The 72,089-nt window shown below is 43.3% G+C and overlaps 1 protein-coding gene across 1 annotated transcript; it reads left to right on the forward strand.

Moving 5' to 3' along the window:
- The first annotated feature begins 15,658 nt into the window (after nucleotides 1-15,658).
- Nucleotides 15,659-54,483, forward strand: LOC121001944 (leukocyte elastase inhibitor-like). Its single transcript, XM_040433218.1, has 7 exons — nucleotides 15,659-15,787; nucleotides 22,734-22,909; nucleotides 27,475-27,612; nucleotides 35,311-35,428; nucleotides 45,395-45,537; nucleotides 49,924-50,091; nucleotides 53,979-54,483. The coding sequence occupies exons 2-7, from the start codon at nucleotides 22,742-22,744 to the stop codon at nucleotides 54,372-54,374; spliced, it is 1,131 nt and encodes a 376-aa protein (XP_040289152.1). The 5' UTR covers nucleotides 15,659-15,787; nucleotides 22,734-22,741; the 3' UTR covers nucleotides 54,375-54,483.
- The last annotated feature ends 17,606 nt before the right edge of the window (nucleotides 54,484-72,089 follow it).

Below are 72,089 nucleotides of genomic sequence, written 5' to 3' on the forward strand. Positions count from 1 at the left end.
CAAGCTAGCGGAAAATGATGATTTTTTTTCTTTTTCTTACAAAGTCTCATATTCCACTAACTTGTGACAAAAAATAAAAACTTCCATGAACTCACTATGCCCATCACGAAATACCTTGGGGTGTCTTCTTTCCAAAATGGGGTCACTTGTGGGCTAGTTATACTGCCCTGGCATTTTAGGGGCCCAAATGCGTGCGAAGTAGTTTGAAATCAAAATGTGTAAAAAATGGCCGGTGAAATCCGAAAGGTGCTCTTTGGAATGTGAGCCCCTTTGCCCACCTAGGCTGCAAAAAAGTGTCACACATCTGGTATTGCCGTACTCAGGAGAAGTTGGGCAATGTGTTTTGGGGTGTCATTTTACATATACCCATGCTGGGTGAGATAAATATCTCGGCAAAAGACAACTTTTCCCATTTTTTTATACAAAGTTGGCATTTGACCGAGATATTTCTCTCACCCAGCATGCGTATATGTAAAATGACACCCCAAAACACATTCCCCAACTTCTCCTGAGTACGGCGATACCAGATGTGTGACACTTTTTTGCAGCCTAGATGCGCAAAGGGGCCCACATTCCTTTTAGGAGGGCATTTTTAGACATTTGGATCCCAGACTTCTTCTCACGCTTTAGGGCCCCTAAAATGCCAGGGCAGTATAAATACCCCACATGTGACCCCATTTAGGAAAGAAGACACCCCAAGGTATTCAATGAGGGGCATGGCGAGTTCATAGAAATTTTTTTTTTTTTTGCCACAAGTTAGCGGAAATTGATTTTTTTTTGTTTTTTCTCACAAAGTCTCCCTTTCCGCTAACTTGGGACAAAAATTTCAATCTTTCATGGACTCAATATGCCCCTCAGCGAATACCTTGGGGTGTCTACTTTCCGAAATGGGGTCATATGTGGGGTATTTATACTGCCCTGGCATTTTAGGGGCCCTAAAGCGTGAGAAGAAGTCTGGAATATAAATGTCTAAAAAATTTTACGCATTTGGATTCCGTGAGGGGAATGGTGAGTTCATGTGAGATTTTATTTTTTGACACAAGTTAGTGGAATATGAGACTTTGTAAGAAAAAAAAAATAATAATAATTTCCGCTAACTTGGGCCAAAAAAATGTCTGAATGGAACCTTACAGGGGAGTGATCAATGACAGGGGGGTGATCAATGACAGGGGGGTGATCAGGGAGTCTATATGGGGTGATCACCCCCCTGTCATTGATCACCCCCTCCTGTAAGGCTCCATTCAGACGTCCGTATGTTTTTTACGGATCCACGGATACATGGATCGGATCCGCAAAACACATACGGACATCTGAATGGAGCCTTACAGGGGGGTGATCAATGACAGGGGGGTGATCAATGACAGGGGGGTGATCAGGGAGTCTATATGGGGTGATCACCCCCCTTTCATTGATCACCCCCCTGTAAGGCTCCATTCAGACGTCCGTATGTTTTTTACGGATCCACGGATACATGGATCGGATCCGCAAAACACATACGGACATCTGAATGGAGCCTTACAGGGGGGTTATCAATGACAGGGGGGTGATCAGGGAGTCTATATGGGGTGATCACCCCCCTGTCATTGATCACCCCCCTGTAAGACTCCATTCAGATGTCCGTATGTGTTTTGCGGATCCGATCCATGTATCAGTGGATCCGTAAAAATCATACGGATGTCTGAATGGAGCCTTACAGGGGGGTGATCAATGACAGGGGGTGATCAATGACAGGGGGGTGATCAGGGAGTCTATATGGGGTGATCACCCCCGTCATTGATCACCCCCCTGTAAGACTCCATTCAGATGTCCGTATGTGTTTTGCGGATCCGATCCATGTATCAGTGGATCCGTAAAAATCATACGGACGTCTGAATGGAGCCTTACAAGGGGGTGATCAATGACAGGAGGGTGATCAATGACAGGGGGGTGATCAGGGAGTCTATATGGGGTGATCAGGAGTGATCAGGGGTTAATAAGGGGTTAATAAGTGACGGGGGGGGGGGTGTAGTGTAGTGGTGTTTGGTGCTACTTATTACTGAGCTGCCTGTGTCCTCTGGTGGTCGATCCAAGCAAAAGGGACCACCAGAGGACCAGGTAGCAGGTATATTAGACGCCTGTTATCAAAACAGCGTCTAATATACCTGTTAGGGGTTAAAAAAATCGCATCTCCACCCTGCCAACGAACGATCGCCGCTTCCGATCCTGTGAACGCGCGCGCCTGTGTGCGCGCGTTCACAGGAAATCTCGGCTCACGCGAGATGACGCCAATCGGCGTTAGTGTAGCCTGGGAGCGCCGCAGAAATGGCGCCTTTCGGTGTTAGCGTAGCGGGAAGTGGTTAAAAATAGCACATGATATACTGTAACCTGTCAGATGAAACAGCTATTTTTTGGCAAATTTTCCATTTTAATCCTTATTTCCCGTAACAAAGCAAGGGTTAACAGCCAAACAAAACTCAATATTTATTGCCCTGATTCTGTAGTTTATAGAAATGCCCAATATGTGGTCGTAAACTGCTGTATGGCCACACGGCAGGGCGCAAAAGGAAAGGAACGCCATATGGTTTTTGGAAGGCAGTTTTTGCTGGACTGGTTTTTTGACACCATGTCCCATTTGAAGCCCCCCTGATGCACCCCTACAGTAGAAACTCCAAAAAGTGACCCCATTTAAGGAACTACACCCCTCAAGGTATTCAAAACTGATTTTACTTTGTTAACCCTTTAAGTGTTCCACAAGAGTTAATGGCAAATGGAGATAAAATTTCAGAATTTCTGTAATATAGAGATAAAATTTCAGAATTAGTGTAATATAGAGAAACCAAAAATCATATGTACCCTAAAATAGCACCAACAAAACTGCCACCTTATCCCATAGTTTCCAAAATGGGATCACTTTTTTGGAGTTTCTACTCTAGGGGTGCATCAGGGGGCTTCAAATGGGCAAAATCTGCCTTCCAAAAACCAAATGGCATTCCTTTCATTCTGCGCCCTGCTGTGTGCCCGTACAGCAGTTTACGACCACATATGGGGTGTTTCTGTAAACTGCAGAATCAGAGTAATAAATGTTGAGTTTTGTTTGGCTGTTAACCCTTGCTTTGTTACTGTAAAAAAATTATTAAAATGAAAATTCTTCCAAAAAAGTGAAATTCTGAAATTTGTCTCCATTTTCCATTAAATCTTATGGAACGCCTCTAAAGGGTTAATAAAGCTTTTAAAATCAATTTTGAATACCTTTAGGGGTGTAGTTTCTTAGATGTGGTCACTTTTATGGAATTTCTACTTTAGGGGTGCATCAGGGGTTCTTTAAATGGGACATGGTGTCAAAAAAAAAGGCCATCAAAATCTGCCTTCCAGAAACCATATTGTGTTCCTTTCCTTGTGCGCCCTTCTGTGTGCAGTTTATGATCACATATGGGGTGTTTCTATAAACTACAGATTCAGGGCAATAAATATTGTTTGGCTGTTAACCCTTGATTTGGTCCCATTTTAAAGTGGAGCGGGGTACTGTGGGAGTGGGAGGTCAGTGTTAAGGGGTGGGGGACTGTGGAGTTCACTGTTAAAGGGGCAGAGTGCTGTAGAGGTCACTGTTATAGTGGATACTGTTGATATCTTTTAACAACACACACAAACATTAAGTGAAATAGATGAAATATACCTGTGCAAAGCAGCTGCTATGAGTAACAGCAGTCAAGGGGAAGGGGGGTATCTCCATTCAAGTGGTGAAATGTATGTACATCACTGTGTTATCTCTGTATCAATGATTAGATTATCCCTGTACTGAGACATCACTATGGCACTCCCCTTGTGTAATACCCCAGTGAAAGTCAGAGGCGCGTTAGGGCTAGCTAGCTATACATCTTACTGAAGTAGGTTGTGCAACCACAAGCACAATGCTATGATATGATATGAACTGGTCCTCCCACGGGCTGGCAATTAGATACAATGAAGAGAAGTAGGGTAACGCAGGGATTCCAGAAGTGCTGCACTGTGTTTTCAACAGTTTATTAAAATGAATAGTACATGAAAATTAATAAAAAAACTCTACAGTGCATTTGAATGGTACATCTTGCTCTGGTACACAGTTGGGGTTAGGGCTGCAGTAAACAATTATTTCAGTAATCGAGTACTCTATCGATTATTTTTTACGATTAATCGAGTAATCTAATAAGAAAAAATGATTAATAGACTGTTTTCCTTTCTAAAAACTCATCAGACCCCCTGCCATCAGTCCCCAACACCCTTCGTTCCCCCCTGTGCGATCAGCCCAAGTGCATCAGTTCACCCAGTGCCATCAGCTCCACTATCCCCCAGTGCCATCAGCTCCCCCCCACCCCAGTGCCATCAGCTCCGTTCCCCCAGTGCCTTCAGCTCCACTCCCCCAGGACCATCAGCCCCTCCATGCCATCCATTGCCATGTCCCCAAGTCCCCCAGTGCCATCAGATCATCCCCTCCATGTCCCCCACTCCCCCAGTGCCATTAGATCAGCCCCTCCATGTCCCCCACTCCCCCAGTGCCATCAGATCAGCCCCTCCATGTCCCCCACTCCCCAGTGCCATCAGATCATCCCCTACATGTCCCACACTCCCCCAGTGCCATCAGATCAGCCGCTCCATGTCCCCCAGTGCCATCAGATCAGTCCCTACATGTCCCCCAGTGCCATCAGATCAGCCCCTCCATGTCCCCCACTCCCCCAGTGCATCAGATCAGCCCCTCCATGTCCCCCACTGCCATCAATCAGCCCCTCCATGTCCCCCACACCCATCTGCCCCTCCATGACATCCATTGCCAGCTGTCCCCATTCAGTGCCATGTCCCCAGTGCCAGTGAAATAAAATACTTACCTTTTCTGCAGGGGCGCCGCTCCACAGCTCCTTCCTCTTCTTCTCCGTGCGCTGCAATGGATCCTGACGTCACACAGCGTTGGGTCATAGTGCAACCTTACGTGCACTATGACCTGATGATGTGTCAGGATCCAGTACAGCGCGGTACAGGACGGCGGGTGACCACGGAGCGGTAAGTAATAGCAAGCTCTTAACTCCAGCTCCATGGTCACATGACACAAACGAATCCTCGATGTGAAAAATTTGTATTGAGGATTTTTTGGTGTCGAAATGCTCGATTCAATCGAGTAATTGTTTCAGCCCTAGTTGGGGTCATTTATCAAACTGGTGTAAAGTAGAAATGGCTTAGTTGCCCATAGCAACCAATCAGATTCCTCCTTTTTTTCCAAATGAGCTGTGAAAAATGAAAGGTGGAATCTGATTGGTTGCTATGAGCAACTAAGCCATTTCTACTTTACATTAGTTTGATAAATCTCCCCCTATGTGTTTATTCATTTTTATGTACTATTTATACTGCATATATACTGTAGGAAGGCGCAAGGATCTGTCATTGACGGAAGGTATGTCTCACAGAGATTCCTGGCCTCGGTGAGGTAAGAGCCAGTAATTTCATGTGCCAGTGGCAGCTAGTGCTGGCTAACATGGTTTTGCTAATTATTATGGCTGTAAAGCCGATCCGGGCCGGCTCTTACTGGGAGCAGCCAAAGTGCATGGTGGGTGGCTTTTCCCCACGTTCCAAGCCAGGTCTTGGTTTGGGCTATAAAACACAGGCAGCACTGTCAGGTGGTAGGAATTTACTCCTCTCTAACAGTCTCTGTGTTGGGATCTGTGATTTTGGGCCTGGGTAAAGGCCTGCTACCTCGTTGACGTGAGAGAGCAGGTGGTTTCTGCTATGTCCAAGGACTTCTGCATTGCTGCATGGTGTGAACAAACACCAGACTCAAGGTGACTGTTTTCCTTGACAGCCGGTTCAGACCTGAGCGTTTTACAGCGCATTCCTACGCGCTGTAAAACGCTCAACAAGGAGAAACCAATGCTTCCCTATCGGCATGGTTCTCACCTGGGCGTTTTACAGCGCGTACGATCGCGCTGTAAAATGCCCGACGCCCCAAGAAGTTCAGGAGCTTCTTTGGGGCGTAGTGTCGTGCGTTCCCGTACATAGACTTCTGGGAACGCGCGACAATGGGCGTTCGCTTGTCTCCGCGGCGCGATTGTAAACGCCCGTACAATCGCGCATACAGAGCTTACGTTCAGTACGCTCTGGTGTGAACCCAGCGTGAAACTGACTTTTTGTTTTGCTTATCCTTATATGTGAATAAACACTGAACTGTTTAAGTTAAAGACGTTGTCGTTGCCTCTATACTGCGTCCACAAGCCTGTCTACCAGAGCAAATCTCCACAATACATTACAATTTTCATATATAATTTATAATGTTATGCCTGGCAAAGATCTCCATAAAGGACATTGTTCATTGATTGCACTGGGCAGTCATTTGTAGATTAGATCAATCACCTAGGAATCATGACATCAGATCCGCTGTGCTTTTACAACCCTCCCTCCCCTTCTTCTTCCTGAGTCTTGTTACAGTTTCACATACAGCAGAAGAAAGCTGCAGTAACTGGCCACTACCCACCTGAGAAATCTACAGCTGTGACAGCTTTGCAGGAAACAGAGACACGTGCAAATAGGGTAAGGGTCTCTTTACAGCCCTCTTTAAGAAAAATCCAAACTTACTATAAGAAAAAATATTCCTGTCGGCAACCTGAGTTGCTTCTTCATTTGTCTTGTATATGTGTATATCTCTGGCTTTGGAATATCTGGGTATACAGTGTATGCAGTTCAGCCGTTGTTGCCAGTTCAGTCAGGGAGAAAAGGGTAAAACATAAAACTACTGAATTACATAAGAATGCTTCAGGGCAGGACACTATTTGTGGCTGTGAAGCCATACAGTACCCACTATCAGCAAATTCAAAACGAAAAATCTCCAGCACTATGTAAAAACTTCCTTATTGGAAAATCCTTAAAAATATATTGTACAATGATTAAAAAACATACTACGCATTTCAGACATAGTATGACTTGTCCTTAATCATGGTATACTGCTCAAACTCTTTTATAGTATCTCTAACCACAAGGTGTTCAGCAAAATGGAACTAGAGAATTAACCCTGTGTTGTTCTCACATGATGTTCACTGCAGTATGTAAGAACAGCATAGGATTAATTCTCTAGTTCTGTTTTGCAGAACACCTTGTGAGGTTTAGAAATTCTATAAAAGAGTTGATTAGTACATAAGACCACTATACCATGATTAAGGACATGTTTGAAACGCGTAGGTATGATTTTAATCGTTGTACATGATGTTTTTAAGGATTTTCCAATAAAGATGTTGTACCTGTTTCTGGCTTAGGACATCTAGCATCCAAGAGAGAAAAAGCGCTGAACATAATCAGTTTTCTTCTCTGTACCCAGTGCTTGATCAAGACCACAAATACACCTTTTTACTGAGGGGTCTAGGATAGGCAGCTGGCTTTAATCAATGATAATATGTACCCAAAATGGTGCATTAAAAACTATAACTTATCCCTCAAAAAATAAGCCCTCATACAGGTACATTGATGAAAAAACAAAAAAGTTTTAGTTCTCGGAAAGCAATGATGAAAAAATTTGCGTGGTCACTAAGTGGATAAAGAGGTTGCCTGAGCTGTTTTATTCTAAAAATGGGAGAAACATGGCTATAATAATAATAATAAAAAATATACTAACCCCCTCAAGCACCTTCCGTTTTTTATACTGCATCACAAACAGCACCTGGGGTGGCACTGCAGGAAAAATGAGCACTTGTAATCAGGTTCCCGGGCATGTTAAATGTGTATATATATATATATATTTATATATAAATAATTTTATTTTAAAAAGACATGTGATAACATGGATGTCAAATATCCAGTTCAGTCAGAAGCTAAGCTCTTTTTTTTACGCTAAAATATAAATGATTCCTCATACAATCATAAATTGCAACAGATTGCAAGAAACCTGTTCTCACCGTCTCACGTTGTTATTGTGTCTCGGAGACACAGCAGTGAATGTCTCCATCTGCTTCTCCCTGTACTGGTGCTGTAATGGTGCTCACCATCTTGAAATGGTCCATGTTTATTGACTTTTGAACTTACAGATGCGTCCCTCACCTTTTCTTGAATTTGGTTGCCCAACTCTTTACAAGTGATGGCCTATCCTCCAGATACGCCACCACTGTCTGATCAGCAGGGGTCCGAAACTATTGCATCCCCCACCTTGTTTTTATGCCTATTTGTTTTCTATGTAAAACTGACGTTTTTTTTTTGTTTTTTTATGGTGACAATTTGTATTTTTACGGTTTAGTTTCCCTTCCTTTGTAGGACATGAGCTGTTTTCAGAGCCGGACTGGGCTTCCCTGTGGCCATTATATTGATTTTCCAGTCTTACCTGTCTTTCTGCATGTTTAGCAATGCAAAATGAGAAGCTAAAACTCACAAGAATGCAATAAGCGTAGAAGGGAAATTCTCACATACAGTAGTCATTTTTTTCTTTGCGGAGTAGTTTGCATTCCTAGACTAAATGGCTAGTTTAGACTCTAGTCTGAAACTGCAGTTACCAATTCGCCCACCCCGATTCTCCTCTCATTCTGATCACAGTTGTTAACGTTACTAGCAGTGAGGCGTCTTGTGGTTCTGCACTGCATCAGACCAGATGACGGTAAAAAGACTTTTGGGGACATTAATTAAAACTGGCGCTAAAGAAAACTGACTTAGTTGCCCATAGCAACAAATCAGATTACACCTTTTATTTTTCAGTTCTCCTTTGGAAAATGAAAGGATCAATCTGATTGGTTGCTATGGGTAACTATGTCAGTATTCCTTTTTACCTGTTTTGATAAATGTCTTCCTTTGTGTATAAAAGAAGAAATCTGAGGCACTGATAGTGTCTCAAACCTGTGGATAAAAGAAGGACGAAGCGCCAGTTTCCAACATTATCCAAGATGATTCCAACTTTAATTCCAAAATTGTGACACATTCTGGGGACAAAAACATTCGATACAAGACACATGCATGGCTATATGTATGCTGAATAAGCCCTGTAAGACACAATTAAAATGCGTCCTGATGTATGCATGCTTTTCTATTTGTGCGGGAGTGTGATTGGCTGTTATGGGTCATCTAGGAGCCTTCTTAATGGCTTGGGATCGTAACATAATGGGTTAATAAGGAATACACAACGCTTAGCCCCCATTGTTCTTATTGAGTCTAAAGGCCGCAAACAGTTTCTAAGATGACCCATAAACACTGAATTCAAGCCAAAGTACACTGTGAAGACTGTAAGACATGGAGGTGCAAGCATAATGGTTTGGAGATGTTTCTCATACTCTGGAGTCAGGCCCATTTATTACATACCAGGAACCATGAACCATTTTTTTTTGTATATATCAAAATACTGGAAGGTCATGTTGCCTTATGCCTTATGCTGAAAGAAATGCCCTTGAAATGGGTGTTTTAGCAGGACAACGGCCCCAAACACACCAGCAAGCGGGTAACACCCTGGTTCCAGACCAACAAGATTGATGTTATGAAATGGCCAGCCCAATCCCCAGATATCAATCTGATTATGAATTTGTGGAATGACATGAAAATGATGTTTTTTAAAGTCAAACCCAAGAATGCAGAAGAACTGTGGAATGTAGTCCAGTCAGTCTGGGCTGGAATATCTGTTCATATATCGCTTCCTCTTGGGGGCGAAACGTGCATCAGGGTTGGTGTCCTCCTGAGGCCCTTGGTCTGTATAAGTGTAATGACCGGCGTCGCGCAAAGGGAGGGAAATGGGAAGGCCCTGTCCAAGGGAGAGGGAAAGGTGGTGACCCCTGACTCACCTTGCGGCTGGCACCTGACTGCCCTGACGTCCCTAGACGGGTTCCTCACCCGTACGCCGATCACGTGCCTAAACCCTGGCTTTCCCTAAGATGAGCCCTATGTAGTGAACGGGGCGGTGGGATCACTAGTCCGCACCACTGACACTAAGAGGAAAACACCAAGGAGAGGACAGACAATACAGACAAACATATAATCCCAGGTGGGCGACAACAGCAGACCACAAAGGCCCAACAGGGATCCGGAGGGTAACGTTCTGGAACAACAACCAGGGAACACAGCTACACAGCTCCAGTGGGTCAGTATAGAAGTCCAGGCAGGAAGCTCTATATCTGGCAACCAGAGAAGTGGGAGAGGGGAATATAAGGAGGTTGGGAGTGCTGGACAAGAAACAGCTGAGGAGAAGGAGCTACGGATCCCTGAGTGAGCCAAAAAGGGTTGCAAGGCAAACCCAGAAAGCTACCATAAAGAAACAGCACTATCTTTCTACATAGAGCGCGCAGCCACCCGCTGCGACTTCCTGACCCCGGGTATAACGGAGTCAGGCGTGGCTCTTGACACCCTCGTGACAATAAGTTTCTGTTTGAACGCTACTTGTGTATACTGGCTATCATTTTTTCCGCTAACTTGGGCCAAAAAAATGTCTGAATGGAACCTTACAGGGGAGTGATCAATGACAGGGGGGTGATCAATGACAGGGGGGTGATCAGGGAGTCTATATGGGGTGATCACCCCCCTGTCATTGATCACCCCCTCCTGTAAGGCTCCATTCAGACGTCCGTATGTTTTTTACGGATCCACGGATACATGGATCGGATCCGCAAAACACATACGGACATCTGAATGGAGCCTTACAGGGGGGTGATCAATGACAGGGGGGTGATCAATGACAGGGGGGTGATCAGGGAGTCTATATGGGGTGATCACCCCCCTTTCATTGATCACCCCCCTGTAAGGCTCCATTCAGACGTCCGTATGTTTTTTACGGATCCACGGATCGGATCCGCAAAACACATACGGACATCTGAATGGAGCCTTACAGGGGGGTTATCAATGACAGGGGGGTGATCAGGGAGTCTATATGGGGTGATCACCCCCCTGTCATTGATCACCCCCCTGTAAGACTCCATTCAGATGTCCGTATGTGTTTTGCGGATCCGATCCATGTATCAGTGGATCCGTAAAAATCATACGGATGTCTGAATGGAGCCTTACAGGGGGGTGATCAATGACAGGGGGTGATCAATGACAGGGGGGTGATCAGGGAGTCTATATGGGGTGATCACCCCCGTCATTGATCACCCCCCTGTAAGACTCCATTCAGATGTCCGTATGTGTTTTGCGGATCCGATCCATGTATCAGTGGATCCGTAAAAATCATACGGACGTCTGAATGGAGCCTTACAAGGGGGTGATCAATGACAGGAGGGTGATCAATGACAGGGGGGTGATCAGGGAGTCTATATGGGGTGATCAGGAGTGATCAGGGGTTAATAAGGGGTTAATAAGTGACGGGGGGGGGGTGTAGTGTAGTGGTGTTTGGTGCTACTTATTACTGAGCTGCCTGTGTCCTCTGGTGGTCGATCCAAGCAAAAGGGACCACCAGAGGACCAGGTAGCAGGTATATTAGACGCCTGTTATCAAAACAGCGTCTAATATACCTGTTAGGGGTTAAAAAAATCGCATCTCCAGCCTGCCAACGAACGATCGCCGCTGGCAGGCTGGAGATCCAGTCGCTTACCTTCCGATCCTGTGAACGCGCGCGCCTGTGTGCGCGCGTTCACAGGAAATCTCGGCTCAGATTTCCTGTGAGTGAGATGATGCCAATCGGCGTTAGTGTAGCCTGGGAGCGCCGCAGAAATGGCGCCTTTCGGTGTTAGCGTAGCGGGAAGTGGTTAAAAATAGCACATGATATACTGTAACCTGTCAGATGAAACAGCTATTTTTTGGCAAATTTTCCATTTTAATCCTTATTTCCCGTAACAAAGCAAGGGTTAACAGCCAAACAAAACTCAATATTTATTGCCCTGATTCTGTAGTTTATAGAAATGCCCAATATGTGGTCGTAAACTGCTGTATGGCCACACGGCAGGGCGCAAAAGGAAAGGAACGCCATATGGTTTTTGGAAGGCAGTTTTTGCTGGACTGGTTTTTTGACACCATGTCCCATTTGAAGCCCCCCTGATGCACCCCTACAGTAGAAACTCCAAAAAGTGACCCCATTTAAGGAACTACACCCCTCAAGGTATTCAAAACTGATTTTACTTTGTTAACCCTTTAAGTGTTCCACAAGAGTTAATGGCAAATGGAGATAAAATTTCAGAATTTCTGTAATATAGAGATAAAATTTCAGAATTAGTGTAATATAGAGAAACCAAAAATCATATGTACCCTAAAATAGCACCAACAAAACTGCCACCTTATCCCATAGTTTCCAAAATGGGATCACTTTTTTGGAGTTTCTACTCTAGGGGTGCATCAGGGGGCTTCAAATGGGCAAAATCTGCCTTCCAAAAACCAAATGGCATTCCTTTCATTCTGCGCCCTGCTGTGTGCCCGTACAGCAGTTTACGACCACATATGGGGTGTTTCTGTAAACTGCAGAATCAGAGTAATAAATGTTGAGTTTTGTTTGGCTGTTAACCCTTGCTTTGTTACTGTAAAAAAATTATTAAAATGAAAATTCTTCCAAAAAAGTGAAATTCTGAAATTTGTCTCCATTTTCCATTAAATCTTATGGAACGCCTCTAAAGGGTTAATAAAGCTTTTAAAATCAATTTTGAATACCTTTAGGGGTGTAGTTTCTTAGATGTGGTCACTTTTATGGAATTTCTACTTTAGGGGTGCATCAGGGGTTCTTTAAATGGGACATGGTGTCAAAAAAAAAGGCCATCAAAATCTGCCTTCCAGAAACCATATTGTGTTCCTTTCCTTGTGCGCCCTTCTGTGTGCAGTTTATGATCACATATGGGGTGTTTCTATAAACTACAGATTCAGGGCAATAAATATTGTTTGGCTGTTAACCCTTGATTTGGTCCCATTTTAAAGTGGAGCGGGGTACTGTGGGAGTGGGAGGTCAGTGTTAAGGGGTGGGGGAGGTCACTGTTATAGTGGATACTGTTGATATCTTTTAACAACACACACAAACATTAAGTGAAATAGATGAAATATACCTGAGCAAAGCAGCTGCTATGAGTAACAGCAGTCAAGGGGAAGGGGGGTATCTCCATTCAAGTGGTGAAATGTATGTACATCACTGTGTTATCTCTGTATCAATGATTAGATTATCCCTGTACTAAGACATCACTATGGCACTCCCCTTGTGTAATACCCCAGTGAAAGTCAGAGGCGCGTTAGGGCTAGCTAGCTATACATCTTACTGAAGTAGGTTGTGCAACCACAAGCACAATGCTATGATATGATATGAACTGGTCCTCCCACGGGCTGGCAATTAGATACAATGAAGAGAAGTAGGGTAACGCAGGGATTCCAGAAGTGCTGCACTGTGTTTTCAACAGTTTATTAAAATGAATAGTACATGAAAATTAATAAAAAAACTCTACAGTGCATTTGAATGGTACATCTTGCTCTGGTACACAGTTGGGGTTAGGGCTGCAGTAAACAATTATTTCAGTAATCGAGTACTCTATCGATTATTTTTTACGATTAATCGAGTAATCTAATAAGAAAAAATGATTAATAGACTGTTTTCCTTTCTAAAAACTCATCAGACCCCCTGCCATCAGTCCCCAACACCCTTCGTTCCCCCCTGTGCGATCAGCCCAAGTGCATCAGTTCACCCAGTGCCATCAGCTCCACTATCCCCCAGTGCCATCAGCTCCCCCCCACCCCAGTGCCATCAGCTCCGTTCCCCCAGTGCCTTCAGCTCCACTCCCCCAGGACCATCAGCCCCTCCATGCCATCCATTGCCATGTCCCCAAGTCCCCCAGTGCCATCAGATCATCCCCTCCATGTCCCCCACTCCCCCAGTGCCATCAGATCAGCCCCTCCATGTCCCCCACTCCCCCAGTGCCATCAGATCAGCCCCTCCATGTCCCCCACTCCCCAGTGCCATCAGATCATCCCCTACATGTCCCACACTCCCCCAGTGCCATCAGATCAGCCGCTCCATGTCCCCCAGTGCCATCAGATCAGTCCCTACATGTCCCCCAGTGCCATCAGATCAGCCCCTCCATGTCCCCCACTCCCCCAGTGCATCAGATCAGCCCCTCCATGTCCCCCACTGCCATCAATCAGCCCCTCCATGTCCCCCACACCCATCTGCCCCTCCATGACATCCATTGCCAGCTGTCCCCATTCAGTGCCATGTCCCCAGTGCCAGTGAAATAAAATACTTACCTTTTCTGCAGGGGCGCCGCTCCACAGCTCCTTCCTCTTCTTCTCCGTGCGCTGCAATGGATCCTGACGTCACACAGCGTTGGGTCATAGTGCAACCTTACGTGCACTATGACCTGATGATGTGTCAGGATCCAGTACAGCGCGGTACAGGACGGCGGGTGACCACGGAGCGGTAAGTAATAGCAAGCTCTTAACTCCAGCTCCATGGTCACATGACACAAACGAATCCTCGATGTGAAAAATTTGTATTGAGGATTTTTTGGTGTCGAAATGCTCGATTCAATCGAGTAATTGTTTCAGCCCTAGTTGGGGTCATTTATCAAACTGGTGTAAAGTAGAAATGGCTTAGTTGCCCATAGCAACCAATCAGATTCCTCCTTTTTTTCCAAATGAGCTGTGAAAAATGAAAGGTGGAATCTGATTGGTTGCTATGAGCAACTAAGCCATTTCTACTTTACATTAGTTTGATAAATCTCCCCCTATGTGTTTATTCATTTTTATGTACTATTTATACTGCATATATACTGTAGGAAGGCGCAAGGATCTGTCATTGACGGAAGGTATGTCTCACAGAGATTCCTGGCCTCGGTGAGGTAAGAGCCAGTAATTTCATGTGCCAGTGGCAGCTAGTGCTGGCTAACATGGTTTTGCTAATTATTATGGCTGTAAAGCCGATCCGGGCCGGCTCTTACTGGGAGCAGCCAAAGTGCATGGTGGGTGGCTTTTCCCCACGTTCCAAGCCAGGTCTTGGTTTGGGCTATAAAACACAGGCAGCACTGTCAGGTGGTAGGAATTTACTCCTCTCTAACAGTCTCTGTGTTGGGATCTGTGATTTTGGGCCTGGGTAAAGGCCTGCTACCTCGTTGACGTGAGAGAGCAGGTGGTTTCTGCTATGTCCAAGGACTTCTGCATTGCTGCATGGTGTGAACAAACACCAGACTCAAGGTGACTGTTTTCCTTGACAGCCGGTTCAGACCTGAGCGTTTTACAGCGCATTCCTACGCGCTGTAAAACGCTCAACAAGGAGAAACCAATGCTTCCCTATCGGCATGGTTCTCACCTGGGCGTTTTACAGCGCGTACGATCGCGCTGTAAAATGCCCGACGCCCCAAGAAGTTCAGGAGCTTCTTTGGGGCGTAGTGTCGTGCGTTCCCGTACATAGACTTCTGGGAACGCGCGACAATGGGCGTTCGCTTGTCTCCGCGGCGCGATTGTAAACACCCGTACAATCGCGCATACAGAGCTTACGTTCAGTACGCTCTGGTATGAACCCAGCGTGAAACTGACTTTTTGTTTTGCTTATCCTTATATGTGAATAAACACTGAACTGTTTAAGTTAAAGACGTTGTCGTTGCCTCTAGACTGCGTCCACAAGCCTGTCTACCAGAGCAAATCTCCACAATACATTACAATTTTCATATATAATTTATAATGTTATGCCTGGCAAAGATCTCCATAAAGGACATTGTTCATTGATTGCACTGGGCAGTCATTTGTAGATTAGATCAATCACCTAGGAATCATGACATCAGATCCGCTGTGCTTTTACAACCCTCCCTCCCCTTCTTCTTCCTGAGTCTTGTTACAGTTTCACATACAGCAGAAGAAAGCTGCAGTAACTGGCCACTACCCACCTGAGAAATCTACAGCTGTGACAGCTTTGCAGGAAACAGAGACACGTGCAAATAGGGTAAGGGTCTCTTTACAGCCCTCTTTAAGAAAAATCCAAACTTACTATAAGAAAAAATATTCCTGTCGGCAACCTGAGTTGCTTCTTCATTTGTCTTGTATATGTGTATATCTCTGGCTTTGGAATATCTGGGTATACAGTGTATGCAGTTCAGCCGTTGTTGCCAGTTCAGTCAGGGAGAAAAGGGTAAAACATAAAACTACTGAATTACATAAGAATGCTTCAGGGCAGGACACTATTTGTGGCTGTGAAGCCATACAGTACCCACTATCAGCAAATTCAAAACGAAAAATCTCCAGCACTATGTAAAAACTTCCTTATTGGAAAATCCTTAAAAATATATTGTACAATGATTAAAAAACATACTACACATTTCAGACATAGTATGACTTGTCCTTAATCATGGTATACTGCTAAAACTCTTTTATAGTATCTCTAACCACAAGGTGTTCAGCAAAATGGAACTAGAGAATTAACCCTGTGTTGTTCTCACATGATGTTCACTGCAGTATGTAAGAACAGCATAGGATTAATTCTCTAGTTCTGTTTTGCAGAACACCTTGTGAGGTTTAGAAATTCTATAAAAGAGTTGATTAGTACATAAGACCACTATACCATGATTAAGGACATGTTTGAAACGCGTAGGTATGATTTTAATCGTTGTACATGATGTTTTTAAGGATTTTCCAATAAAGAGGTTGTACCTGTTTCTGGCTTAGGACATCTAGCATCCAAGAGAGAAAAAGCGCTGAACATAATCAGTTTTCTTCTCTGTACCCACCGCTTGATCAAGACCACAAATACACCTTTTTACTGAGGGGTCTAGGATAGGCAGCTGGCTTTAATCAATGATGATATGTACCCAAAATGGTGCATTAAAAACTTTAACTTATCCCTCAAAAAATAAGCCCTCATACAGGTACATTGATGAAAAAACAAAAAAGTTTTAGTTCTCGGAAAGCAATGATGAAAAAATTTGCGTGGTCACTAAGTGGATAAAGAGGTTGCCTGAGCTGTTTTATTCTAAAAATGGGAGAAACATGGCTATAATAATAATAATAAAAAATATACTAACCCCCTCAAGCACCTTCCGTTTTTTATACTGCATCACAAACAGCACCTGGGGTGGCACTGCAGGAAAAATGAGCACTTGTAATCAGGTTCCCGGGCATATTTTTGAGGATTAATTTTATTATTGAACAACAACCATGTTCTCAATGAACCCAAAAAACTCATTAATATCAAAGCTGAATATTTTTGGAAGTAGTTTTTAGTTTGTTTTTAGTTTTAGCTATTTTAGGGGGATATCTGTGTGTGCAGGTGACTATTACTGTGCATAATTATCAGGCAACTTAACAAAAAACAAATATATACCCATTTCAATTATTTATTTTTACCAGTGAAACCAATATAACATCTCAACATTCACAAATATACATTTCTGACATTCAAAAACAAAACAAAAACAAATCAGTGACCAATATAGCCACCTTTCTTTGCAAGGACACTCAAAAGCCTGCCATCCATGGATTCTGTCAGTGTTTTGATCTGTTCACCATCAACATTGCGTGCAGCAGCAACCACAGCCTCCCAGACACTGTTCAGAGAGGTGTACTGTTTTCCCTCCTTGTAAATCTCACATTTGATGATGGACCACAGGTTCTCAATGGGGTTCAGATCAGGTGAACAAGGAGGCCATGTCATTAGATTTTCTTCTTTTATACCCTTTCTTGCCAGCCACGCTGTGGAGTACTTGGACGCGTGTGATGGAGCATTGTCCTGCATGAAAATCATGTTTTTCTTGAAGGATGCAGACTTCTTCCTGTACCACTGCTTGAAGAAGGTGTCTTCCAGAAACTGGCAGTAGGACTGGGAGTTGAGCTTGACTCCATCCTCAACCCGAAAAGGCCCCACAAGCTCATCTTTGATGATACCAGCCCAAACCAGTACTCCACCTCCACCTTGCTGGCGTCTGAGTCGGACTGGAGCTCTCTGCCCTTTACCAATCCAGCCACGGGCCCATCCATCTGGCCCATCAAGACTCACTCTCATTTCATCAGTCCATAAAACCTTAGAAAAATCAGTCTTGAGATATTTCTTGGCCCAGTCTTGACGTTTCAGCTTGTGTGTCTTGTTCAGTGGTGGTCGTCTTTCAGCCTTTCTTACCTTGGCCATGTCTGTGAGTATTGCACACCTTGTACTTTTGGGCACTCCAGTGATGTTACAGCTCTGAAATATGGCCAAACTGGTGGCAAGTGGCATCTTGGCAGCTGCACGCTTGACTTTTCTCAGTTCATGGGCAGTTATTTTGCGCCTTGGTTTTTCCACACGCTTCTTGCGACCCTGTTGACTATTTTGAATGAAACGCTTGATTGTTCGATGATCACGCTTCAGAAGCTTTGCAATTTTAAGAGTGCTGCATCCCTCTGCAAGATATCTCACTATTTTTGACTTTTCTGAGCCTGTCAAGTCCTTCTTTTGACCCATTTTGCCAAAGGAAAGGAAGTTGCCTAATAATTATGCACACCTAATATAGGGTGTTGATGTCATTAGACCACACCCCTTCTCATTACAGAGATGCACATCACCTAATATGCTTAATTGGTAGTAGGCTTTCGAACCTATACAGCTTGGAGTAAGACAACATGCATAAAGAGGATGATGTGGTCAAAATACTCATTTGCCTAATAATTCTGCACGCAGTGTATATATATATATATATATATATAAATAATTTTATTTTAAAAAGACATGTGATAACATGGATGTCAAATATCCAGTTCAGTCAGAAGCTAAGCTCTTTTTTTTACGCTAAAATATAAATGATTCCTCATACAATCATAAATTGCAACAGATTGCAAAAAAACCTGTTCTCACCGTCTCACGTTGTTATTGTGTCTCGGAGACACAGCAGTGAATGTCTCCATCTGCTTCTTCCTGTACTGGTGCTTTAATGGTGCTCACCATCTTGAAATGGTCCACATTTATTGACTTTTGAACTTACAGATGCGTCCCTCACCTTTTCTTGAATTTGGTTGCCCAACCCTTTACAAGTGATGGCCTATCCTCCAGATACGCCACCACTGTCTGATCAGCAGGGGTCCGAAACTATTGCATCCCCCACCTTGTTTTTATGCCTATTTGTTTTCTATGTAAAACTGACGTTTTTTTTTGTTTTTTTATGGTGACAATTTGTATTTTTACGGTTTAGTTTCCCTTCCTTTGTAGGACATGAGCTGTTTTCAGAGCCGGACTGGGCTTCCCTGTGGCCATTATATTGATTTTCCAGTCTTACCTGTCTTTCTGCATGTTTAGCAATGCAAAATGAGAAGCTAAAACTCACAAGAATGCAATAAGCGTAGAAGGGAAATTCTCACATACAGTAGTCATTTTTTTCTTTGCGGAGTAGTTTGCATTCCTAGACTAAATGGCTAGTTTAGACTCTAGTCTGAAACTGCAGTTACCAATTCGCCCACCCCGATTCTCCTCTCATTCTGATCACAGTTGTTAACGTTACTAGCAGTGAGGCGTCTTGTGGTTCTGCACTGCATCAGACCAGATGACGGTAAAAAGACTTTTGGGGACATTAATTAAAACTGGCGCTAAAGAAAACTGACTTAGTTGCCCATAGCAACAAATCAGATTACACCTTTTATTTTTCAGTTCTCCTTTGGAAAATGAAAGGATCAATCTGATTGGTTGCTATGGGTAACTATGTCAGTATTCCTTTTTACCTGTTTTGATAAATGTCTTCCTTTGTGTATAAAAGAAGAAATCTGAGGCACTGATAGTGTCTCAAACCTGTGGATAAAAGAAGGACGAAGCGCCAGTTTCCAACATTATCCAAGATGATTCCAACTTTAATTCCAAAATTGTGACACATTCTGGGGACAAAAACATTCGATACAAGACACATGCATGGCTATATGTATGCTGAATAAGCCCTGTAAGACACAATTAAAATGCGTCCTGATGTATGCATGCTTTTCTATTTGTGCGGGAGTGTGATTGGCTGTTATGGGTCATCTAGGAGCCTTCTTAATGGCTTGGGATCGTAACATAATGGGTTAATAAGGAATACACAACGCTTAGCCCCCATTGTTCTTATTGAGTCTAAAGGCCGCAAACAGTTTCTAAGATGACCCATAAACACTGAATTCAAGCCAAAGTACACTGTGAAGACTGTAAGACATGGAGGTGCAAGCATAATGGTTTGGAGATGTTTCTCATACTCTGGAGTCAGGCCCATTTATTACATACCAGGAACCATGAACCATTTTTTTTTGTATATATCAAAATACTGGAAGGTCATGTTGCCTTATGCCTTATGCTGAAAGAAATGCCCTTGAAATGGGTGTTTTAGCAGGACAACGGCCCCAAACACACCAGCAAGCGGGTAACACCCTGGTTCCAGACCAACAAGATTGATGTTATGAAATGGCCAGCCCAATCCCCAGATATCAATCTGATTATGAATTTGTGGAATGACATGAAAATGATGTTTTTTAAAGTCAAACCCAAGAATGCAGAAGAACTGTGGAATGTAGTCCAGTCAGTCTGGGCTGGAATATCTGTTCATATATCGCTTCCTCTTGGGGGCGAAACGTGCATCGGGGTTGGTGTCCTCCTGAGGCCCTTGGTCTGTATAAGTGTAATGACCGGCGTCACGCAAAGGGAGGGAAATGGAAAGGCCCTGTCCAAGGGAGAGGGAAAGGTGGTGACCCCTGACTCACCTTGCGGCTGGCACCTGACTGCCCTGACGTCCCTAGACGGGTTCCTCACCCGTACGCCGATCACGTGCCTAAACCCTGGCTTTCCCTAAGATGAGCCCTATGTAGTGAACGGGGCGGTGGGATCACTAGTCCGCACCACTGACACTAAGAGGAAAACACCAAGGAGAGGACAGACAATACAGACAAACATATAATCCCAGGTGGGCGACAACAGCAGACCACAAAGGCCCAACAGGGATCCGGAGGGTAACGTTCTGGAACAATAACCAGGGAACACAGCTACACAGCTCCAGTGGGTCAGTATAGAAGTCCAGGCAGGAAGCTCTATATCTGGCAACCAGAGAAGTGGGAGAGGGGAATATAAGGAGGTTGGGAGTGCTGGACAAGAAACAGCTGAGGAGAAGGAGCTACGGATCCCTGAGTGAGCCAAAAAGGGTTGCAAGGCAAACCCAGAAAGCTACCATAAAGAAACAGCACTATCTTTCTACATACTGTAGAGCGCGCAGCCACCCGCTGCGACTTCCTGACCCCGGGTATAACGGAGTCAGGCGTGGCTCTTGACACCCTCGTGACAATAAGTTTCTGTTTGAACGCTACTTGTGTATACTGGCTATCGCCTTTTCATTGTTTGTCTTTGCTTAGAGTGTGTCATACCATTTTCTTTGGTGTCTCTAGTTTGGGATCCTTGGCACATGTTTATTAGCATGAGTATATAGGCCTGTGCAAGTATGTTTGTAGCATAATGGGTGTTTTTATGTAGTTAGCATTAACAGACATTGTTTGTGTCTTTTGCTATAGAGCTTGCATACTCCATTGAGACTCATATATGCTGACCTTCTTGTGGCTTCTGGGGGAGGACCGTTTTTCACTATGTCACTTTCCTGCATTGCTGCTAAATTATCCATTATGTCAGATTTTGTGTTTTTTATGTCTTTTAAACAATAAAGGATCATGTTATATTATATGTGTGTTCTCATATTTTTGGTGCGCTATTTGATATATGCACACATATGCAGCTATTTGTTTTTAGAAACTGCCCTCACCAAAGTGACAAATGACCTCCTGACAGCGAAATACAATAGTGACTACTCTCTGCTCATTCTCCTTGACCTCTTGGTAGCTTTGGACACTGTAGACCACCATCTCCTACTCACCATGCTCCAATCTATCAGCCTAAAGGACACTGCCCTCTCCTGGTTTTCTTCATATCTCTTTGACCACTCTTTCAGTGTATCATTCGCTGGCTCCACTTCGTCTCCTCTGCTTCTTGCTGTTGGGGTTCCTCAGGGTTCAGTCCATGACTGTTTGTACATGAACCCCTGAATTGTAAAGCGCTGCAGAATATGTTGGCGCTATATAAATAAAGATTAGTATTATTATTATTAACTGGTCATGCCAGCTCCCAATCATTTGCGCACAACAGGACACTTTGTTAGTGTCCTCAGCTGCCTAGTAACTGGTCGTGCCAGCTCTTATTCACCTCCGAGACTGCCCGCTTACAGCGCTCACAGATACAAATGTCTCAAGTTTGTATTACGATCTTTTATGTGCTTTGAACTGTACTAATTAACATTTTATGTATTCTATTAGCTTTGCAATATGTTATTCACATTCTTTTTTTAATTTGTTGCAATACATGCCATGCCCACTTTTCATTTGAAATGTTTTCCAGGGCTTTTTTAGTACTGTATAAATATAGCCATGCATATGCCTATGACTTGTATCCAATGTTTGTATAAAGAAGGGGTTTGTTTTCCTGAAACGAGTCGCAATTTTGGAATTAAAGTTGAAATCATCTTGAATAACGTTGGAGTCTGGCGCTGGCCTTTCTTTTATCGACAGGTTTGAGACACTATCAGTGCCTCCGATTTCTTCTTCACAATCCTTTGACAACCGGGTTTTCCGCCAGCAAGGATCCATGATCTGCTGCCTCCGTGATTTCACCCATTACATGCTTAATCAGTGGTTGTGACTGATCACAACCCAAAAAGTTGAGAGCATTACCTACAGCTACACTCGTGTAAATACACGTGACATTACTGTACTACCCTATGTGGTGCTTGGCGTTGTATTTTTATTAATTTCATCTTTGTGTATAAAAAAACTGCTGTGTATATAAGATGGGACCTGAGGGGCAGAAACAGATAAGGGGGTTGGTACAGCTGCTTAGTATGCATGCAACATATTGAACTCCATCTTATTTCTTTTTTCAGGACCTAAAATGGAGGCACTGAGTTATGCATGCAACAATTTTTCACTTGATTTATTCAGGACATTATGTCAAAACAACCCTCAAGGAAATATTTTCTACTCGCCACTAAGTATCTCAGCAGCATTGGCCATGATATTCTTAGGTACAAAAGGTAAAACTGCTGAACAAGTGTCCAAGGTAGGTAACATATACCTAGACAGTACCCATTGCTTATGGTGGCTCTTAATCTACAATCAGAAAATGCATATGCAATGTAATATTATTCTACGCAGAATGAAAACATTTCTATAAGGTTGTGAAGTTTATGCAACTGCTTATTGCCCTTGGTAGCAAGTATCACCACATGAGTTCTGAGCTGGATATTTCTTCCTTATGGTTATATCATGTAGTATCATAGGTCAGTTCTCTGAGTCAACTAAAACCATAGTAATTTGCTTCTTATCAGCTGAGGATATCTAATGATCATAGTCTCACCATAACAACCCATGCCGTAACAATGCTTAATGTAGACATCATTAGGTTGTAAAAAATTACTCATGTACCTGGTGAACTTTAGACTTGCAATTTGTAACCATACACAATGCTTCTAACATGAGTCTGTTACAAGAGTTTTTTATTTATTTGAGTGACTAAATCAATATATTCCACAAAGTAAAGCGCAATCATTAGCAGGTTCTACTTCTGTGTGCTAACGTTGTGCTGGCCACATATAGAAAAACCACACAATTTTGAAGATAATTCTAGGGGCCTGCTGTACTGCTACATGCAAATATTACCTGCTCATACAGTAACAGGTAACAGCAAGATTATAGGGGTCCCTGCAGAGACTTCATGAAGGGTACTGGCTGACCTGTGTCTGTACCTAGAAGTCGTCTCTGCCACCAGATGCATCTATAATAAACTAAGTAGTTTGTGAAATAATCTACCCAATTTTTTATATGGATACATAGGCTGGTTGAGATGTTGTAGTTGACAGTATGTATATAGTATGTCAGTCTACTGTGCCATGTGCTATTTGTGCCGTGGTGAGACTAGGGTCCAACCTTGCTCAAGTGCTCTCAGGGCATTCACCTGCTCCCCTCTGGGCCAGTCCAAATGTGGTCAGACTTACCTTCAAAACTGTTTGGCCATTGGTCGGTGCAGGCAGACAGAGTGTTGTCTACATGCAGCTGCCTCATAGTTTGAATAAAGCCTTAAAGGGTTTCTCTGGGAATTAAGAAAATGAAAATACTTAAATATTATTTTATTATAAATATATTAGTGAATGCCTTTTATTAGTTATAATGACTAGTTTTGTCTACGGAGCAATCATTAGGAGAAATAACCTGGCCGCCCTCCTATTAGTACACAGGAAACATGTCCTAATCACACAGCAGGACAAGTCACTTCAGAACACTGAGCTAAAGAGTTGTCTCAGCCTCCTCTCTACTTGTCAGGGATAATTATACAATCTTTAGCTGAATCTCTGTAGGAATGGAGTTCATGAGGAGACATGAAGTACAGAGAGGATGGACAGGACAAACTGTGGTAATGTGAGGCGGTGGTAATGGAGACTGCATACAAGTGCTGCTGCTCATTACCACATCACCACCATCTTTTCTGTACATCATGTCTCATCATGAACTCAATTCCTACACAGATTCAGCTGAAGATCTTATTAGCTGTATTCAGGATCATAATCCCTGACAAGCAGAGCAGAGAGGAGGATGAGGCAGCTCTTTACCTCAGTGTTGTGAAGTAACTTGTCCTCCTGTGTGATTAGTTCAGGTTTTATGTGTACTAATAGGATGGCGGCCATTTTATTTCTCCTAATGATTACTCCCTAGACAAAACGAGCCGTTATAACTAATGAAAGGTATTTGAGAATAATTCCTGGAGAACCCCTTTAAACAAGTAACAAATAAGAAATGATGAAAATATAAGTGAATGTTTTGGCATATCTATTTATAGGGCAGCTCTTATTCACTTGAATGGAAGCTGAGATGCAAGAACCCAGCATGGCCACTACACTTTGAATAGAGTTGTGCTTTGGGCTCAATTCAAAGTGCTAGTCTTAGCACCAGCACCCTCAAGTAACAGCTGATCATGGGGGAGTGAGGTCTCGGATGCCTTCTGATCGAATATTGATGACCTCTCCTGAGGATAAGTCCTCAATGTCAAGAGCCTGAAAACATCCTTTAAGGGTTTTGGTAGAATTCAATATAGCTGTCACCCTGAAATATACCGTAAGTTAATGTGAAAGTAAGGTGGTCTTTTTCTGCCATCAATCTTCTATGTTTCTATGCTGTGTGAACAGGTAATATTTGAAAGAATCTCTACTGTGGGCCCCCAAAATAAATTTTACTGGTGGGCCCTAGGGATTCCAGTCCAACACTGCCGATGAGTTAAATAGATTATATGAAATGGCCACATTGTATATTTGTGTTTGAGATACAGAAATTAGAACGTGGACCCCATATTAATGTTAACAATCTCTGTACAGTCTTACGGAATATATTGGAGCTACAGTATATAAGCAACTGGAATTAAATAATAAATATACAGTATAAAAGGTGTGTTTTTCAGACTATAAGGGTACTCCTGGTGATAAGATGCAAGCTCTGCTCACACCATCATTTTCCTGTACAATAAGGGGTACTAATAAAATATCTGAAACCCATGGGTGTAACTATAGCCATAGCAGCCATGGCACTTGCTATGGGTCTAGAGGTTTGGTGGTCCCTATCAGGTGCAAGAACATTATACCTTTTTGTGGTTTTCTGATGTATTGTGCTATTATACACATCTTTAATTATTGCTACTTATAATGCTGTTTGATCCCATCTTAATTTGCTATGGGGCCCTATGAATTATAGTTAAATGGGTATTCCGGTTAGATTAAGTTATCTCCTTTCTACAGGATACTATTAAATCGGTGGGGGTCCTACTGCCAGGACCCCCACCAATTATGAGGACGGGGGCCCCGTACCCCCTGCAGCCACCCTGAAACGACTGCCACTTCCAGTCACACATTGGATGTTGCCACTCCATTCATTTCTATGAGAGTTCCAGAGATAGTCAAGTACAGCGCTCGGCTATCTCCGGAATTCCCGTAGAAATGAATAAAGTGGCCACGCTCATGTCCCACCGGCTACTCTATCCACTTTAGGGGGGCTGCAGTGGCTATAGGGCCCCAGAAAGGTGGTAGGACTCCCACTGATCTAATAGTTATCCCCTATCCTGTGGATAGGGATAACTAATTCAACCAGAATACCCCTTTAAGCCCCTGTCGAACCCTGACAGATCCCATTATGAGAAGTATATGGATTATTTGAAAATGTATTGGTCATAATTGTCATGGCTCTGTTACTACCAATGCTCAAGCCTTGTGGGGAGTTTTTTTAAAATTTTTATTATTATTACTGTAAGGCCTCTTTCACATGAGGCATATGGATTGTGTCAGGGTCTGTTCAGGGAAAAATTAATGGTTTTGCACGCAAGTTCAAACAGTGTATGTTTTTTCCATCCGGATACATTACAATATGATTCAAAAAGTAAAGCTCTTCACAAGCAGCCTAGTACTCAAGAATGTTTGTGAAAGGTGGATCTCACATTACAGTGACTTTGTCACCAGTTTTATGGTATGCTATCTGAGGGCTGCATAAACTGGTGACAGTCCCTTAGCAAAAGACGGGTCACTTACTTGAATTGACTCAGTCATTAGCCAAAGTCTGCACTGAACAGCTCCAGCGCAAGCCAAGTGCAGGAGCTGTCCACTACACAGCGCATGCTGGGGAGTCCTTATATTCATGAGCTCTTGGCTCCCTCCCTCCGATGACTGCAATAGGAAAGAAATGTTAATGAGCGGCAGTAGGATAGGGAGCGCCAGGAGGTCATTAACCCTTTCATGACCTGGCCTAAAAAAGGCCTAAATGACCTGGCATTTTTTTGTGATTTTGTGCACGTGGTGGTTTAGTGACCCTAACTTTTTTATTTGTTTGACTACCAAAATAATTTTTGCAATGTTTTTACTTGACACTTGAGACTTTTTATTAGCATGTCTTATTTAAAGATTTTTTTCCCTTTTTAAGGTTTAATTTTGGGGGAAAACCACTAACCGCAGATCTGATCAGGGTCTCCTTAGACTCTGCAACTCTGCTCCTGCCCCGAAAAACCCGGCGATTTACGTGACCGCCAGAACTAATAGAGGAAGTGGCTGAGACGCTTCCTGCTCTTCCTCCCTGCACTACTCCACGATATCCTGTCGGCACAGGAGAAGGCAGAATCGGTAATAAACTGCTCCTGTCTTCTCCTGAGGGTCCCCGCTGCGTCTGACAGCCAGGACCCGACCTGCTCCTGCTAGATTGCAGGAGCTTTAATCCCAGAGCTGTACAGCCCTGGGATTAAAGGGCTACCTGACCATTTACATACGTGCTATCTTCACGGGGTATGTGCAGATAGGACGTATATAGTCAGTGAGCAGTCGGGAAGGGGTTAATATGAAGACTCCCTGTCAAAAGCTCTGTTTTGAGGGGACTGCAATACTCAACTTGCATTGGAGCTTTTCAATACAGATTTTAGCAAAATAGCGGACCCAGTGTTTTACTAAGGGTCTCTATCACCTGTTGTGCTGCCCTCAGACTGGTGACAGATTCATGGCGGATGTAATGCTACAATTTAACAGTTGTGAGGTTTTCTATTGTGCTATAAATGATCTAACATATACTGTATGTATTCATTCTTTTATCTGAATGGACATTTAGGTGCTGCACTTTGATAGTGTTCAAGACATTCATTCAAACTTTCAAACCCTGAACGCTCAGATTAATAAGAAATCTAGTTCCCATTCCCTGAATCTGGCTAACCGGTTATATGGAGAACAGACTTTCAACTTTCGTCCTGTAAGTCAAACAGTTTAATATTACATTATTTATTACGTAGATTATATTTGTAAGACCTCTTGCACACGACTGTGTCCATTTTGTGGTCCAGAAATTGCGTATCTGTAAACTATGGATACTCTGTGTTGTATCTGCACTTTTTTTGCTCACCCTCTGACTTCATATTCTTCATATTCAGCGAACATATTCTTTTTGCAGAACAGACATACGGATGCGAAAAGCACACGGATGATCCGTGTGCTTTCTGCATCTGTATGTCCATTCTACAAAAAGATAGACCATGTTCTATACTTGCCCACAAAATGTGGACTATGGACCTATTGATGTCAATGGATCCTCAAAAATGCAGATACAACAATTTGCGGACAGCAAAATACGTACGATTGTGTGCATTAGGCCTAATTCTAACAAAGAGGAGCATTTCTATATTTTCTTCACAGGGCTCAGATAAAAAGATAGTAAATACAAAATGTTTCAATCTGTTACATCCATTTACGGACGTGATATTTCTGAAGACTGGTGATGGAGTAGTCTTTCTGCTGCACACCACCTGTTGTATGAACTTGTCACCTTGGCCCATTCAGCTGATAGATGGAGCACATCGCCCTCACTGGCTCCTCAGGGCTGTGCTGAGTCACATCATGGACACTTGAGCTACAGCTGTTGTGATTCAATGGAGAAGCGGGTGCAAACATTTCTCAGAGTTGCAGGTTACACTTTTCTTTTATGCTCCTCGTTTTTAGGCCTTACATACATTACACTCTGTTGAGGCCATATTTACTTAAAGTGAACATTACCGTTCATGGGCACTGTGATATTATCTTCGCACTAGTAAGAACAGCACTAGTGAATGTCAGAAACATGGTTTTACTTGTTAAGTTTCATGTCTTTGTATCTTGTAACATTTTCTTTCTATACCACCACAGAAAAATTACAACTCTAGTATAACTTGACAACCTGTTGCTATCACCTGTCCCCCTCTACATCCTTACAGTGACCCCAGCGAGCTATACAAGAACTTTAATTCATGTTATCACCCATCTTACCAATGAAAATCAGATATGCGTCTTCTGACACATTTAGGGGAGGTAGGGCAGTACATCTAATCTTCTTCTGCACCTACTCAAGATATCTATTGACTCTGCAAATCAAATGTGTACTGGCATTTGTTCCAAATGTGTACTGGAACTTTTTGATCTATTTTTATTAAGCTCTGGTATATATGTGTAGATATGTGCTTGTAGACATAGGCATGGGTAAGCTCCTGAACCTTCATTTTTAATAGGTTTTGTACATCTTGTGCGCAGTCTGGGCAAGACATTTAGCCAGAAAGCGTTTTTTATAAGCGTTTCTTATAAAACATTACGTTTTAATGCAAAATTGCGTGAAGGTGCCTATGGTTGAAAAGTGCTAGGTGGCATATGCACAATATGGCAGATGTTTACTTTCAGAATATATCTGGCTTTGGGGATATAACATTTTTGTTTCATTTTACTATTCAGGTTTTAATTTGTGTTTGTCAAAAGTGTGACACTTGCGCTGGCAATGAAAGGGTTAGATTCCCAATCCCTTATATATTTGAGTACAGTACATGATATACGGTAGAATACAATTAACTGAGTTTATGTAAGGTAACTCGTACACACATGCACTTGAATAGCCACTTGAATAGCATCAATAGATCAGTTCTCTCTATGAATACGTAACGCAACTATAAGGTGGCGTACCATCATATTCTCTGTTTGCCTTATTACTGGGCTTCACTACTGCAAACAATGAGAAATCTAAAAGGTATTTCATATGTTCCACAATTGTATGCATACATACAGTGGATATAAAAAGTCTACACACCGCTGTTAAAATGTCAGGTTTCTGTAACGTAAAAATGGGACAAAGATAAATCATTTCAGAACTTTTTCCACTTTTAATATGACCTATAAACTGTACAACTCAAATGAAAAACAAACTGAAATCATTTAGGTAGAGGGAAGAAAAAATATAAAAATAAAATAATATGGTTGCATAAGTGTGCACACCCTTAAACTAATACTTTGTTGAAGCACCTTTTGATTTATTACAGCACTCAGTCTTTTTGGGTATGAGTCTATCAGCATGGCACATTTTGACTTGGCAAGATTTGCCCACTCTTCTTTGCAAAAACACTCCAAATCTGTCAGATTGCGAGGGCATCTCCTGTGCACAGCCCTCTTCAGATCACCCCATAGATTTTCAATCGGATTCAGGTCTGGGCCATTCCAAAACTTTAATCTTCTTTGGTGAAGCCATTCCTTTGTTGATTTGGATGTATGCTTTGGGTCGTTGTCATGCTGAAAGATGAAGTTTCTCTTCATGTTCAGCTTTGTAGCAGAAGCCTGAAGGTTTTGTGCCAATATTGACTGGTATTTGGAACTGTTCATAATTCCTCTAGCTTAACTAAGGCCCCAGTTCCAGGTGAAGAAAAACAGCCCCAAAGCATGATGCTGCCACCACCATGCTTCACTGTGGGTATGGTGTTCTTTTGGTGATGTGCAGAGTTGTTTTTGCGCCAAACATATCTTTTGGAATTATGGCCAAAAAGTTCAACCTTGGTTTTATCAGACCATAACACCTTTTCCCACATGCTTTTGGGAGACTTCAGATGTGTTTTTTGCAAAATGTAGCCTGGCTTGAATGTTTTTCTTTGTAAGAAAAGGCTTTCGTCTTGCCACTCTACCCCATAGCCCAGACATATAAAGAATACGGGAGATTGTTGTCACATGTATCACACAGTCAGTACTTGCCAGATATTCCTGCAGCTCCTTTAATGTTGCTGTAGGCCTCTTGGTAGCCTCCCAGACCAGTTTTCTTCTCATCTTTTCATCAATTTTGGAGGGATGTCCAGTTCTTGGTAATGTTACTGTTGTGCCATATTTTCTCCATTTGATGATGACTGTCTTCACTGTGTTCCATGGTATATCTAATGCCTTGCCATGGTATATCTAATGCTTTGGAAGCTCTCTGTGGACCATGGCTTTTGCTGTGGGATGCGACTAAGAAAACAACACTAAACAAAAATGTAACAATAGGTTTCCTATTTGCAATAAATTATTACTGCTGAATTACAGCAATTAAAAGTCTGTCACCTAATTTTCACTTATTAAGGCTACTTTCACACTTGCGTTCGGGGTTCCGCTTGTGAGCTCTGTTTGAAGGCTCTCACAAGCGGCCCCAAACGGATCCGTACAGCCCCAATGCATTCTGAGTGGATGCGGATCCGCTCAGAATGCATCAGTTTGGCTCCGTTTGGCCTCTGCTCCGCTCAGCAGGCGGACACCCGAACGCAGCTTGCAGCGTTTTTGTGTCCGCCTGGCCGTGCGGAGCCAAACGGATCCGTCCAGACTTACAATGCAAGTCAATGGGGACGGATCCGTTTGACGTTGACACAATATGGTGCAATTTCAAACGGATCCGTCCCCCATTGACTTTCAATGTAAAGTCAGGAGTCCCCTATTAATATACCATCAGATCAGAGTTTTCTCCAATCCGATGGTATATTTTAACTTGAAGCGTCCCCATCACCATGGGAACGCCTCTATGTTTAGAATATACCATCGGATTTGAGTTAGATCGTGAAACTCAGATCCGACAGTATATTCTAACACAGAGGCGCTCCCATAGTGATGGGGACGCTTCAAGTTAGAATATACTGAGAACTGTGTACATGACTGCCCCCTGCTGCCTGGAAGGTGCTGCCAGGCAGCAGGGGGCAGACCCCCCCCCCCTGTATTTAACTCATTGGTGGCCAGTGCGGCCCCCCCCCCTCCCTCCCTCCCCAGTATTAAATGTGACCAGTGCGGCCCCCCTCCCTCTATATTTATTGGTGGCCAGTGCGGACCCCCCTCCCTCCCCAGTATTAAATGTGACCAGTGCGGCCCCCCTCCCTCTATATTCATTGGTGGCCAGTGCGGCCCCCTTTCCCTCCCTCCCCAGTATTAATTGTGACCAGTGCGGCCCCCCTCCCTCTATATTCATTGGTGGCCAGTGCGGATTCACAGTATTAAATGTGACCAGTGCGGCGCATTGCCTATAGCACAGACCTGTCACTTACCAGTAGGAGGAGCGCCCGGCCGATCACAGATATCGCAGCTCGCAGGTAAGTATAATGCTTCTATTTATTGCTAAGTAACCATGGCAGCCAAGACTGCAATAGCGTCTTGGCTGCCATGGTAACCGATCGGAGCCCCAGCGATTAAACTGGGACTCCGATCGGAACTCTCTGCTGCCACCAATGATGGGGGGGGGGGGTGATTTTAATTAGGGGGGGGGAAGAGGGGAGCCCGCACTGGTCACATTTAATACTGGGAATCCGCACTGGCCACCAATGAATATAGAGGGAGGGGGGCCGCACTGGTCACAATTAATACTGGGGAGGGAGGGAAAGGGGGCCGCACTGGCCACCAATGAATATAGAGGGAGGGGGGCCGCACTGGTCACATTTAATACTGGGGAGGGAGGGGGGTCCGCACTGGCCACCAATAAATATACAGGGAGGGGGGCCGCACTGGTCACAATTAATACTGGGGAGGGAGGGAGGGGGGGGGCCGCACTGGCCACCAATGAATATAGAGGGAGGGGGGCCGCACTGGTCACATTTAATACTGGGGAGGGAGGGAGGGGGGGCCGCACTGGCCACCAATAAATATAGAGGGAGGGGGGCCGCACTGGTCACATTTAATACTGGGGAGGGAGGGGGGGCCGCACTGGCCACCAATGAATATAGAGGGAGGGGGGCCGCACTGGTCACATTTAATACAGGGGAGGGAGGGGGTCTGCCCCCTCCTGCCTGGCAACACCTGATCTCTTACAGGCGGCTATGATTCGCACAATAATTGTGCGGATCACAGCCCCCTGTAAGAGATCGGGTGCTGCCAGGCAGCAGGGGGCAGTCATGTACACAGTTCTTTTAGTATATTCTAACTTGAAGCGTCCCCATCACCATGGGAACGCCTCTGTGTTAGAATGTACTGTCGGATCTGAGTTTTCACGAAGTGAAAAATCAGATCTGTAAAAACCAGTTATGCAGACGGATCCGTTCTGAACGGATGCAAGCGTTTGCATTATAGGAGCGGATCCATCTGTGCAGACACCAGACGGATCCGCTCCAAACGCAAGTGTGAAAGTAGCCTAAAGGGGTTGTCTGGGCTTTATAATATTGATGACCTATCCTCAGGATAGGTCATCAATATCAGATCTGCAGGGGTCCAACACCTGGCACTCCCCCAGTCAGCTGTATGAAGAGACTGTCCGTGCAGTGCGCATGTGCCGTCTCCTTTCTCTCTTCCTGTTACCGCTGCTGCTGTCTATGGCAAAGACCATAGACCGCAGCAGCGGACAGGAAGAAAGAAAGGCAACAGCACTGCGTGCGCCGTCTCCTCATACAGCTGATTGGCGGGGGTGCTGGGTGTCGGACCCCTGCAGATCTGATATTGATGACCTATCCTGAGGATAGAAACAAAAAACAAAATGGCTGCACACCGTGCAAGAAAATTTAGACTAGAACCTTCAGAATCACAGGTGCATATCCATGAAGCAAACATAATACAAAAAACAAAATGGCTGCACACCATTATATATACAAACAATAGAGCTAAGAAATGGGGGTCATTCTAGATAAAAGTGGTACAATACCGAATATAAATAAGTAATGGAAGCTCTTAACGCACATACATGTCGGGCCCATCTACCAGGCGTCAAGGTGGCTTCCGCAGATGGGTCCCTAAGGCTGCGTTCACACGGGCGAGATTTCCGCGCGGGTGCAATGCGGTAGGTGAACGCATTGCACCCGCACTGAATCTGGACCCATTCATTTCTATGGGGCTGTTCAGATGAGCGATGATTTTCACGCATCACTTATGCGTTGCATGAAAATCGCAGCATGCTCTATATTCTGTGTTTTTCACGCAACGCAGGCCCCATAGAAGTGAATGGGGTTGCGTGAAAATCGCAAGCATCCGCAAACAAGTGCGGATGCGGTGCGATTTTCACGCATGGTTGCTAGGTGACAGTCTATAAACTGTATTACTTTCCCTTATAACATGGTTATAAGGGAAAATAATAGCATTCTGAATACAGAATGCATAGTACAATAGGGCTGGAGGGGTTAAAAAAATAAACTCATTAACTCACCTTCTCCTCTTGATCTCGAAGTTCCCGGTCTCTTCTTTACTTGAGTTGTGGGCTAAAGGACCTTTGAGTTGAGTTTACTGATGAGTTGTGGGCTAAAAGACCTTTGGTGACGTCAGATCACATGCTCCAATCACATGGTACATCACCACTATTTATAGCTATTTATAGCTCCTCTTGTTCTTCCAGCAGACCTACCATGTCCTGCTTTACTGTGCATGCGCACTAGCAGACACAGCAGTGTTTTTTATGGCTAAGCATCAGACAGTATGAATTAAGTTGCAGGGGGGCTAAAGGATTTTAGAGCGGAGAGGGGAGGAACTATGAACGTTTAGGAAAGGAGGGCTTGGGCACTTTGAGCCGAATTTACATAACAAATAAAGATCATTTCATGCTGCAAGCAGCTCACACAAATGCTAATAAAGGTAGAACACTGCCAGAAGCTTAAAGGTAACCTGTCAACATGAAAATGCAGAGCAATCTGCAGGTAATATGTTATAGAGCAGGAGGAGCTGAGCATATATGTAGTTTTATGATAAAAGATTCAGTAAAACTTGTAATTTATTCTTTAAAATTCCTGCTCATTCTGGGCTTTGAAGTCAAGGAGGCGGTCCTATCTGTGATTGACAGCTGTCTATGTATGTACAGTCAGAGGAAAGGCTGTCCGTCCCTGATTGGTATTGGTATACTGTATACATTTATATATGTATTATAAATGATGTTCATGCATTGCCATTACATTGATCTAACATTGGAGTATATTAAATCAGGCAGTAGTCATAGTTAGAATCAGGACCGCCTCCCTGACTTCAAAGCCCAGAATGAGCAGGAATTTAAATTCCTTATAGTTATACTGAATCTTTTCCCATAAAACTATATACCAATCTGCTCAGCTCCTCCCGCTCTATAAAATGGTGCCTGCAGCTCAAATACCATGTTCAACATAAAAGGTTCCCTTTAATAAGTGAAAATGAGGTGACAGACTTCCTGTAAAATAATATTCTACATATTAATGGGGACCACAAATAAATATACTGTATATTTGTACAGTAATATATATTTAAAAACCCAGCTGTAACAAAGCCCCTGAAACTAAAAGCCACATCTCCAAACTATATTCTCATACTTATATAGTGCTGCCACAGCATTCATAGGCAAGGGGTAGCTATAGGGGAAGCAGCTGCTTTGGGGCTCAAAACTCACAAGGGGCCCCTACAGGAGTAGGACTAAAAGATTTTATTGTTAGGGCCCCCTCAACAGTATTTTTCCATGACATTAAATACAGTGACACTGTAGGAAAAGGACAGAGCGGCTGCCGGGACTCATCTGAGAGAGCGATCTTGACTAGCCACAGAAGTGGGGGTTAAATGTGAATTGGGGGTTGTGCTTTCAAATATTTGCTGTGGGGCTCAGTCAGTTCTAGTTACGCCATTGTTCATAGGAATAGCATTACACAGCGCTCACAGAAATAGTGCCATAAGGATAATGACCCAGAAATAGTGGCAAAAATAACGTTAAATGTTATGTTTTTGGCAGGAATTCTTATCATCTATCCAGAGTTTATACCAAGCTAAATTGGGCACAGTTGACTTTATATCTGCCTATGAAGCTGCTAGAAATGAAATCAATAAATGGGTTTCAGAACAGACAAAAGGTCAGTATGTTACATATTTTATTTCGTATCTAATGTCAGGTTAATATTTTCAGGTTGGGAAGCATTCGTACATCAAACCTTGAAAATGAAATACCTATTGACCACTTTACCCAGCATGCCTTTCTAGTACTGGGCAGGGTCCTCGTTACCCTCAAAACATGGCATGAATGCAACACTGTGCTAGAACATTGTTAAAACAAACCTGTCATATTGAAATGGGACCCGTTACCAGTGACCTCCCTAGCAAACTGTTTGCATAGGCATATAGTTGTCGTTCACCTGATTAAAAAGCTAATTTTCTTTGGTTGATCTGAGGATCCGTTCTCAAGTTATAATACTTTTTCCTAATGTGCAAATTAGGCGTTTGGTGCAATGAGGACGTCACCATTGCTCTCACTGCACTCCTATCTGTGGCCAGCCCCTCCCTGGCTGCTTTGATTGACAGGGCCAGGCAGTGGCAAAGCAGTTTGGGAGGAGTGGATATTTTAGTAGGGCATGGCATAGTTACTTAATATTGTCATGTTCAGTGTGTTGCAGTAAAACATTCCCCATATCAGTAAAGCTAGGGCAATTGTCACAAGGCAGGATGAACAATACCTGTAAAGAGGGTTTCCGGGATTTCATATTGAGGACCTATCCTAAATGAATGGGATCAGTACTGCAGCAACTAGACACAGCCAGTACACAGTGTACACAGTGCTAATTAATTGGAGTCTATGAGAGAAGCAATCTAATAATTGCTTGTAATAGTTCTCTAGGGGAACTATAAAAAAAAGTGCAAAAAAAAAGTTTTTAAAAGTATAATAAAATATAAAAATTAAAATCATCTCCCCCTTTCCCAAAAATAAAAATACATAAACCAGCCAAAAAAATAAACATCATGGGTATCGCCCATACTATAAAATCTAAAAATATATCCTTATCCTTATCCTCAGCATTAAAACTATAACTATAAATATGTGGTATTGTTGTATTCATACTGACCTAGAGAATGAAAGTAATAGGTCAGTTTTACTGCATAAAAATACACTGTAAAAACAAAACATATAAAGTTGTGGCAGAATTATTTTTATAATTCCACCCCATATGGATTTCCACTACATTGTGTGCAACGGTAAATAGTGCCAATAGAAAGTACAACTTATCCCGCAAAAAAACGTCCCAGCTATGTGAATGGAAAAATAAAAAAGTTATGGCTTTGGGAAGGCTAGGAGCAAAAAAAGACAATGAAAAAATGGAAAATGTCCTGTCATTAAAGGGTTAAGCCTTCATATTTCAGGCTCTTTAGAACATAGACATATAGGCCTGGTCTTCTTTGAAAGCTGTTGATCTCAGCATTAAAACAAAATCAGCATTATCGCCTCTACATTGGGAGATATAGCTTTTAAAAATCTGGTCAGGAATGACAGTAGCTGACAGTGAAAGCAGGTGATTCTGGTTTTGTTTTAAAGCTTAGAGATACATGTCGTAGTTTTATTCCGGCCGTCTATCGGCATGTTTGCCGTGCTGCCGCCGGAACTCCGGCCCGCCCCCATTATAGACAATGATGCCAGAGCGGACCTTCTGCGGCACGTGTGCACTAGCGGCAGCACGGATCCGGCAGGCAGTTCACCTGCCAGAACAGCCTGCCAGAGAAGGCTGCCGCTAGTGTGAAAGTAGCCTTATTTATGCCACACAGAAAACACTGTAAAAATAAATCCCACAATTGTTAACATTGATTGCTGTTTGTTTTATCTTCCCGATAAAAATAAAATGATAAAAGTTAATTAATACACTGTATGTACCCCAAAATGGTTAGAAAACAACAATTATTTTTGGCCCTGATAATGTAGTTTACAGAAAGACACTCCATATGTGGTCTTAAACAGCTGTACGGGAACACGGCAGGGCGCAGAAGGAAAGGAATGCCATACGGTTTTTGGAAGGCAGGTTTTGCTTGACTGGTTTTTTTTACACCATGTCCCGTTTGAAGCCCCCCTGATGCACCCCTAGAGTAGAAACTTCATAAAAGTGACCCCATCTAAGAAACTACACCCCTCGAGGTATTCAAAAATGATTTTACAAACGTCGTTAACCCTTTAGGTGTTCCACAAGAATTAATGGAAAATAGAGATACAATTTCAAAATTTCACTTTTTTGGCAGATTTTCCATTTTAATAATTTTTTTTCCAGTTACAGAGCAAGGGTTAACAGCCAAACCAAACTCAATATTTATGGCCCTGATTCTGTAGTTTACAGAAACACCCCATATGTGGTCGTAAACAGCTGTACGGGCACACGGCAGGGCGCAGAAGGAAAGGAATGTCATACGGTTTTTGGAAGGCAGGTTTTGCTGGACTGTTTTTTTTTATACCATGTGCCATTTGAAGCCCCCCTGATGCACCCCTAGAGTAGAAACTCCCAAAAAGTGACCCCATTTTAGAAACTACGGGATAGGGTGGCAGTATTGCTGGTACTAGTTTAGGGTACATATGAATTTTGGTTGCTCTATATTACATTTTTTGTGAGGCAATGTAACAAGAAATAGCTGTTTTGGCACCGTTTTTATTTTTTGTTATTTATAACATTCGTCTGACAGGTTAGATCATGTGATATTTTTATATACCAGGTTGTCACGGACGCTGCGATACCTAATATGTATACTTTTTTTTTAATGTAAGTTTTACACAATGATTTCATTTTTGAAGCAAAAAAATCATGTTTTAGTGTTTCCATAGTCTGAGAGCCATAATTTTTTCACTTTTTGGGTGATTACCTTGGGTAGGGTATGATTTTTGTCGGATGAGATGACGGTTTTATTGGCACTATTTTGGGGTGCGTGTGACTTTTTGATCGCTTGTTATTACACTTTTTGCGATGTGAGGTGACAAAAAATGGTTTATTTAGCACAGTTTTTATTTTTTATTTACAGTGTTCATCTGAGGGGTTAGGTCATGTGATATTTTCATAGAGACGGTTGATACGGACGTGGCGATACCTAATATGTACACTTTTCTTTTTATTTATGTAAGTTTTACACAATAGCAGCTTTTTTAAAACAAAAAAAAAATGATGTTTTAGTGTCTCCATATTTTGAGCCATAGTTTTTTTATTTTTTGGGCGATTGTCTCAGGTGGGGGCTAATTTTTTGCGGGATGAGGTGACGGTTAGAGTGGTACTATTTTGGTGTGCAACTGCCTTTTTGATCGCTTGCTGTTGTACTTTTTGTGATGTAAGTTGACAAAAAAATTGTTTATTTAGCACAGTTTTTATTTTTTACGGTGTTCATCTGAGGGGTTAGGTCATGTGATATGTTTATAGAGCCGGTCGATACGGACACGGCGATACCTAATATGTATACACTTTTTTTTTCCCCTATTCTTTACCAATTTTTTTAAACTTTATTTGGGGAAAATGACGTTTTTGTTTATTTTTACTTGAAACTTTTAATTTTTTGGGGGAAAACTTAATTTTTTCAACTTTTTTTTCACTTTATTTTTTGTCCCACTTTGGGACTTGAACTTTTGGGGGTCTAATCCCCTTTACAATGCATTCCAATACTTCTGTATTGGAATTCATTGGCTGTATGAGTAATACTGTGTGTATTACTCATACAGCTTCTGGCCTGTGAGATCCAGGGGGCTGGATCTCACAAGCACGTCACAGGAAGGCAGCGGCGATGCCTCAGGAATGCATTGCGCTGCCTTCCATACCATCGGGTCCCCCCTAGGTAGGCAAAAAGAAAAAGGCAGGCGTGCTCAAACCCTGTTGCACCAAGCACGGACCATGCTGGGAACCACAGCGTAACTTAAGTAAAGGAGAAAAAGAAGTCCAGCTCGATTAAAATGTTACCTTTATTTTTCAGTGCCGATTAAAAGCCAGTTACACTCCAGTCAACATGTTTCGGATCAAGGACAATAGCGATCCTTCCTCATGACATACACATACTGAGGAGGAGGTTGAATATATAGCGCCTCCACCTAGAAACAGGTGGACGCTCTAACTACAAGCTCCTCCTGAAATGAAATTGACAACACATGCTGAAAGGCATGGTGAATAAAAACAAAAGAACACACATGGCTTATGGATCAAAAAATCAATAATGTAGCATCAAATCGTGTTTCCGATTAAGTCCATTTGGTATGGTGGACCCCATTTTAACCGCCTCACGTCCGCCCATAGGATATAAACGTCCTATGGGTGGACGTCTATTTCTGACAGCACGTTTTAAAACGTCCTGTCAGAAATAGCAGCTGCACGCTAATCGTGCAGCTGCTGATCGGGTTGCCCGCTGTCAGTGACAGCAGGGCAACCCAGAGATAAGGCAGGGACAGTGCCCAGGTGTCCCTGCCTTCACGATCGCTGCAGACACAGCGCTCACCGAGCGCTGTGTCTGCAGAGCAGGAAGCGCTGTGCGCTTCCTGTTCCGGCCCGGCGGTCATGTGACCGCCGGGACCGGAGAGTGCAGGAGCTGTGTGAGGTCTCTCAGAGACCTCGATCAGCCCTGCACTGAGGCTGTACAGCGCTGGATTGCTGCTGTACAGCCTCTCTAGGGGTGCATTTGTCCTGTAACTGGGGCTACTATCTCAGCCCCAGTTACAGGAGAAATCAACTGTGAAAAAAAAAAAAAAAAGTGAAGTAAATGTCCCCCAGAGGTCTTGTATGACCTTATGGGGGACGAAAAGTGTAAAATAAAATAAAAATAAAATAAAGTGTTGAAAAAATAAAATAAAAAAAAGGTTCACATGTAAAAAAAAAAAAAAAAATCCCAAGTAAGGAATAAAAAATAAAAATAAAAATAGAAAAAATAAAATAAAATAGACATATTTAGTATTGCCGCGTCCGTAAAAACCAGCTCTATAAAAATATCACATGACCTAACCCCTCGGGTGAACACCGTAAAAAATAAATAAAAAAAACTGTCAAAACAAGCAATTTTTGTCACCTTGCATCACAAAAGGTGCAACACCAAGTGATCAAAAACGCGTATGTCCCACAAAATGGTACCAATAAAACCGTCACCTCATCCCGCAAAAAATGAGCCCCTACATAAGAAAATCTCTCAAAAAATAAAAAAACTATAGCTCTTAGAACATGGAGACACTAAAACATCATTTTTTTGGTTTCAAAAATGCTATTATTGTGTTAAAGTGAAACAAATAAAAAAAAGTATACATATTAGGTATTGCCGCGTCCGTAAAAACCAGCTCTATAAAAATATCACATGACCTAACCCCTCGGGTGAACACCGTAAAAAATAAATAAAAAAAACTGTGTCAAAACAAGCAATTTTTGTCACCTTGCATCACAAAAGGTGCAACACCAAGTGATCAAAAACGCGTATGTCCCACAAAATAGTACCAATAAAACCGTCACCTCATCCCGCAAAAAATGAGCCCCTACATAAGAAAATCTCTCAAAAAATAAAAAAACTATAGCTCTCAGAACATGGACACATTAAAACATAATTTTTTGGTTTCAAAAATGCTATTATTGTGTAAAACTTTAATAAATGAGAAAAAGTATACATATTAGGTATCGCCACGTCCGTAACAATCTGCTCTATAAAAATGTCACTTGACTGAACCCCTCAGGTGAACGCTGTAAAAATAAATAAATAGAAACTGTGCTAAAACAACCAATTTTTTGGTCACCTTGCCCCATAAAGTGTTATAATGAATGATCAAAAAATCATATGTACCCAAAAATAGTACTAATAAAACTGGCACCTTATCCCCTAGTTTCCAAAATGGGGTCACTTCTTGGGAGTTTCTACTGTAAGGGTGCATCAGGGGGCTTCAAATGGGACATGGCATCTAAAAACCATGTGGAGTTCCTTTCCTTCTGCGCCCTGCCGTGTGCCCATACAGCAGTTTACGACCACATGTGGGGTGTTTCTGTAAACCGCAGAATCTGGGTAATAAATATTGAGTTTTGTTTGGCTGTTAACCATCGATGTGTTAAATAAAAAAATTGATTAAAATGGAAAATCTGCCAAAAAAGTGAAATTTTAAAATTTGATCTCCATTTTCCTTTAATTCTTGTGGAACGCCTAAAGGGTTAACAAAGTTTGTAAAATCGGTTTTGAATACCTTGAGGGGTGTAGTTTCTACAATGGGGTCATTTATGGGGGTATCCACTATGTAGGCCCCACAAAGTGACTTCAGACCTGAACTGGTCCTTATAAAGTGGGTTTTGGCAATTTTCTTACAAATTTGAAGAATTGCTTCTAAACTTCTAAGCCTTCTAACGTCCTAAAAAAATAAAATGACATTTCCAAAATGATGCCAACATAAAGTAGACATATGGGAAATGTTAAATAATAACTATTTTATGAGGTATCACTTTCTGTTTTGAAAGCAGAGAAATTGAAATTTAGAAAATTGCGAATTTTTCAAATTTTGGGGTAAATTTGGGATTTTTTCATAAATAAAGGTGAAATATTTTGACTCAAATTTATGACTATCATGAAGTACAATGTGTCACGAGAAAACAATCTCTGAATGACTTGGATAAATAAAGGCGTTCCAAAGTTATTACCACATAAAGTGAGATATGTCAGTTTTGCAAAACTTGGCCTGGTCAGGAAGGGGGCAAAGGGCCCAGATGGGAAGTGGTTAAAGATTCAGAACGACTCACGGTTCAAAAGCTTCTTTTTATGATTACCACCCCTTGATGGTGGATTAACCCTCTCCAAGCCTTGCACAATTAAACCCTCTGTGTCACCGCCATGCACCACTGAAAAATGCAGGCTGACTGCAGATACATCTCTGGCATGTGAATAAGGGATGTCAGAGATGTGCCTGCGTAGTCTAACCTTGAGGCCATTAGTGGTGCAGCCAATGTACTGGAGGGAACAGAGGGTACATGAAATACAATATACCACATGAGTGGTGTTACAATTAATGTATTGTTTGATGGAAAAATTGATTGATGGCATAGGAAAAGACTTCCTTGCCAGGTCGCATATAGGAGCAACATGTGCAAATTTTATGTCCACATTTATAACTACCGAGAAACCGCAACCAAACTGGAGAGGCTTGTGCCCCCTCAGTGAATAAAGAGGGGCAGAGTCTATTACCCAGCGTGGGCGCTCTGCGGGCTGAGCACAAGATGCCACCTTTCAGGACAAGCAGTGACAAAAACAGGCAGACGAGAATGCCGTGTCTGATTTGTGTTTTCAGGGCGACGTGTGCGATTGTGGTGAGTAAATAATAATGTCTGTCTAGGTATGGACAGGGCCTGCTTCTGGGCGTGTTCCAGACCATGCTGGGAATATTGTCTGATGGAGAGGCGAGCGGCCGCAGAGCGCATCTCCATGCGGCATGTTGCGTCCTGAGTGCAGTTACGTCTAATGCGAATAAACTCACCCTTAGGAATATTTTTAGCAACATGAGGAGGATGGCAAGATGCCGCATGCAGAATTGTATTGCCCGCAGTTTCCTTGTGAAAGGTGCGGGTGTAAATTAAATTGGTGCACGCATCACCCTTTTAATCTGCACTGAAAAATAAAGGTAACATTTTAATCGAGCTGGACATCGGGTCCGCCCTACAGCCGCATGGGGACCCGATGGCACCGCCGCCCGTCGGATAAGGTAAAACCGCAGGTCTGAATTGACCTGCGGTTTGCGGCGATCGCCGATGCGGGGCGGGTTACATGACCCCCCCCCCGGCGTTGTGACAGGATGCCCGCTGAATGATTTCAGCGGACATCCTGTTGCGATTAACCCCCGCCACGCCGCAATGCCGTTTTAAAGTTAGGACGTACCGGTACGTCCTGGATCCTTAAGGACTCGGCAAACAAGGCGTACCGGTACTTCCTAAGTCCCTAAGGGGTTAAGGGATGTTAGTTATGTCACTTACAGGTTAACTTTAGTTACCAGAGTTGTGTGGATACTAGATTTACATTCAGACAAGTGACATTTTTCGGGAGGGTTTATGGGAACCTGTCATGTTGAATGTAGCAGGAGGAGCTGAGCAGATTGATATATACTGTAGTTTTATAGAAAAAGATCAGTAACACTTGTATTTTATTTATTTATATCTCTGCACATTCTGGGCTTTGACATCAAGGAGGCGGTCCTATCTGTGACTGACAGCCCTACCTCTATGACTGTGTGTACAGAGATAGCTGTCAGTCACTGATACTGTAGGACCGCCTCCTGGACTTCAAAGCCCAGAATGAGCAGGAGTTTAAATGAATGAAATACAAGTTTTACAGAATATTTCGCAATAAAACTATATATCAATCTGCTCAGCTCCTCCTGCTCTTAATCATTCTGCCCACAGATTAATTCACATTTTCATGGTGACAAGTTCCTTTTAAATAAGAGGTTTGGTACTCAACAGTTCCAGTACAAATTAAGGGGTCATTTACTATGCTGAAATACGCCTAAATTAGGTTAGTTGCACTGCTATCTGCGACTTCGCCCCGCTGACGCCATTCCATTGTGGGCATGGTGCAGGCGGGGAAGGACCGGTAGGTCCGTCTCATTCACCATTTTCTATGCCTGTTTTAGGCGTAGAAAAAGGTCTAAATGTAAGACCGCTCAGAAGCGGTCTTACATTTAGAACTGGTGCTGGATGCGCTGAAGTTATGGAGATGCCTGCGCCTCTTCATAACTTGGGCTGATCCACTGCCAGTTTAGGGCTTTATTAAAACCGGCATCTAATATAAATTAATAAATGTGTCCTAAGTCTATACATGAGCATCCACAGTATCAAATATGACACAAATCATAGCAAAGAAACATGTAATAGCATTATAAAAAACAATGGTTCTACATTCTCGATGGTGCAGTCAATTTGGGAACATATTTTTAGCAGGATGGTTTGATATTGTGGATATTGATCATCAAACCCTCTCATATAATTAATTAATAAAACATTTAGTAAGAGTAGCAAGCTAAGATCTTGAAAATGCTGATAAATTTAAACACAAATTTGAATAACATAAACTGAAATAAGAAATAATTATTTAAATAATAATTTTTCATTTTGCTAGAAATGTGTTTTATTTATAAGAGTGGACAAACCCTTTTCTGGGAATATTAACTATCAAGGGAAGGTCCCTAGCCTGCATCAACTCAACATAGGTCACTACTGCCTGCGGTATAGGAGGTAATGAGATCCGCACACCCTATTAGGTAAAGGGTGCCCACGGAGGACGAGGGATCGTCACGTAGTAAATGAAGAAATCCGTGGCACACCAAAGTGGATTCGATGCAATTTAATAATTAGTTGATGTTCTACATCATTTCATATTTCATATATTCATATATATAATCAATACATCCGGATAGGAGCAAATTACAGTTGTATAGCGTGTCCCAACGTTTCGGCCATATGTCTGGCCTTTGTCAAGGGATCTGTAGTTATTAGCTGTGGAGACCTCGACCGGATGTCTCCACAGCTAATAACTACAGATCCCTTGACAAAGGCCAGACATATGGCCGAAACGTTGGGACACGCTATACAACTGTAATTTGCTCCTATCCGGATGTATTGATTATATATATGAATATATGGAATATGAAATGATGTAGAACATCAACTAATTATTAAATTGCATCGAATCCACTTTGGTGTGCCACGGATTTCTTCATTTACTACTGCCTGCGGTGACACATGTGCCCATGACCATACCCTGGTCTGAAGAAAACAAGCTGTGGACTTGAAGATGGGGGAACGAGAGCCAGAGTGCAGGACTGCAGCGTTGGGGAGCAGGTAAGTATGAATCTTTCAGGTGGCATGCTGATAGTTAATATTCCCAGAAAACACCTTTTGAGGCCTCTTTCACACGGTCAGTATTTGGTCAGTAATTTTGCATCGGTACCACACAGAAGAAGCACAAATATTTATATTGCACCTTTTCTCTGTAGGTTCCACTCCTGTTTGGCTTACAAATACTGACCGTGTGAAACAGGCCTAGGTCATGATATTATAGGATAGCTTTCTGTTAACTACCCAATTTACTGTGTTTTATAGGAAAAATTCCAGAAGTACTATCTCAGGGATCCGTAGATGGAACAACCAAATTAGTGGTAGTGAATGCCATATATTTTAAAGGTGACTGGGCTGAGAAATTTAACCCTGAGCATACAACGGAAGCACCATTTAGATTAAATAAGGTAACATTTTAAATGAATTCTATGAATTCTTTTTTGCATATAAATTGTTAAAATGTCAACAAAAAAATAAGTAAAGAAAATGTATTCTATTGATAAGTTAAAAGGGTTGTCTCACTTCAGCAGTCACTTCATTGTCCATATTGCTTCGTTTGCTGGCTGGATCCGTTTTTCCATCGCATTATACTCTGCTCGTTTCCACCAGAGAGGCCAACGCTTTTTCCTAAAGTGTGCAAGCATGACCACCGCTGATGGACTGCAGGGTGGCTGTAACCATGGAAACGAGCAATGTATAATGTGATGGAAAAATGAATCCAGCCAGCAAACGAAGCAATATGGACAATCACAATACATTATAAGTGGCTTGTATTAACTTTATCTACATGATAAATGCCATTTGCTAAAGTGAGACAACCCCTTTAACTAGTGAGAAGTGAGACAACCCCTTTAACTATTTTGTTCCAAAAAATGCACAACTTTTCTTTGGGTATATATTTTTATTTTAGTTTTTACACATCCTCAAGATGCTGCACAATCCTGCAAGTACAACTATGTAGTCATTTTCTGTATGTGTAGAACTAAAAAAAAAAAGTTTGAACAGTAGAAGTGTATAGATCATCCACCTAGGAGGGTATTACTGGTTTGTTCAAAGCGATCCCAATAATGGCCCTGTGAAAATGAAAAGCCAATCAGATGAATGGAAGTGATTTTCAGTTATAGAAATTTCTGCAACAAAATCTGCAGCATGTGAAGGCACCCTTAGGCCACTTTCACGTGGTCAATGTTTGGTGAGTATTTTGTGCCCTTATTTGTAGACCTAAACCAGGGCTGGGTCAAAACACAGAAAAGACACCCAGCTTTCTATTATACTTTCGCTCTACAGGATTCCTCCTGGTTTTGGCCTACAAATACTGACCATGTGAGAGTGGCCTTAGGGCTGTGGAGCATCTTTTCATGTACAGATACTGTATCTGAAAATTTTCTGAAAAATGATCTGATGTGAATACAAATTTGTCTGTAAATCACAATGACTGTAGCATGTAAGTAGAGTCTGTTAGGGACCTATTACACCTAGAGATTCTGCAGGCGATTCTCAGGAGGAAAGCATTCCTTCCCGGCAATCGCCTGCTCGTTAGCAGAGGAGACCGCTGCTATTACATGCAGCGATCTCCTCCTCAGTATGGGGACAAGTTATCACTAATGTCATCACTTGTCTCCATACAGAATCAATGTTTGCCAGCAGCGGAGTGCTGATTACACGGCACGATCTGCAGCCGGCAAATGATTATTTTTAAACAATATGTAAGACTCCATTTATTCGATGAACCAGTGTTTGCTCGTTCAGTGGGTAATTGGCGGGAGTATTACACTGCCAGATCATAGCTAATGAGCGTTCATACAAACGCTGCAGGTGTAATAGGGCCTTAAGATATCTATAAGACATAAGCAGATAAAGTCTATGCAGCTCTCCCACACTCTGGAAGATGCCTGGAAAATAGATTAATCATAGATTAAGACTCGGTAAAGAGTTGAAACACATCAGATTGGTGTTTGTCCATGACGCCTGAACTTGGATTTTATTTCATACAATAAATTTGGATTTGCTAATGGAAGTACATTGGATGAGGTTCTATCCTAAAACAATACATGTGTAAAAGGCTAACTCAGGCCAAATTTATAATCTATAGGGTCCTTTTACAAGGGCAGGTAATGAGTTGCGACTTACTATATAGCATTTAGATCAGATAATTGGCTGAAAAAACAGCTGTCTGAATGATTGGATAGTTCATATGGCTGTTTATTTACATTATTGCTGGTAGACGTCTGCCGGCCTTTTACATGGGCCAATGACAGCAAGGAATGTTCTTTTCTGTCAGTAATCAGTCCTTGAAGAGGGACGTTATGGGCAATGCTCCATCAAAGGTATGGAAACCTAACAGGGCAAATCTAGCATAGTAAATAAGACAAGATAAAACGGTTACTCTGCTTACCATATAATGTAAACCACTTTATTCTTCACTTACTCCAAGGAGGGAGAGGGACACAGACCAACAACCAGACTACAGGGGAGAGGGGCAGAAACAGTTAAAGGGTTGTTCTATACCAACAGCTTATGCACAGGATAGGGGATAAATGTCTGATCACTGGTGGTCCGATCACTGGGGCCCATGTTCTTTGTTTGAATTAGGCATCAGACACGCATGTGTGTCCACAACTCCATTCTGTTCTATGGGACTGCCAGAGATAGACGCATACAAGCACTTGGCTATCTCTGGAAGCTCCACAGGGCTGAATGGAGTGGCGAACACACATGCTTGTCTGACACTTCATTCAAATGGGGAACGCAGACTCCAATTCTAGTGGTCGGTGGGGGTCCCATCAGTTGGACTACTGCCGATTAGACAGTTATGTCTTATGCTGTGGACAGAAGATACATTGTTGACATGGTACAACCCATTTAAAGGGGCAACACACAACTATGTATTCCAATGCAAGTAATGATACAGGGAGTGATACAGCTAGTGGGCTCCAGCTCCAGGTACAATAAACAGCACCAGGTAGTGGGAAGATGGGGATAAAGCAGTAACACACAGGGAGGAGGCAAAGAAAGAGCAGAAAGGGGTGAAATACAACAAGCTTGCTTTCTAACATGCTGGTTGCTTCCAATATTGATCAAGCATGTATTTCTTCCTCTTCCTACAGTTCTGGAAGTTCTGGCCAAATTGAGGAAGAGGTTGTATGGATGGACACTACATGACAGTGGATGCACTGGAGTCCAACTCCATACTGCAAATAAGCCATGTGCCAGTACAGCAAACAGAGAAGCCGTCCCGCACATAGACTGAGTTGCCTTTTACTGTACAATTAAAGGGCCCTTTACACTTCCCGATGCTTGGGAAGATTATCGCTAACGAGCATTCGTACAAACACTCGTTAGCAATAATCTGCTTGTGTAAAGGTGCTGCCATTTACCTGAAATGCCAAAATGCTTGTTCGTGCGGACACCTAAATCATCGTTTGCCAGCGGCAGATTTTGCTGTCTAAACAGGGCGCATGCAACCTAAAGGGAACACTGACTAGAAGCAGGTAGTTAGACCTCAGCAATGTACTATTATGGCACTGTGATGGCTCCAGCTCAGAAGCTGTGCCCGTGCCACTATTTGGGGATGCTAGCTATATTGCACAGCTGGCACTCCAATCTCTATTACATGCGGCGATCTCCTCCGCAGCATGGGGAGGAATGATTGCTATGCCATCGCTTGTCTCCATATTGTCTAGTGGTTTGGCGGCTGCAGATCACTATTACACAGCACGATCTGCCACCGGCAAACAATGATTTTTAAGTACGCTTAAAAATCAGAATTGCCCGAAGAACGAACGTTTGCTCATTCATCGGGCAATTGATGGCAGTATTAGGCTACATTCACACTAGCATTTTTGCTGGATCCAGCAGTGTTCAGCAAAACATTCCCAAGACGGATCTGTCATGAACTCCATTGAAAGTCAAGGGGGGACAGATCCATTTTTTGTTGTGTCAGAGTCTTGCTCCGTATCCCAGGACGAAAAGCAAACCGCAGCATGTTCTCCGGTATGAGAACAGAACGCATTTTGGAGCATTCCATTCTGTTCAGTTACGTTTTGTCCCTATTGACAATGAATTGGGACAAAACAGAAGAGTTTTTTTCCGGTATTGAGACCCTATGACAGATCTTAATACCGTAAAATATTAACGCTAGTGTGAAAGTAGCCTTACACTGCAAAATGATGCAAACTCTCGTTAGTGATTATTGTCCCAAATATCAGTCAGTGTAATACAGCCCTAAAGGGAACTTGTCATCAACTTTATGCTGCCCATACTAACTGCAGAATAAAGTAGAGACAGGTGAGTTGATTTCAGCGGTCTGTCATTTATAAGTCAAAAGTAAGTGGTTGACGAAAATCAACATCACAATCATTGCAGACTAGGCCTGGAAAAGAGTCCCGGCCACCTGAGAAGAGTCCTGGTTATTCATAAATTCCTGCTATCCCTGCCCACCTGCTGATGACTTACAGTCTTCTACCTAGTTTTCTCCCTTTCTCTCTAGGAGAGAACTGCCAATCATCATCAGATGGGTGAGATCGCAGGAGATTATGAATAACCATGACTCTTCTCAGGTAGATTTGACTCTTTTCAAGGCCTGGGCTGCAGTGATTATGATGCTGGTTCTCAGCAACCACTTACTTTTAGCTCATGATTGACACACCGCTGAGATCAGCATTTCTGTCACTAATTTATGCTGCTCTCAGTGAGGTCAGCATAAAGTTGATGACAGGTTCCCTTTAAGATTAAGATGAGAGTTAGATTAAATTGAACATAATATAAGATAAATACATTTTTCTTATGTCCAGAATGAACAAAAACCTGTTAAAATGATGTATCAGATGAAAAAGCTGCCTTTCAACTACATCCCGGAACTTCGTTGTCGAATTCTCGAGCTCCCATATGTGGGAAACGAACTTAGCATGATTATCCTATTACCAGACAATATCGAAGACGAAACAACTGGTTTACAAAAGGTATGTTAATTTCATGATAATGGAACAAAATATTGCTTTTTGCCATTATTTAGACTGCTTTTGTTATATAAATGTTATTTACTTTTCTTTTTTCATATGGCTATGCCTGGAATATTGTAGTCTTCCCAATAGCCACCAGAGCCCACACATTATAGGCAGGTATTAATTATTTTCTGCAGCATACTTTGCTGTGTAGACTGGGCAGACTCAGTGAAGTCATCTCGTTATCAGTAAGGGGCTCATACACCTTTAATATCTGTAGGTCGAATGCTCCGTAAGCCAACAACTATCTCATTCCATCTCCTCCATGTACATACATACTCATCTGCCCATCAATATCCTCATCCTGGAAAGCACCTTTAAATGTATCTTCAGTTAAATGATTGACCTTTCATTACTACTACATGTCTTCATGAACACATTTATTGCTTGTGCTTTGGCATTATTCAGCCATACCGGCAGCGCTCTATCAATGCACTTGTCAGACCAGTTATGTTAAAGAGATTGATGTAAATAGAAAGATGTAGGCTATTATAAGCTTCTGTACATTTTATTCAGTACTGTAGGTTACAGTTAGAGACTTCATTGCCCTTCTGTTTATTTATAGTATTTGTTATCATTAAAGGGGTTTTCAGCCATTTTTAAGTAATAGCCTATGCTCAGGATAGGTCATCACTAACTGATTGGTGGGGGGTCTAGCACCCTGCATCCCCCACCAATCAGCTGTTTGGTGTAGCTCCATCACAGGCAGACAGCACCAGAGCTACACTGCACCATCGACATTGTATTAGTGAGTTCCCTCTACTATAATTTTGACGTTGTTGTGTAACTCCTGCGCTGACTGACAGCCATGCAGCTACACCAAACAGCTGATTGGTGGGGGGTATGACCCGATGCCGGACCCCGCAAAACTAGTGATGACCTATCCTAAGGGTTGGACATAAACAAGTATAATTGTCATGTTAACGGTATAGAATTCATGAAGATGTCCAAAATGAACATGTCTATCTACGTTTTTTGGATAGCGTTAACCTTACAAATATACCTACATTCTTTCCTAGAATTCTAGTTATTTCTTACATATATACTATACTATATATATATATATATATATATATATATATATATATATATATGCAGTGGATATAAAAAGTCTACACACCCCTGTTAAAATGTCAGGTTTCTGTGATGTAAAAAAATGAGACAAAGATAAATCATTTCAGAACTTTTTCCACCTTTAATGTGACCTATAAACTGTACCAATAAATTGAAAAACAAACTGAAATCTTTTAGGTATAGGGAAGAAAAAAATAAATAAAAAAATAATATGGCTGCATAAGTGTGCACACCCTTAAACTAATACTTTGTTGAAGCACCTTTTGATTTTATTACAGCACTCAGTCTTTTTGGGTATGAGTCTATCAGCGTGGCACATTTTGACTTGACTTCTTTGCAAAAACACTCCAAATCTGTCAGATTGTGAGGGCATCTCCTCTGCACAGCCCTCTTCAGATCACCCCACAGATTTTCAATCGGATTCAGGTCTGGACTCTGGTTAGGCCATTCCAAAAGTTTAATCTTCTTCTGGTGAAGCCATTCCTTTGTTGATTTGGATGTATGCTTTGGGTCGTTGTCATGCTGAAAGATGAAGTTCCTCTTCATGTTCAGCTTTCTAGATTTGTGCCAATATTGACGGGTATTTGAAACTGTTCATAATTCCCTCTAGCTTAACTACAGCCTCAGTTCCAGCTGAATAAAAACAGCCCCAAAGCATGATGCTGCCACCATCATGCTTCACTGTGGGTATGGTGTTCTTTTGGTGATGTGCAGTGTTGTTTTTGCGCCAAAAAGTTCAACCTTGGCCAAAAAGTTCAACCTTGGTTTCATCAGACCATAACACATTTTCCCACATGCTTTTGGGAGACTTCAGATGTGTTTTTGCAAAATGTAGCCTGGCTTGGATGTTTTTCTTCGTAAGAAAAGGCTTTTGTCTTGCCACTCTACCCCATAGCCCAGACATATGAAGAATACGGGAGATTGTTGTCACATGTACCACACAGCCAGTACTTGTCCGATATTCCTGCAGCTCCTTTAATGTTGCTGTAGGCCTCTTGGTAGCCTCCCAGACCAGTTTTCTTCTCGTCTTTTTATCAATTTTGGAGGGACGTCCAGTTCTTGGTAATGTCACTGTTGTGCCATATTTTCTCCACTTGATGATGACTGTCTTCACTGAGCTCCATAGTATATCTAATGCCTTGGAAATTCTTTGTACCCTTCTCCTGACTGATACCTTTTAACAATGAGATCCCTCTGATGCTTTGGAAGCTCTCTGTGGACCATGGCTTTTGCTGTGGGATGCGACTAAGAAAATTTCAGGAAAGACTAACTAGAGCAGCTGAACTTTATTTGGGGTTAATCAGAGGCACTTTAAATTATGGCAGGTGTATGCTGACTTCTATTTAACATGATTTTGAATGTAATTGCTTGATTTTGAACACAGCTACATCCCCAGTTATTTTAATTTTTTTTGTTTTCTTCCCTCCACCTAAAAGATTTCAGTTTGTTTTTCAATTGAGTGGTACAGTTTATAGTGGTACAGTTTATCTTTGTCTCATTTTTGTACACCACAAAAGCCTGACATTTTAGCAGGGGTGTGTAGACTTTTTATATCCACAGTATATATATATATATATATATATATATCTTGAGAAAGGCTCTAGTTGAAATGTTGCATATCCACATGGGTGAATAAAGGCATTTTCTTCATTTTTTACAGATTTTAGAGTGCTGCCTTTTTGCTACTTTAATAAATATATATATATATATATATATATACACAGTACAGACCAAAAGTTTGGACACACCTTCTCATTCAAAGAGTTTTCTTTATTTTCATGACTATGAAGGCTCAAAACTATGAATTAACACATGTGGAATTATATACATAACAAACAAGTGTGAAACAACTGAAAATATGTCATATTCTAGGTTCTTCAAAATAGCCACCTTTTGCTTTGATTACTTCTTTGCACACTCTTGGCATTCTCTTGATGAGCTTAAAGAGGTAGTCCCCTGAAATGGTCTTCTAACAGTCTTGAAGGAGTTCCCAGAGATCCTTAGCACTTGTTGGCCCTTTTGCCTTCACTCTGCAGTCCAGCTCACCCCAAACCATCTCGATTGGGTTCAGGTCCGGTGACTGTGGAGGCCAGGTCATCTGGCGCAGCACCCCATCACTCTCCTTCATGGTCAAATAGCCCTTACTTTCAAAGTTTTCACAATTTTTCGGCTGACTGACTGACCTTCATTTCTTAAAGTAATGATGGCCACTGCTTTTTTCTTGCCATAATACAAATTCTAACAGTCTATTCAGTAGGACTATCCGCTGTGTATCCACCTGACTTCTCCTCAACGCAACTGATGGTCCCAACCCCATTTATAAGGCAAGAAATCCCACTTATTAAACCTGACAGGGCACACCTGTGAAGTGAAAACCATTTCAGGGGACTACCTCTTGAAGCTCATCAAGAGAATGCCAAGAGTGTGCAAAGCAGTAATCAAAGCAAAAGGTGGCTACTTTGAAGAACCTAGAATATGACATATTTTCAGTTGTTTCACACTTGTTTGTTATGTATATAATTCCACATGTGTTAATTCATAGTTTTGATGCCTTCAGTATGAATCTACAATTTTCATCGTCATGAAAATAAAGAAAACTCTTTGAATGAGAAGGTGTGTCCAAACTTTTGGTCTGTACTGTATATATATATATATATATATATATATATATATATGGAATATTTTTTAGGGGGAATTGAAATGAGCCTGTGTGAACATTGCTCAGCTTAATAAAATTAGGATTTAAACACTATATGTAAATTTTGTTGCAGCTTGAAAAGGAAATTACTTTAGAAAAACTTCAGGAATGGACACAACACATGTATCCAATTGATGTACGTGTGCATCTGCCAAAATTCAAATTAGAAGAAAATTACAAGCTGAAATCAACATTATCTGCTCTGGGAATGGTGGATATTTTTGATGCAGCTCGTGCAGATCTATCCGGCATATCAGGATCTCCAAATCTATTCTTATCTGAAGTCATTCACAAGTCTTTTGTGGAGGTAAATGAAGAAGGCACAGAGGCTGCGGCTGCCACAGCTGGCATTGCAATGATGTGCTTGTCCCGTAAAGAGGAATTCAATGCAGATCACCCGTTTCTCTTCTTCATTCGGCACAACGACACTAAGAACATTCTTTTCTTTGGCAAATACAGCACTCCATAAAAAAGCAAACTGACAACTCAGCTGCCTAAATATGACGAGCACTCCATTTTATAGGCTTGATTGTGCCATATATCAAAGAAGAAGGAAAATAAAGGAACTATTCTTCTTATAGTAAGGCTTGTTTCTCTGTGTACTTAATGAACTAGAGGTGACAGTCAGCATTTTCACCAAGACTAGGGCTTCATGAAGAGATTTTGCAGCATGACAGCTCCCATAGTTATAACCCATAAGAATACATTGGACAAGATTCATAAAAACTGTCCAATAAAAAAGATAATAAAATGAAGACTGTGCCATGGTTGATAGTCCATTGGTAGTTGGTAGAGTGTTCTTATGTTAGACAGTTTTCATGAATCTTTCCCATTGACCCTCAAGAACATGCAATTGCATGAGAAATACAGGCAATTTTCACATAAGAAATATATGGGGTGTAGCAAATCATATACAAATTCGGCAAAGCGCTATTGAAGCTACCATAGGCAAGAAGTGCAACAGTTAAAACTGATTGCGACGTCCTGTACACTAACTTTGGAAAGTCTTTTCTTAAAAGGAACCTGTCACCGGGATTTTGTGTATAGAGCTGAGGACATGGGCTGCTAGATGGCCACTAGCACATCCGCAATACCCAGTTCCCATAGCTCTGTGTGCTTTTATTGTGTAAAAAAATAATGATTTCATACATATGCAAAATTACCTGAGATGAGTCCTGTACGTGAGATGAGTCAGGAACAGGACTCATCTCAGGTTAATTTGCATATGTATCAAATCGTATTTTTTACACAATAAAAGCACACAGAGCTATGGGGACTGGGTATTTCGGATGTGCTAGCGGCCATCTAGCAACCCATGTCTTCAGCTCTATACACAAAATCCTGGTGACGGGTTCCCTTTAAGGTCCAGTGCTATAACAAAACAGCATAGTGATAATACAAGCACAAAAGCTGAACCCACATTATAGCTCATGGGATGAGGGGTGTGATTGACTGGCCAAGAACAGAGACACCACACAGCCCACATCATGCAACTTTAGTAACATCCCATCGCCAACCCCCATGACATGATCGTAATGGGCTAAGAATTAACCCCTTAAGAGCAGCCCCTGTAGAATGCATGCAGGCTGCAGCAGAAAAATGGAGCAACATTTTTATTAAAAAACAATTCCCAGGACCCAAGGTTTCCCAGCAGAACACTGCTCAGAGCATCACACTGCCTCTGCCAGGTTTCCTTCATCCCATAGTGTATCTTCTGGCCATTTCTTCTCCAAGTAAGGAATGCACATGCACCTGGCTATCTACATGATTTAAAACAAAAAGTGACTGGTCAGACCATGCTTCATCCATTGCTCCTTAGTTAAGTTGTGATACTCACGTGCCTATTGTTGATGCTTTCAGCAGAGGACAGAGGTGAGCATAGGCACTATGAACTACACAGCTGTGACCCAGTTATCCAACTGGCACAATTTGGCCTCTACTCCTTGACAGTGCCATTGTAACAAGATAATCAGTGTTAGACAATTCATTTGTCAGTGATTTTAGAACGGATTTCCACATTCTGTTTTTATACAGCTTTTGAAACCAAATCCAGGAACTGATCAAAGAGGACAAGTATAAAGTAATTTCCTCTTTTTGGATCCACTCTTGGCTTTGACTTCATAAACTGCATCAAAAACCTAATACAGAAAACACACTAGGAGCTAGTTTCACATCTCCGCATTGTAATCTGGTAGCCATTTCTGGCAGAGAATGCCAGGGATCGTCAGGAACACAAACTGTAGCATGCAGCCGTTTTTGTCCGGCTGATTTTTATCATTTCTGCTGGATAGCGGCCAGATCTACTCTGGACCCCATTATAGTTAATGTACCCGGCGGGCATTTGGGTTGCATCCGGCAGTGCCAGATCTGGAGAATTCCAGCAGGCTGTTCTCTGCCAAGACCTTCTGCCGGAATTGCTCCGGAGATGTGAAACTAGCCTTAATGTTTTTCATTTTTGAGTTGGGTGTTCCAGTGTCTCAGACTACACATTAGTAAAATATCATGAGAATATATTATTGGCATGAGACTGACCTAGTTTATTATTCTGTTGTCAGTGCCCCAACATTCGCCCCTCTGGAAAAAGTCAAGGTGAGCTGACAGGAGACAAAGCGGCATCCTAACACCACTGGCACCCCCATACAAGTAGTCCTGAGTTAATACCTATAAGATCCATGTGTTGTCTCTAAGCACTCCTGCCATACTGTAAAATCATATAATTATAAGCTGATTGATGGATATATTGTCACTAGAGATGAGCGAATTTTAAAAAAATTCAATTCGGCCGGTTCGCCACATTCTTAAAAAATTTGGTTCGATCCGAATTTATTCACGGCAAATTTTGTTAAAAAACTGGTTATTCCTGGCTGCAGAGAGCCTTTATAGTGGTGTAGAACACTGTGCCTTGCAGTAACACGCATAGGGAGTCTACTGAGGTAGTGAAATAATACTGTGAATCAGTGTGACATGCAGATGACAGGCGTCGCTCTTAGAATCACTGCACACTTCACTTATTTGGGCAGTCATGGAGCCAAAACTGACCAAATAACTCAAGTTTGAACTCAGCCTAACAGGTCGATGTTAGCGCCAAGAAGAAGCGCACTCCTTTTACACCGTCATCAGCTGATTCCACATAGATGTCTACAGAACCTGTTCTATTAAATGCTTATTCAAGTAGAGCCCCCGACAGAGTGGAGAGGGTGTCAGCAGTAAGTTTGTGTTGATGTCATTGATTATTTTGCCATTCCTTTGATCCACCAGAAAAATAACCCCCAAAAAACGGATCCTGTTTGTTGAGCATCCACCTTCACTCGGTCAGCATTTGGTCAGTAATCCATCAGTATTCAACTGTCTCTGCAGTAGAGCCTGAGGACACGGTGGAGGATGAGGAGGTAGAGGCGGACATTGTCGCAGGACCAACAGCGTGAAAACGTGGAGGCGGAAGCGGCGTCACCTGGCCAAGTTGCTGATGTGGCTGGGCAGGAACCACATTTACCCAGTGGGCCGTAAAGGACATATTTTGTCCTTTACCATATTTATAGCTACCGACCAATTTTCCCAAAAAAGGCTGTATCACAAACAAATTTCAACATTGAATGGCTAATCGACGTAATTCGGTCCATACAGCAAAAGGTGGTCTACAATCACCCATCAGTTTTCTAGTATTCTTTTTCCTATTATTACACCCAAAATATAAATACAGAAATCACAATTCACCACAGAACAGCTAATAAGACATACGTATCTATCCTATTATTACACCCTGTAAATGGCTGTAGTACAATGGAACTTCTGCTTTTGGTGGGTTTTGAACTAATTGTGGTCTGTGGATGGCGCACTGTTATGGGAGATCTGTGGATGGCGAACTGTTATGGGGGATCTGTGGATGGCGAACTGTTATGGGGGATCTGTGGGTGACGCACTGTTATGGGGGATCTGTGGGTGACACTTATGGGGGATCTGTGGGTGACACTTATGGGGGATCTGTGGGTGACACTTATGGGGGATCTGTGGGTGACACTTATGGGGGATCTGTGGGTAACACTTATGGGGGATCTGTGGGTAACACTTATGGGGGATCTGTGGGTGACACTTATGGGGGATCTGTGGGTGGCTCTTATTGGGGTCTCTGGATGGCACTGTTATGGGGATCTGTGTATGACAGTTATGGGGGGGATCTGTGGATGACACATATATAGCATCTTATGCTATGTGTCATCCACAGATCCCCTCCATAAGTGTCCCTGTAGTGAATGACCCTCAATACAGGGGGTGGGGGTCGCATCTGCTTTTATAATGACAGCGGGGCCCGTGCAGTGACTGTATTCTACTACACGGGCCTCGCTCACTGTATAATCGTATCTGTAATAGTTAATTATGTATATACCGGTAATCGCATAATCAGCGCCTGTATTACTTACAACTACACGCGCTCGGTAGGTAGCAGAAAGGAGGGAGGAGGCAGGCCGGGAGGACGGGCGCTGGCAGCGTGAGTCACTACGTCATGCGCACACGCCGCCTGCTTCATTCATAAAGTTGGCGGCGCAGGCGCGTGACGTAGTGAGTGACGCACCGCCCGCCCGTCCTCCCGGCCTGCCTCCTCCCTCCTCTCTGCTACCTATCAAGCGCTTTTAGTTGTAAGTAGCGCTGATTATGCGATTACCGGTATATACATAATTAACTATTAGAGATACGATTATACAGTGAGCGGGGCCCGTGTAGTAGAATACAGTCACTGCACGGGCCCCGCTGTCATTATAAAAGCAGATGCCGGCCCCCAGCCCCTCCTCCCTCACAGCTGATACACCCGCCGCGCGGCATCGCGCCGGGTGTATAATTGAAAATACGGCAAAATCAGCAGCATTCACCCCATAAGACGCACTGCTATTTTCCCCCCACTTTTGGGCGAAAAAAACGGTATAACTGCACTGCTGAATGGCAAATATATTTTTCTTTTGCCACTAATACATGACAAAAAGGGCTTTAGAACATGTAACTGCACCACTGAATGGCTAATATATTTTTCTTTTGCCACTAATACATGCCACAAAAGGCTTTAGAACACATAACTGCACAGCTGAATGGCAAATAGACCCCTATTTTTTTCCACTTATACACGACACAGAAGGATTTAGAACATATAACTGCACCGCTGAACGGCAAATATTTTTTTACTTTTTCCACTAATACATGCTACAAAATGCTTTAGAATATTTAACTGAACCGCTGAACGGCAAATCTATTTTTACTTTTGCCACTAATACACGACAAAAAGGCTTTAGAACATGTAACTGCACCGCTGAATGACAAATATATTTTTCTCTTGCCACTAATACATGCCACAAAAGGCTTTAGAATATATAACTGCACCGCTCAACGGCAAAGATATTTTTTCTTTTGCCACTAATACACTCCACAAAAGGCTTTAGAACATATAACTGCACCGCTGAACGGCAAATATATTTTACTTTTGCCACTAATACACTCCACAAAAGATCTGACCATCTAAAAGATTATGGGTGAGGGCCTGCTGCCGCTTTGGTAACTCTAGATAACCTGGGGCCGATCGCACGTCCCCGTGACGGTAACGATCCATTTAGATGTCTGACCTATCAACTTTCGATGTTATTTTCTGCATAAACCATGGTGACAATGGATAACGGGGAAATCAGGGTTCGATTCCGGAGAGGGAGTCTGAGAAACGGCTACGGCTACCACATCCAAGCAAGGCAGCATGCGCGCAAATTACCTATTAGGTATAATTAGGTGAAGGCCTGCAGGTGAGTTGACCCTGTAAAAGATTTTAGGTGCAGGCCTGCAGGTGAGCTGACCAATGTCCAGCAAAAAATATATATCTAATTAATGGGTTAAATATCAAAAATAGTAGTCCAGCTGAAGCATAACCCTAACAAATCTATAGGTAAATATTTATTAATAAATTACAAAATCTTATCCTTATATGTCCAGGCGCACACCAGGCCAACCAAATAACTGTTAGGGAGTGGGGTAACTGACCCTATTGACATATACTATAGCTAGGCCCTAAGCCCAGAGGCGGCTCCTAGTGGTGGAGCCCCCCTGTCCTCCAACCTGGCTAACAACTCCTGTACAACCCTAAGGGGATGGCTATTAGGTATGGTACAGGATGTTGGGCTGGTGTGGGCATGGACAGAGAGGATCAAAACAAAAAATGATAAAAAAGCACAGTGTATACAGCCCCGACGATAAGGTCTATCATCAGGTACACGGTGCATCCAATTACAAAACTACAAAAAACTCCTAGGTAGGATAGCTCTAGATGCCACAGAATTAACCCGTGGTAAACCCCAACGCGTTTCCCCCACGGTGTGGGATCATCAGGGGGTAATAGATAAAAGATAATTAAATAGATTCAAACGGAGTACAGAGTAAACGGAAGGAGGCCCAGATACAGTTGGCGCATCCGTACAAAACCGTTCAGTACATGGTGTCAAATACGACATTAAGTAATAAGATCAGAATTGTTTGGACCAGATGACAATCTTGGGAGGGACGGATAGAAGGACATATATCGTCAGTCTTGATGTATCATATGCGTGCATCATATCTGTGAAGAAAAAGGAGGATATCCATATATACATATAGATACTTAAGTATGCATCCCAACACCACATACAAAAGTGTGAGAAGCCATCACCAGTATGGGTTAAATTAGAGGGATTCACTCACAGTATCATGAGGGAAATTCCTTATACTTAAGTGGATTCGATCAGTCATATAGATAAAGCAGATGACTCCCTTGTAGATAAAGAAGTATGCAAAGACCAATCGTGTCACTGATGTTCACGTGTATCAATCACAGAGGTAGGCTATAAACACAATGAGATAATCAAATAGTGGAGGGTCATACTACTCTCAGCCCACATGAGATCATCGAGGTGAAATAAAAAGGTGAGCATACCTTCAGATATAAGTTGAATCACATACCACAGTCACCCATGCTAGGTTAGCCTGTTAAATACCGGTCCACTATATGACAGAGAAAAGCATATATCACTAAGGCCACACTGCAGACAATTCATGTCTAAGGGTGCATTGGTCAAGTTACTTACTGTTTGTAGTCACGCCGCAGACATACGTCCCCTCCCTGGGTCCAACAATTACTCTCTCAGAGTTAGCCCCTCTTATAGTAGGCACCAGAGGTCCTCTAATTGTATACACCTGTGTTGGGGCGGCGTCCCAAACCACTCCTCCACATAGGGCTGCTGTGTATGCCCTGTTGAAGCGCATATTAGGCGCCATGAGTGGTAGCGTGCGTTCCAGGGTGGAACGCACGTCACGCAACTTCCGGTAAGGCTGCCGGAAGTAGCGTCATCGGGACATAAGCTCCAACCCGGAGCAAGCCTAAACAGATAGCTAGTCACATAGAAGGCGTCCGGGTATGACGTCATCTCATCGGGCCCTTGCGTTCCAACATGGAACGCAAACCGCCGGATTGGACAGAACACTGTGGGCAGAATAGAAACGGCTACCTAACACAGGTAATAACCGCAGTTATAGTGCATGGTAAAAACCAGAACATAAAAGGGGTAGGGTAAATGATACGGTCGCCAAAAGGGCGACAATGCCCTACACCCCTACACATCTTAGTATATGCATGGACCATACAGATATTTTCATGAGGAGTAGGTGATCGGGGGTACAAATATAAAGGACAAGATTGACAAGTAAATAGATAAGAGCCGATGAAACAATATATAATAAAGCCGGTGAAACCATTTATAATCACCGTTCAAAATAATTACAATTTCGGTGCTTCACGCACCTGGTCCAGTAAAGGGACAAAGCTAACTACTGGGCTCATAGGTTGCAGGGACAGAATAGGGAGAGGGAAGGGGACGGGGAATAGGAATAGGGACCTATCGGGAAAGGGCCAAAAGGCCAGAAAGGGTCACAAAAAACATGAAAATGTCAGTCTTTCATTTAACCCGCGGGGGGACTGGGACCGGAGTCTATGAGATCCATTCGCTCTCCTTTTGTAGGATCCTCCTGTCCCAGTCGCCCCCACGTGGAGATGGATGTACCAGTTCCAGTACAGTGAAGCAAATGCACCTGGGGTCGCCCCCATGAACCTCGTTAACGTGTGTCGCAATCGGGGTAACTTCCTTGTTTTTAACGTCATTTACATGCTCAAGGATTCGTCTTCTGAACTCCCTAATAGTTTTCCCGACGTAGTCGAGGGGGCAGGTACATTGGCACAGATAGATGAGACCCTTAGACTTGCAATTAATGAAGACACGTATCTGAAAAGTCTGCCCAGATACTGATCCAGTAATGGTTCTTGCTGTATTCAGGAACATACAAGCCTTACAGCCACCACATCTGTAAAGTCCCACCGGTCTGCGATCCAGGCGTATAGTGGCTGGTCACCAGCCGATCCCTAAGGCTTCTGCCCCGACGGTAGGAGACGGACGGACGTTCAGTCACGACCTCAGAGAGGTCGGGGTCCATACTCAGAATTGGCCAATATTTACTTAAGATTTTCTTAACATTCTGATTGGCCGTATCAAAATTCGAGATGATTCTCATCGGTTGGGGACTATCGGGTCTCCTAGTTTTAGGGATAAGAAGATCACTTCGATCTCTAACCTGGGCGTGCTTGAAGGCCTCCCTAAGTATTGGTTAAGGATAACCCCTAGCTACAAATCTATCCTGGAGGGCTCTCGCTTCTTGAAAGAATGCCTCATCACCGGAGCAGTTCCTCCGTACCCGGAGGTATTGTCCTCTGGGAATGCCACGTTTGAGGGAGGTAGGATGGTAGCTGCTCCAGTGAAGGAGAGAATTCGTCGCCGTGGTTTTCCTATAGATGTTCGTGGAAAGTCGATCCCCCACTATAGTAACCTTAACGTCAAGAAATGTAATACTAGACGGGTGTTGTTCAAAGGTAAAGTGGAGTCCGATCTCATTCGTATTGAGGTCAGATACGAATTGTTTGAGCTCATTAGAGCTACCCTTCCAGACGACGAACACGTCGTCTATATAGCGAGTCCAAAACTGTATGTTTTTGGACCACCAGACGACGTGGTCAGGAAAGACGAGAGTATCCTCCCACCAGCCCAGGAAGAGGTTGGCGTAGGTGGGGGCACAGGGGCTGCCCATCGCCGTCCCCCTGAGCTGGTGGTAGAATTTGGAGTTAAACAGGAAAAAGTTATGAGTTAAGGTGTACTCAAGCAGCCTGATAATGAAGCCGTTATGTAGCTCATACTGAATACCCCTTGCACACAAAAAATATTCAATGGCCTTAAGGCCATACTGGTGTGGAATAGAGCTATATAGCGACTCGACATCAATACTGTGTCCCTCGTGTATGCTGGAAGGGACACAACGAACTCCCTCAACACCTTGTCCAAATACACTCCACAGTTCTGGGTGAGTGAATTAACTCCTGATACTATAGGGCGACCCTTAAGTGGATGGGTACCCTTATGAATCTTCGGGAGCCCGTAGAAGGTTGCTATCATGGGGTTGGTAGGTAAAAGGAATTCAAATTCCGAAGTCCCAATGACTCTGTTCTCAAGGCCACCAAGCAGAATGTGTTTAAGCTCTGCCAAGAAAATCGAGGTGGGGTTAGATGGTAAAATACTGTAGCCACCACGGTCCTTCAGCAGTTCAAGGCACATGCGTACATAGACCTCGTTATCAAGTACAACCAGATTCCCCCCTTTATCTGAAGGTTTTATAGTGATAGTGCGGTCTTTTTCGAGGGACTGCAATGCCTGCATCTCAGATATAGAAAGATTAAAAGATTTCGGGGCTGCCCTATCAAGTTCCTCAAGATCATTTGTCACCATCTGCAAGAAAATGTCAATGTATTCATAATCACCTGATGGAGGCATTTTCTTACTTTTTGATCTTAGTGCAGTAAAGGGACCTGAGCCAGTGACGCGGGTATGATCCCTATTGAGGTCAGTTAGGGTTTGTAAGTCATCAAAGTCCGCTTCATCAAGGCCCAATCTGTTACATGTCTCTGTATTTGAAACTTTAAAATTTTTTCGCCACTTAAGTCTCCTGCAGAAGAGGTGAAGGTCCTTAGTCCATGTAAATAGACTGAAATTAGAAGTGGGTATAAATGATAGCCCTCTCTTAAGGACCTCCACCTCAACCGGAGTGAGAGCACGTGTAGACAGATTGACAATTTGAAGATCTATCATTGACCCTTGTCTGGGCGGCCCCGATCGCGTAGCTGGTATGGCATTGCATTCTTCTCTAAAAAAGAGGATGAAGCTGGTTGTTGTTGAGTTAGGGTATTGGAGTAGCCAGAGGGAGGCGACGAGGAGGAGGCATTCGGAAAACCGGATCCACGTGCCCCTCGTCCCCTGCCCCTGTATCCACCTCCCCTTTGCCATCCTCGACCGCCGCGTCGCCTAGTGCCTTGGCGACCCGAGTATGAGGAATTAGTATAGGGTTTAATATATGAATCAGTATCTGAAGAGTCAAACTCTGAAGAGGAAGGTTCTGGTCCCACTACTGGTCCCTGGGTTACAGTATAGGCACGATTTTCCTTGAACTCACTAAGGTCCCTAACGAATTGCCTATGTTTACGTTCTTTAATCAATCCCTGAAAACGCTCAACAGCAGTTTGGAGGGACGCCTCGCGCCTAGAGAAATCAGGGTCCTCTTTCAATTTCAGGGCGTTATCAATTTGCTCATGAAGTTTTTTAGATGACAACTCAAAGCCTAGTTTTTCTTCTTCAAGTAGTAAAAGCATTAAATTAAGTGAACTCTGCGTAAGCAACTCCTCCCACCTCACTAAAAGAGAAGGCGAAGATATTCTATCTGCTGGTTTAACACGGAGGCGTAACCCACGAGGGACGATTTTATTAGCAATGTAACTCTCCAGGGACTTTATCTCCCACCACGTGAGCTGACCCTGTAAAATATTTTAGGTGCGGGCCTGCTGGTGAGCTAACCCTCTAAAACATTGTAGGTGAGGGCCTGCTGGTGAGCTGCCCCTCTAAAAGGTTGTAGGTGAGGGTCTGCAGGTGAGCTGACCCGCTAAAACATTATATGCGAGGGCCTTCAAGTGTGTTGACCCTGTAAAAGATTGTAGGTGAAGGCCTGCTGGTGAGCTAAACCTCTAAAAAATTATATGCGAGGGCCTGCTGGTGAACTGACCCTGTAAAAGATTTGAGGTGCGGGCCTGCAGGTGAGGTGACCCTGTAAAAGATTTGAGGTGCGGGCCTGCTTGTGATCTGACCCTGTAAAAGATTGTAGGTGCGGGCCTGCTGGTAAGCTGACACTGTAAAAGATTGTAGGTGAGGGCCTACTGGTGAGATGACCCTGTAAAAAAATTATATGCAAGGGCCTGCTGGTGAGCTGACCCTGTAAAAGATTTTAGGTGCGGGCCTGCAGGTGAGCTGACCCTGTAAATGATTTTAGGTGCGGGCCTGCTGGTGAGCTGAGCCTCTAAAAAACTTATATGCGAGGGCCTGCTAGTGAGCTGACCCTGTAAAACATTGTAGGTAAGGGCCTGCTGGTGAGCTGACCCTGTAAAAAATTATATGCGAGGGTCTTCAGGTGAGCTGACCCTGTAAAACATTGTAGGTGAGGGCATGCTGGTGAGCTGACCCTCAAAAAAAATTATATGCAAGGGCCTGCTGGTGAGCTGAGCCTGTAAAACCTTATATGCGAGGGCCTGCTGGTAAGTTGACCCTGTAAAACATTTGAGGTGCGAGCCTGCTTGTGATCTGACCCTGTAAAAGAGTGTAGGTGCGGGCCTGCTGGCAAGCTGACCATGTAATAGATTGTAGGTGAGGGCCTGCTGGTGAGCTGAATCTGTAAAAAAATTATATGCAAGGGCCTGCTGGTGAGCTGACCCTGTAAAACATTATATGCAAGGGCCTGCTGGTAAGCTGACCCTGTAAAAGATTTAAGGTGTGGGCCTGCAAGTGAGCTGACCCTGTAATAGATTGTAGGTGAGGGCGTGCTGGTGAGCTGACCCTGTAGAAGATTATATGCGAGGGTGTGCTGGTGAGATGACCCTCTAAAAGATTGTAGGTGAAGGGCCTGCTGGGGAGCTGACCCTCTAAAAGGTTGTAGGTGAGGGCTTGCAGGTGGGCTGACCCTCTAAAACATTATATGTGAGGGCCTTCAGGTGAGTTGACCCTGTAAAAGATTGTAGGTGAAGGCCTGCTGGTGAGTAGAGATGTCCCGAACTATTCGCCGGCGAACAGTTCCCGGCGAACATCACTTGTTCGCGTTCGCCGCAGCGGGCGAACATATACGTCATCATTGAGAAAACTTTGACCCCGTACCTCACAGTCAGCAGACACATTTCAGCCAATCAGGAGCATACCCTCCCTCCCAGACCCTTCCACCTCCTATCAAAAAGCAAGGACAGCATCCATTTTAGATTCATTCGGAAGCTGCAGTGTTAGTGAGAGCAGAAACAGTGCAGCTGCTGCTGATTTAATAGGGAAATCGATAGCTAGGCCAGTGTATTCAGTGTCCACTCCAGTCCTCAAAGACTCATCTGATCTGCTGTAAGGACAGCGTCCTGACAGCACCCCAAAAAGTCCTTTTTAGGGCTAGTACATCAGTCTGCTTCTTTTTTTTTCTTCTCTGTAATATAATTGCAGTTGCCTGCCAGCGTGTGTGTCAGGCCCACAGTGTGTACTGTGCCCACTACTGCCAGTGCCCAGTGCCACCACTCATATCTGGTTTCATAGTAGCTTGCATTTAAAACTGTAAATAACTTTTTTCACAGTAATATAATTGCAGTTGCATGCCAGTGTGTGTGTCAGGCCCACAGCGTGTACTATGCCCACTACTGCCAGTGCCCAGTGCCGCCACTCATATCTGGTGTCACAGTAGCTTGCATTTAAAATAGTAAAACACTTTTTTCACTGTAATATAATTGCAGTTGCCTGCCAGCGTGTGTGTCAGGCCCACAGCGTGTACTGTGCTCACTACTGCCAGTGCCACCACTCATATCTGGTGTCACAGTAGCTTGCATTTAAAACAGTAAATCACTTTTTTCACTGTAATATAATTGCAGTTGCCTGCCAGGGTGTGTGTCAGGCCCACAGCGTGTACTGTGCTCACTACTGCCAGTGCCCAGTGCCACCACTCATATCTGGTGTCACAGTAGCTTGCATTTAAAACAGTAAATCACTTTTTTCACTGTAATATAATTGCAGTTGCCTGCCAGCGTGTGTCAGGCCCACAGCATGTACTGTGCACACTACTGTCCGTGCCCAGTGCCACCACTCATATCTGGTGTCACAGTAGCTTGCATTTAAAACAGTAAAACACTTTTTTCACTGTAATATAATTGCAGTTGCCTGTCAGCGTGTGTGTCAGGTCCACAGCGTGTACTGTGCCCACTACTGCCAGTGCCACCACTCATATCTGGTGTCACAGTAGCTTGCATTTAAAAAAGAAAATCACTTTTTTCACTGTAATATAATTGTAGTTGCCTGCCAGCGTGTGTGTCAGGCCCACAGCGTGTACTATGCCCACTACTGCCAGTGCCCAGTGCCACCACTCATATCTGGTATCACAGTAGCTTGCATTTAAAACAGTAAATCACTTTTTTCACTGTAATATAATTGCAGTTGCCTGCCAGCGTGTGTGTCAGGCCCACAGCGTGTACTGTGCCCACTACTGCCAGTGCCTAGTGCCACCACTCATATCTGGTTAAATAGTAGCTTGCATTTAAAACTGTAAATCACTTTTTTCACTGTAATATAATTGCAGTTACCTGCCAGTGTGTGTCAGGCCCACAGCGTGTACTGTGCCCACTACTGCCAGTGCCCAGTGCCGCCACTCATATCTGGTGTCACAGTAGCTTGCATTTAAAACAGTAAAACACTTTTTTCACTGTAATATAATTGCAGTTGCCTGACAGCGTGTGTGTCAGGCCCACAGCGTGTACTGTGCCCACTACTGCCAGTGCCACCACTCATATCTGGTGTCACAGTAGCTTGCATTTAAAACAGTAAAACACTTTTTTCACTGTAATATAATTGCAGTTGCCTGCCAGCGTGTGTGTCAGGCCCACAGCGTGTACTGTGCTCACTACTGCCAGTGCCACCACTCATATCTGGTGTCACAGTAGCTTGCATTTAATACAGTAAATCACTTTTTTTACTGTAATATAATTGCAGTTGCCTGCCAGGGTGTGTGTCAGGCCCACAGCGTGCACTGTGCCCACTACTGCCAGTGCCCAGTGCCACCACTCATATCTGGTGTCACAGTAGCTTGCATTTAAAACAGTAAAACACTTTTTTCACTGTAATATAATTGCAGTTGCCTGCCAGCGTGTGTGTGAGGCCCACAGCGTGTACTGTGCCCACTACTGCCAGTGTCCAGTGCCAGCACTCATATCTGGTGTCACAGTAGCTTGCATTTAAAACAGTAAAACAATTTTTTCACTGTAATATAATTGCATGATTTTCCTATTTTATGACGTAAAGTCATGATTTTATTAAAGACACGGAGGCGAGTATTGCTTTTCTCCTTCTTTACTGAAACCAACAGCAGCAAAGAATTAGCATAAAAAATTAAGGACAACCCCAAACAATCCCTCCCCTAGATAGTCCATAAATAGGTCCTCCTCTGTCATCTCTTCCTCTTTCTTTGATGTGGACCACTTGAACACCGAACCGAACCTCTTGTAACCGAAACTCCAAACGGAAACACAACCCGAGAACTGGAACCAAGGCTCAACCGAAACCACGTCCAACTGGTCCTAAGAACGACCTGGCAACCTCACAAGATATGAAGGAATGTATCGGGAGTCAACCTATGGAAAGAGAAATATGATAATACGAGGAAATATCAAGAATCTAAAGACTTACCAATCATGTGGGAAGCAAATATCAGTCATAAAAAACACCATAAATAACATCATGCAAACATCTGGTTATCTGCCATAAATAACATATAAACAAAATAACAGGGAGGGAACACTTAGGGTGGGCAATACTCGCCTCCGTGTCTTTAATAAAATCATGACTTTACGTCATAAAATAGGAAAATCATGCAATTTTATAACAAGACACGGAGGCTTCGTATTGCAAGTTTAAAGCGACGAAATCACTGTAGAAAAAGCATGTGGAGGTGGTCTGAAATAAAATTCCCTAAACGTAGAAGCTCTAGACCAATCAGCTAAACATAAGACATCTTCCAGGCGGGCACCTGCAACGGTCATGGAGGTAGCCGAGGCACCCCTCACTGAATGAGCTGTGAATATGGACGTATCAACTTCAGCTAGAGAAAGAATCCATTTAACCCAGCGGGAAAGAGTGACACTAGCAACCGGAATAAAGGGTTTGCGGAAAGAAATGAACAACTGCGGGCTAGAAGGAACACGCAAAGAAGTAGTACGCTCCAAGTATTCTTTCAAACATTGCACTGGGCACAGGGCCGGGTTATCTGGAAAGGCCGGGTACGATACTGATCGAATGTTAGTTTTTGTGCGGCGAGAAATATTAAACAAGACACCGCTAGGAATAAAAGAGAGAGAGTCGAAATCCAAAGCTCTTACATCTGAGACCCTCTTGCATGAGATCAAACACAGTAGGGTGACCAATTTCGCCGAGAGTTGTCGAAGTGACAAAGAAGGATTGAGGGGCCAACTAGAGAAAAATTGAAGAACCAACGTAACATCCCAGGAACTAGAGAAACGGGGTCTAGGAGGACGAGATAACCGAGAACCCCTTAGAAGACGACATACCAAAGGATGCTGCCCCGCCGGGCAACCCGCAAAACCTTGGTGTCGAGAAGATATGGCTGAGCGGAAAAGATTAATGAACCTATAAGCTTTGCCCTCATCATAAAGTGACGTCAAAAACTCGAGCACGTCAGTCACAGGAGCCGAAGAGGGATCCAGATTCCGCCCCAAGCACCAGTCAGACCAACGCTTCCAGGCTGATTGATAAGCGCGCCGGGTGCCAGGGGCCCACGCGTTCTCCAGAAGGGCACGAGCCGATCCCGATAATTCTGCGACTCCCCAGCGTTCCCTGAGACTCTGCACACGAGTAGGCGAAGAGAGCCGTCCGTCACCAGCGGATGAAGTTGGTCCAGAGGTCCGCGAAGAAGATCTGGAAACGATGGAAGAAGACGGGGGTCCTCCACTAAAAGTTCCAGGAGTTGAGGGAACCATGATTGGGCTTGCCAAAAGGGAACTATTAGCACCAAGTCCGCGAGTTGGCGGCGGACCTGAGACAGCACTCGCGGGATGAGCGCAAAAGGGGAGAACGCATAGGCTAGTTGACCCGACCAATCTTGAAGAAGGGCGTCCACGGCCACCGACAGAGGGTCCGGTCTCCAACTGTAGAAGTGCGGGAGCTGGGCGTTCCAACGTGAAGCAAACAGATCCATAGAGAGCGGTCCCCAAATCGACGTGATGGATGAGAATACCGCTGGATCTAATTTCCAGTCGCTGAAGTCCGATGAGTGACGAGAACTCCAGTCCGCGAAAGTATTGTGTAGTCCTGGGATGTATTCCGCGACCACTGAAAAACCTCTGTCCAGGCAGAAGGTCCAGAATTCCTTTGCTAGATGGGTTAGGATTGACGAGTGAGTGCCCCCCATGGCGTTGACATATCGTACGGCTGACACGTTGTCCATCCTGAGCCTGATACAGGCCGAAATCCTGACGCTGGTGAAACTGCGAATGGCAAAGGAGCCCGCTAACAGTTCCAGAGCGTTTATGTGGAGGTGAGATTCGTTGCCTGACCACGGACCTCCGGTGGAAACCCCGTTGCAGTATGCACCCCATCCACGAAGACTGGCGTCCGACTCCACTATCAGATCCGGTTGAGGTCCCACGATGGCCTTGCCATTCCACGCATCGAGATTGGAGATCCACCACGTAAGTTCGTCTCTCGTCTCGCGATCCAACGTCACCATGTCCGCATATGATGCACCCGCTTGCAAATGGGCGATCTTCAGTCGTTGCAATGCTCGGTAATAAAGGGGGGCTGGAAAAATTGCCTGAATCGACGAAGATAGAAGGCCGATAATGCGTGCCAGGTGACGCAGGGACATCTGAGGAAGTTTCAGGACGTGACGAAGTTCCTTGCGAATAGATCTGATTTTGGATCCAGGGAGGCATAGGGTCTGTTCGGTGGAGTTCACCACAAAACCCAGGAATTCCATCGATCTCGAAGGATGTAGGCAGGACTTCTCGGTATTGATGACGAATCCAAGACCTGTAATAAGAGAGATCGAAGCATGTAGGTGGGTTAAGAGCTCCGATGGGGATTGAGCCATGAATAGGACATCGTCTAGGTAAATCACAAGACGGATACCTTGACTCCGAAGGCAAGCCACCACTGGTCTCATCAATTTGGTGAAGCACCAGGGGGCTGACGATAGGCCAAACGGGAGACACGTGAACTGCCATCGGAGGCCGTGCCAGTAAAACTGGAGGAGCGTTCTGGACTGAGGAGACACCGGAACCGTCAGATAGGCATCTTTCAGGTCCAATTTCACCATCCAGTCCCCTGGTAGTAGAAGGTCCCTGAGCAAATGAATCCCTTCCATTTTGAAATGGCGGTAACATACAAATTTGTTCAGATTCCGTAAATTTATTACTGGGCGGAATTGACCTCCCTTCTTTTCTACCAAAAACATATTGCTGATCACCCCCAAGGAGTGAGAAGGTGCTCTCTCTATTGCCCCTTTGTCCGCCAGGGAACGGAGCTCCCGGTCTAAGCAAGACTGGGCCGGTCTCGAGAGTATTAGAGGATGGGGGTGTGGGAGTGACAGATGAGAAACCACAAGATCTATTTGAAACCCTTGGACCGTGGTTAGTACCCACGGATCGGAGGTAATCCGGTTCCAAGCGGGTAAAAAATGTTGGAGTCTGCCCCCGATGCAAGGGTTGGAAGAAACACACAGGTTTTGAGGACTTACCCAGTGGACGTCTGGATCCAAGGTTTCCTCTGAATCCTCTGGAGCGAAACTGTTGACCTCTGGATGGGAAAAAGGAAGATTGTTGCCTTTGTTCTTGGAACGATGGTCTTTGGTTATAGGAACCTCGAGCGTTTCCACGCGTCTGGAAGTGGACACGGCCGGACAGTCGGCCCCTGAAACTGCCGGCCCTATTAGAGACACGCCCGTGGAAAACCCTACGCATGGAGCTCTGAGCTTTGTCAAGCGCAGTAAATGCTCCCACAAATTTACCTAAGTCCTTGAT

This window comes from Bufo bufo, chromosome 5 (assembly GCF_905171765.1).
Source record: "Bufo bufo chromosome 5, aBufBuf1.1, whole genome shotgun sequence".
NCBI classification, from domain to species: domain Eukaryota; kingdom Metazoa; phylum Chordata; class Amphibia; order Anura; family Bufonidae; genus Bufo; species Bufo bufo.

What these genes read in the sequence shown, in the direction of transcription:
- LOC121001944 (XM_040433218.1), top strand. Translation starts at nt 22,742, where the DNA reads ATGGAGGCACTGAGTTATGCATGCAACAATTTTTCACTTGATTTATTC. An exon ending in AGACTTTCAACTTTCGTCCT is followed by an intron (nt 27,613 to 35,310) that starts GTAAGTCAAACA and finishes TGTTTTTGGCAG; the next exon opens with GAATTCTTATCATCTATCCA. An exon ending in AAACAACTGGTTTACAAAAG is followed by an intron (nt 50,092 to 53,978) that starts GTATGTTAATTT and finishes ATTTTGTTGCAG; the next exon opens with CTTGAAAAGGAAATTACTTT.